The 72,089-nt window shown below is 34.9% G+C and overlaps 1 protein-coding gene across 1 annotated transcript; it reads left to right on the forward strand.

Moving 5' to 3' along the window:
* Positions 1-3,951: 3,951 nt before the first annotated feature.
* On the forward strand, positions 3,952-47,447 carry RAP2A (RAP2A, member of RAS oncogene family). Its single transcript, XM_031958572.1, has 2 exons — positions 3,952-4,269; positions 43,547-47,447. The coding sequence occupies exons 1-2, from the start codon at positions 3,956-3,958 to the stop codon at positions 43,782-43,784; spliced, it is 552 nt and encodes a 183-aa protein (XP_031814432.1). The 5' UTR covers positions 3,952-3,955; the 3' UTR covers positions 43,785-47,447.
* Positions 47,448-72,089: the final 24,642 nt, after the last annotated feature.

Here is a 72,089-nt window from a genome sequence, read left to right on the forward strand (position 1 = left end):
ATAAGTAAATTAGAGGAACATAGGATAGTTCACCTCTCAGACTTGTGGAGGAGGAAGGAATTTGTGACCAAAGATGAACTAGAGACCATTATGATCACAAAATAGAAAATGTTCACTATATCAAATTAAAAAGCCTTTGTACAAAGAAAACTAATGCAAACAAGATTAGAAGGGAAGCAACAAACTGGGTAAATATTTTCACAGTCAAAGGTTCTTATAAAGGCCTAATTTTCAAAATATATAGAGAATTGATTCTAATTTATAAGAAATCAAGCCATTCTCCAATTGATAAATGGTCAAAGGATATGAACAGACAATTTTCAGATGATGAAATTGAAACTATTTCCACTCATATGAAGGAGTGTTCCAAATCACTATTGATCAGAGAAATGCAAATTAAGACAACTCTGACATACCACTACACACCTGTCAGATTGGCTAAGATGACAGGAAAAAATAATGATGAATGTTGGAGGGTATGCGGGAAAACTGGGACATTGATGCATTGTTGGTGGAGTTGTGAATGAATCCAACCATTTTAGAGAGCAATCTGGAATTATGCCCAAAAAATTATTAAACTCTGCATACCCTTTGATCTAGCAGTGTTACTATTGGGCTTATATCCCAAAGAAATACTAAAGAAGGGAAAGGGACCTGTAAGTGCCAAAATGTTTGTGGCAGCCCTTTTTGTAGTGGCTAGAAACTGGAAAATGAATGGATGCCCATCAATTGGAGAATGGTTGGGTAAATTGTGGTACATGAATGTTATGGAATATTATTGTTCTATAAGAAATGACCAGCAGGATGAATACAGAGAGACTTGGAGAAACTTACATGAACTGATGTTAAGTGAAATGAGCAGAACCAGGAGATCATTATATACATTATATACAACAATACTGTATAAGGATGTATTCTGATGGAAGTGGATATCTTTGACAAAGAGACTCAGTTCCAATTGATCAATGATGGACAGAAGCAACTACACCTAGAGAAGGAACACTGGGAAATGAGTGTAAATTGTTTGCATTTTTGTTTTTCTTTCCAGGTTATTTTTACCTTCTGAATCCAATTCTTCCTGTGCAACAGGAGAACTGTTTGGTTCTGCACACATATATTGTTTTCTAGGATATACTGTGACATACTTAACATTTATAAGACTGTTTGTCATCTAGGGGAGGGAGTGGAGGGAGAGAAGGGAAAAGTTGGAAGAGAAGTGAGTGCAAGGGATAATGTAAAAAATTACCCATGCACATGTACTGTCGATAAAAAGTTATAATTAAAAAAACAAAAAAGATTTTCTGTGAGAGGTGGTATATTTTGCAATGTAAAGGAATACTGCCTCTGGAATCAGATGACATGGCTTAGAATCCTTGCTGTGCTATTTACTAACCATGACCTTGGGCCTCTCTGCCCTAATTTTTCACATCTGTAACAATGTGGCAATTATACTAGATCATCCTTATGGTTCATTCCAAATCTAAATTCTGTAAATGTACTCGGTTTGTAGGATGGTTGCAATCACCCTTCCCCAACTCTCCCAACTCTTTTAAAGGGAAATCTGTCCTTTCACACTATTTAATCACTTATCACCATAATGACTTTACGAGGGGCCTATACGAAATAAAACAGGAAAATACTACTTTATAGATATTTTACTATTGCACTCTGATTTCACTAGTTGGTATACCAAAGGCTTCATCAATCAATCAACAAATAAACATTTAATAAGCATCTACTATATTTATGTGCCAAGCACAGCACGAGGTGACACCTAAATATCTAATTACATGATCCTTCAGAACTGCTCTGGCCAACAAATTCTTCACACCTCAGCTTGTTTGAGGTTGATTCACACCCTCCCCACCTTGTTCTTATAGCATAATGATTCTCGGATAAGCAGTACATAATTATTCCAATATTCAAAGCCTTTCGATTTTATAGGTCTTTGACCCAGCCTTCAAGGTCACCTACATAAGAGAAGGTGGCAATAGAAAAAAAAAAACAAAAAAAAACAATAGTAGAGGATTTAATAGATAAATAAGTAAAATTATGTAACTTGTTTTTCCAAGAAATGATAAGTGGTACTTTAGAAAACAAGTTCAAGATGTGTTAATAAATGCATGCCAGATCTGCACTATGTTAAGACAGCCTAAAGATGTTTGAAATAGTTTGGCGTAAAGTAGACTGAATTTGGCGATCAGAAGGACTGGGTATGAATTCTGACTCAGCCACTTGGGCTCGCAACTGCACTGCCCGGGTCACCGGATTATGATGAGGATTAAAACAAGATATCATAATCCTTTGTAATTAACAGCAGGAATACAAAGAAGGAAGAGGGAGATGACGGCATAGTCTAAACAAGGGCTAAGAAAGCCTTTCGCTTTTCCTCCAGCAAGGTTTTCACCTTGGGGACAAGCGCCACTTTCTGCAATCTTTGTCTAACTACCCCCCGGGGCCCATCAGTCAGGCCGAATGTCGGGGGATATTTTTTTCGCCAAAGTCCCAAGAATCTTGTCCCTTTGACCAGAATAGGTCACAGTGACTTTTTCATCCCTGACCACCGCCCCTAAACCCACGCCCGACTCCAACATCAAGGGAACACAAATGTGGGGCTTCTGATTGAAACTGTTTTCCGATTGGTCCAAGAGATACCCTTCGTCACATCCCAACTCAATCCAGGACTGGCTTCCAGTCAGCTTCGACCTAGCACGGAGGGACTTGACTGTCTCTGGGAGATGGTGTGGTCACGTGGGGCTCGGGTGACCTCCGGTTGGTAGCAAGCGCTGACACGTGACTTCGAGGCTCGCGCTGGTTGGCTGGTACAGATCCAGGATTCGACGAGATGCCGTTCAAAACGGCTGTTGCTAAGAGGCATGCTCAGTTTAGCTGTGAGTTCCTAGAGGATCCCATTCTCCGGGCTTTAGCGACTCCCGACACTGGGGGCGGGGGAAAAAAGAGGGTGAAGCCCTAGATAAGCTTCGCTTAGGGCTGAGAGGACGGGCTGAGCTGGGAGACAAGGGTCAAAGCAAAAAGGAGAGCGGGCCAGCCTAGACTTGGACCCGCTCTCCCCTCTGAAACAGCTTGCGATGACTCTTCCGTGGCTGTGGGATGCATGTGATTTCCCTACGCAGCTGCAGTGTCCCGTGTTTAAAAACAAGCATACAGTCACCCTTGGAGAATTATGTTTTAGGATGAGCCCCTGCCCACTTCCAAACGAAGCCTTTCCTGATTGTGAGCCGGGAGTACTTTCCTCCAATCCCGCTTATTTTTCTTGGTCAAACACTCAAACTTCGACGAGCGGAGGCCACACATTTCCACTTATCCCGGCTTAGGCTTGGGTGTGCGAGGCTGGGATGGGGGATGGATTGATTTGTTTTCCCTTCTTGGATCGGCGGCTCTGGCGCGCCACAGGCTGCCCGGGGAAGCGGGCGCCTCGGGGTTGCCTAGGTGACGAAGGAAGAAGGGTGGAGCTAGCGCCCATCCTGGGTGCCGGCCCCGCCCCGCCCCGCCCCGCCCCGCCCCCGGCAGCACTGCAGCTCCGGAGCTAGCGCGCCGCCCGCCGCCGGGCCGCCGTGGAGGAAGCGGCAGAGGAAGGAGGGTGGGGAGCGCGGCGCGGCGGCGGCGGCGGCGGCGGCACTGGCACTGCGGGCCAGCGGCGACGGCTCCTGCGTCTGCTGCTCGTTTCCCTCCCGGCGGCGTTCGCGGGGCTGCCTGTCCACCGAGCGCGGTCCATGCCCAGGGCCGCTGCTAGCCCTGCTGCTGCCGCCGCCGCCGCCACCCAGGGGGCTGCCGCGGCCGCGAGGCGGTGGTGGGGGCGGCGGCGGCGGCAGCAGCAGCAGCAGCAGCAGCCGCCCGAGGCCACGGCGGCGGCGCGGTCCGGGGTCCCGGCTCGGCTGCCCTAAGTCTATGTCGGCGGCCGAAGCGGCGGCGGCGGCGGCGGCGGCGGGGGACGATGCGCGAGTACAAAGTGGTGGTGCTGGGCTCGGGCGGGGTGGGGAAATCCGCCCTTACCGTGCAGTTTGTGACCGGTACCTTCATTGAGAAATACGACCCCACCATCGAGGACTTTTACCGCAAGGAGATCGAGGTGGACTCGTCCCCGTCTGTGCTGGAGATCCTGGACACGGCGGGCACCGAGCAGTTCGCCTCCATGCGGGATCTGTACATCAAGAACGGCCAGGGCTTCATTTTGGTCTACAGCTTGGTCAACCAGCAGAGCTTCCAAGACATCAAGCCCATGCGGGACCAGATCATCCGCGTCAAGCGGTAAGGGTCCGAGGAACCCCCCCCCCCCCCCCCCCCCCCGCCTATCCCCCGGCCAAACCTGCCTAGTGCGGGGAACGGCGGGGGTGGGGGGTCCTGCAGACCAAGTTCGGATCGGAAATAGAGGGGAAGGGGCGGCCGCGGCGCAGAGGACCCAGGGGAGGGGTCGCGGCGCGCGCTTCCTTAGAACCCTCTCTCCGGGGGGGAGGGGAGGGGGGGGGGCGTGCGTGTGCGTGTCGGCCTCTTGGGGATGTGTGTGTGGGTGTGTGCGCGCGCGGGCGGGCGTGTTGCGGAGTATGTTATCCTTGCAAGTTTGCCTTGTGCTTTGTTTCGACAACTAAGATTTTTGTCAGCATAGACCTGTCTAGTCCTTTGAGTAATAGAGCTGGCAAAGAGTCCAAAAGGGGGAAGAAAAGTTGAAAGACTTTCCAAAGTGGGGTGTTTGGGAAAGGGGAGGAAGGGCCAGGAAGAGGTGAGTTCTGGCAGAATAGTATTTTTTTTTTTTAAATGTAAGTGATTTGGGTTAAAAAAAAAAAAACAAAAAAAAAACTTACTTTGCTGTGTTTCACGCAGTGCAGGATTGTTATGGTGAAAGGGCAAGAGAATTGATCCTATTTTCACTTTTTTGCCATTTTACTTTTGTCATACTCAGTAAGTTTTGGACAGAAAAAGGTTGAAATAGCTACCTGCAGGCCCTGTATATTTACAAATATATAGCCTAAATTAGCGTTTGGGCGTACAAAAAGAGAATCCAAAGAAACTGTTTTTTCGTTGTTTTTTTTAACTTATAAACAAGATTTTTCTTTTCCGAATGGCATTCATTTCTAGGACTCGGCAAGGGAAGTTTCTTTATCCTCATCATCCTTCTTAGTGCCTGGGACATGCTTGTTGAATTGAATTAAAATCTTTTTTATATCTTCCTCCATATTGCGGACCATTTCAGGCATTAGAAATATGTGTCCCAAAAACCTATGCTGTGAAATTATATATTCTAATATACCCAATGATCTCAACATCAAATTTAGTAATAAAAAAAAGTTTTTGTAGATTTTTCTAATTGTCACTCCAACATTTGACACCTTATCCTGGCATCTACTGTCAGGTTATCTCTTCTGATTCTTATCAGTCATTAAGGTTCTCCACTCTTAAGATCTATTGATAAATGTGTTGAGGTACAATCTGTAATGCAGCTTGGTCACTAAGTTGTGTTACTCAGCCATCTAGTTCAGCCTGCTGTTTTCCATATGTACTAAGGCTATATACTTTAAAGAAAGCAATAAATTTATTGTGAATACGATTGTATCCTCTTTATTCAATGAGTACTCAGAAATATTAATTGAAAATGAGATTATTTTTAATGCAGTTTAGTACTCTCACAAAGTACTAAAGTAAAGCAATTTTTTCAGGTACATACTCAGTAGTTAAATTAAAATGTTGAAATTTCTTGGAGAGAGACAAACTAAAAACTAATTATTTTTAAGCCATATTCATAATTCTGAAAGATTTGATTCTGATTTGATTTTCTTACCTTTCCTTATTCATTATCTTTCAGATATCCTTTATCTTTAGCTTTCTGGAGAGTGTCATTTTTTTTTTTTTTTGTGGAATACTTTAGTAGTAGTTTATATAGTCTATAAGGATTCATATTTTTAAAATGCAGAACAGTGGCTAAAAACAGTTTCTAGAACAAGTTTGGTGAAATTGCCTGTTTTTATCTCGTGACTTGATGCTCCCAAGTACTTCTTTCACACTATATCAGATAAATTAATTTTTCTTCTCCCTTCCATCCAGTACCTGTCTGTTGTTGGAAGAGCATTGGATTGAACCTAGCTACAGATATTTTACCCTGTAGACCTTACAGTTAGGGGAAATGATATATACACAAATAACTATGAAAAGTAATAAATAAAAATGCAGATGGGGTGCAAACATTGTCCTTGAAAGCAGAGCCTGGGAAAAATTTTTATTAGGGAATAGAATCAGTGAAGGGTTTAAGGGGAAAAAGGCAGCCAAGAATAAAGTAGTTACACCAAGGCTGGAAAAGAAGAAAATTCTAGACTTGGGAACACTGATCAAAGGCATGGAGATAAGAAAGTGCAGAAATGGGTACATTTGAGTGGAGAACAAGAAGAAATCTGAAGTTGGCAGGAACATAAAATATATGCAGGAGAGTAAGTAATAAGAAATTAATCTGGGAAGGTAGCATGATAATGACTATAGAGGGAGGGAAATGGCCAAGGAGTTTCAACTTTACTCTTTAGGTAATAGGGAGCTATTGAAGGACTTTGAGCAAAAAAAAAAAAAAAAAGCCTTTGATCAGTGGTCCTAAATGTCACAAAGTCAATACACTAGTTCTTTCACTTATTTAAAAAAAATCTCTTACCCCTTCACTCACAGTTTATTTACTCCTGTTAAGGTGTAATGCTGTTAAGTTTTCATTATCTGGTATATAGGCTCATTGCAATTAGAAAGTGAGAAAGCAAGGAGTGGAAGAACTTTAAAAGGGAGACCTACTGAAGCAGGAAGTAACATGACAGCAAAGGAGACAGGAAGGAAATAGAAAAACTTAATCAAGTATTAAGTGCTATTCTAGACTCTAAGAATTCAAAAACAAAAATGAAACAGTTCTGTTCTCAAGGAGCTTACATTCTAGAATGTGCATGTATGTATGTGTGCGTACTTGTACACATAATAAATAGAAGGTAATTTGGAGGTGTCTTTAGCAACTGTGAAGATCTGTAAAACCATGCAGAAAGTAATCCTTGATATCAGTCTTAAAGGGCATAGTGATTTTGCAAAGCAGAGGAAGGAAGCTGTATATTAAAGACATGGGAGTACAGCAGTGCAAAGGCATAGAGAGGGGGTTGTTATGTGAGCAACAGTAAGCAGGTTGGTTTGGCTGGATTATAGAGTGGGAGCAAAGGATGGAAATATATTGTTGTTCAGTCTTTTTTGAATCATGTCTGACTCTTCCTGATCTTTGTTTGAGATTTTCTTGGCAAAGATAATGGAATAGTCTGCTGTTTTCTTCTCCAACTCATTTTACTTATGAGGAAACTGAGACAAACAGAGTTAAGTGACTTGCTCAGGGTCATACCTCTGAAACTAAAACTGAATTTGAACTCAAGAAGATGAATCTTCCTGACCCCAGACCTGGCACTATATCCACTGTGCCACCTAGCTGTCTATAATAGATAATATGTTACTGCATACACTCCAACATGGTAGGTTAGGGCCAATTTGTGATGGTCTTTAAATATAAAACCAATAAATTTTTATGTGGTCCTAGAAGTAATGATGAACCACAAAACCACTTTTGTAGGACCATTAGGCAAGGGGTAATCAAGTTCTGAACTAGAGTGGTAGATAAGGAAGTAGCTGAGAAGTGGTCAGATGTGAGAGATGTTATAAAGGTAGAAATGACAAGACTTAGCAACTGCTTGGAAATGTGAAGGGAGGGAGGCTGAGGACTCAATCAAACTTGGATGTCTGAAAGTTAAAGTAATGAAAAAGAAAAGTTTTAAAGCGGAATAAGTTTGGGGGAAAAGATTAAGTGAAGAAACAAGCCTCAGTTACCTGAATCCATTAATATGTCATACAGCATAGTTTGATTATGGAATCATGCAATTTTTAGAGTTAAAAGAGATCTCAAGTGGCCATATTAATACCAAAAAAGTCTAACCCGTGCCCAAAAAAGAATCCCCACTAAAGACATACCCAGTATGTGATTCTCTCATAGCCTCTGCTTGAAGTCTTACAGTTGGGAGGAACCTAGCACCACTTGAAATAACCTTTTCTATTTATTTGGATCATCTCTGATAGGAAGTTTTTCCTTATCTCAAACTTAAATTTGCCTCAAGTACAATTATTTCTGTTGTCTATATTTAATAACTTGTAACCCACCTAGGAGAAAAATCTGCTTCCAAGTATCATGTGAGCTTACCCAGGATGATCCATAAGGAATTTTCAGAAATGAAGTTCCTCCTATTTCTACTCCCCCATCTTTTCCTCCCCAGCAGAACAAGTTTATAATATTGATTCCAAGAAATTAGGAAAAACTTACTATATATATTGTAGGCTAGGATTGTGTAATACATCTTTAGCACTTTCTGTCAAAAATGGTTAAAATAAGCAAGTTTAGGTACCTAAATATATTTTACAAACAAATATGCTCCTTTTCATGAGAAGCAGCATGAGATAGTAGTTATAGAGCTCTCTATTCAGAGTCAAAACACTAGGATTTGTGTTTCAGCTCTGAGCTATACCTTGTGATCTTGGCAGCAAATTTATATAATTTTCCTTAAGTCTCAATTTCCTCACCTGTAAAATAGGGGCAATAATACTTTCACTCATTGTTTACTACACAGAGATAATGTATGTTGTGAAAGAATTATTTAAATGTGGTTCTTGATTATATGTGGAACATTTCTTCCTGGTCTTGATTAATGCTGGATAAATGAGAAATTAATGTTTTTGCTATGAGGTTAAGCATTTCTCAGGACCATAGTCTGAGTATTTCATTTTGGGGAGCATTCTTCCTTTCAAATTGCATATGATACAGTATGGATTAGAACTGACCATGGAAATTTTGCCATTACAATTTGAAATTCATTTCCTCTTCTTAGACCTGTGCCTATGAGATCACTTCCCTAATTCTTCTAGTCTCCCAGGTTCTTAATGTCATTGTTATCCTTAATTCCTCATTTTGCCACTATTAATCAAATGATAAATCTTGTTATTTTTAAAGTCACAGCATCTCGCATCTAACCCCTTCTCTGTACTTACACAGCCACAACCTTAGTTCAACCCTCCATTACTACTTATTCAAACTATTGTTATGAACTTTCCTTAATTCAAATCTCTGTCCACTACCACCCTCACTCCACACAACTGCCAAAGTGATTGTCTGTGCAGATCCCTCCACAGTACAATCTCTTGGTTCTCCATCATCTCTATGATAAAATATAAACTTCTGTATTTGGCCGTTGACTCTTTGCAATTTAGCCCCAACTTAAGCTTCCAACTTGATTATATATTACTCCTCTTCTACACTCCACAATCCAACCAAACTGGTCTTTTCTATATTTCTCATAAATGGAATTTCTCATAAATTTCTCTCTGTGTTTGTCTCTGTGCCATAGTTATTTCCTTGTTTCTGGAACTCATTCTTTCCCCACTCGGTTTCCTTTCATTCCTCATTCTGTAAAATAATTAAAAGCATCACCTTCTACTTGAAGGTGATCCCTACTCACTCATCCAATGCCCTCTTTCTCTATGTTGTATATATTTTACATTTGTTCTTTATATTCATTATATGCATACTCATATATATGCCTATGTTGTCTTTCACAGTATAATTAAAGGTCCTTGAAAATGAGAAATTTTTTTCTTTTTGTATCTTCAGTGTCTTGAGAATGAGAATTTTTTCATGTTTGTATCTTCAATGTTTAACACTCTTTCTGGCACATACAGGGTGATAAATAAATGCTCATTGAGCAAGAGACTAGGAAATCAGAAACTCATTAGAATGTGTGTATTTTCTTAATTTGGATGATCCCCAAGATGCTTCATATTTTAGAAATCTTAGTTTCCCTAATAAATGAAAGTTTTTTTATTGATTGAAACTGTTTTATATTTTTTACCTCAACAAACTAATTTGGATCTATTGGATATAATTACACATTTCTTAATTTATTTATAAAAAAAATTGACTCAGTGTGATCTAGCATATGTAGTTGCAAGTTTGATATAAGAGGTTTCAGTCAAATTAAAACTGAAGTTCCATTACTCATTTGCAACGTCATCAGGATCCCTTCTTTTATTTCCTACTTAGACAACCAATAACCCTGACTTCTGATTGTCCAATAGGCATTCTATTATAGGAAGCTAAAGGAAAAAAAAAAAAAAACGAACTGTTTTCTTCTCCCTCTCCACCTTACTTTTTTTTTTTTTAATTATACAGCTTTGTATGTTAACATTTCTCAATTTTCCAGGATTGTATAGTCTTGTTGAAAACACATACTACACTAACAGAAGCCACTTAATCTTTTTGTTCCTCAATTTCTTTATCTGTAAAATGAGGTAATTAGATAATTTCTAAAGTAATGGCGTCATAGGACTGACTAGATCCAAAGGCACCTCAAAATAGTCCAAGCCAACTTCCTCATTTTATAGATGAGAAACCCAGACCCAGGAAGATTAAGTGATTTGCACCCAAAATAGTAAGTTGGAGGAAGAATTTGATGCAATTCTGAATCCAAGGTTAGTCCTCATTCCACTATAACAGGAAACCTTTGAGTTCACTTTCTGATAGAGTAATCATAGAAGATTTAATCTAAAAGGTATATTTGGCCTGGAAATTTAAGTGTAGGAAGGATTTGGGGTACAAAGGAAGGCTGTGTGACATTCTAGATGAAAGAAACAGCATAGGCAAAACCACAAAAACAGGAAATCCAAATTATTCTTTTTTTTGGGGGGGTTACTAGGTAATACAGTGGTAGAATGCCAGGCTTGAAGTCAGGAAGACTCGTCTTCCTGAATTTTATGCCAGCCACAGCCACTTCCTAGCTGTGTTACCCTGGGCAAGTCACTTTCTCCTATTTGCCTCTGTTTTCTTAACTGTAAGATGAGCTGAAAAAGGAAATGGCAAATCACTCTGGTATCTTTGCCAAGAAAACTCCCAATGAGGTCACACATAATCAGACATGATTGAAAAAATGACTAAACATCAACTCTAGCCTACTGTAACTGGCCTAAGCTTGTGGGACAGAATAAAAAAGTAAGATAAGACCAAAAAGCTATTTTGAGGTCATATTTTGAATTCATCTTATAGTAGTGGAGAGCAATTGAAAATGTTTAAGTAGGCAAGTGTCCCTTATCTTGAATTTATGTAAGTTTATCATGAATAGGCATTGTTTCATTTTTTTTGTATTTCTGTCACCTGGTCCCAGCACATGGGATGGGATATCAATACTTGTTGATAGTTTTGATCAAAGCTTGATGTTAGTAAGTGCATTTGGAATTGGTTGCTTTCCTAAAGAGTATCCTTAGTGAGATAGTTATTTTGAAAGGAGGTTTCTAATGGGTCACCCCAGGGATCCATCAGTGACTGAGTAGCATTTTTTTTTTAACCAATGATTTGGATGAAGGCATGTTTTTCAGACTTATTAAGTTTGCAAGTGACCCAAAAGTAGGAGGGCCAGTTAATACTTGGATTACAAAATCAACATCCAAATAAAAATCAACTAGTTAAAATGATAAAATGAAATTTATTGGAGAGGATTGTTAACACCCTACATTTTAAAATAAAAATTTCAACTAAGCTTATACAAGTGGGAGAGCTAAGGCTGGCAATGTTGATGTCACACAGATCTAGGGATTGTGTGATTGTAGATTCAACATCATTTGATGGTACAGGCAAAAAAAGGTAATGATCTTAAAAGAAACAGTGTCCCAATGGAGAGATCTGATAAGGCCTATTGTAGTGTACAGGTCACCAAAGTCTGGAGAATAGAAGACCTTGGAGAAATAGGATCATGGTCTTGGGTAGCTGCTTTGTTTTAGGCAAATTATTGACAAGCTTGAAAGGTACCACAGTGGTTTAAAAAAAAAAAAAAAAAAGACTGGACGTCCTGATAAAAAGGATCAGTTAAAGGAATCAGAGAATAGTCTGGAGAATAAAAGACCTTGGTGAAACAGGGTAATGGTCTTCAAATATTTGAAACGCTGTAATGTAGAAATTGGATTAGATTTGCTCTGCTTTATTCAAGAAAGCAAACTCCCGAGTATGGGTTGTAATTGCAGAAAGGGCGATTTAAACTTGATTTAAGGGGGGAAAACTTGCAAACAATTAGGCTTGTCCAATGCTGCTTTGAAAGATAATGCTATCATTGGAGGTCTTCAAACAAAGACCATATAAATAATAGTTGGGAATGTTGTAGAGAGAGGATTGAGTTAAAGAATTTTTGAAGCATTGCCCAGCCCTTGTGAGTTTGTTTTATTTAAAGAATATTAATCTCTTATAACTGGTAAGATCAGTTATGGGCAGAGGTCTGTGGGGATGGGGCTGGTATGAGATAAGTTAAGGACTATGATAATATCAGTGAACGTAGGAAAAAAAAGAAAGGAATCATGAATATTGTGGAAGAAAAATCAATAAAAGCCGATCAGTTATGGGCAGAGGTCTGTGGGGGATGGGGCTAGTATGAGATAAGTTAAGGACTATGATATCAGTGAAAGTAGAAAAAAAAAGAAAGGAATCATGAATATTGTGGAAGAAAAATCAATAAAAGCCGATCAGTTATGGGCAGAGGTCTGTGGGGATGGGGCTGGTATGAGATAAGTTAAGGACTATGATAATATCAGTGAAAGTAGAAAAAAACAAAAAAGAAAGGAATCATGAATATTGTAGAAGAAAAATCAATAAAAGCCTAATAGAGATTGAAGAGTAAAGTTTTAGATGACTGATCTTTTTGCCTCAGTGTCTGGGATTACCATTAATAAATACAATTAATAAATACCATTAATAAAAATAAGGAAGCTTAGAGAGAAACTGATGTTTATGGGGAAAGAGGAGTAAAATTTTACACATGTTGAATTTGATGAATATCCAAGTTCGATGTTTGTTCTTTTATTTCCCTCCTACCCTCCAATAGATATCTATTATTTAATTTAGTTATTTTGTGGTTATACACCAGATTTAAGAGAGAGTATCTATTTTCATAAAGCATAGTTAAAGGACTAAAATACAAAGGCATAACTATAATACTTGATGTTGTCTAGCAAAAATATTAGAGAATTGCAAAGTGCTCTGTGAGATTAGTAAAATGTATACTAGAATTGGAATGTACACTACTACTTTAGAGGTAATGTATTCTACTGCTTTTCTCCTTGTTCCCTCCACTTTATTTCACAGATGAAGAGAATGACTCTTAAAAGAAAAGTAGCTAAGGACATTGTTGTACAGGCAGTTGTAAATGTGGGCTAGAAATTGAGAGAGCAGGCCTAGCTAGACAAACAGATTTGGAAATTATCTATGAGCATTATTGAAAACCTAGTAGTGGGATTAACCCTGAAAGTAAGAAATGAAAGGATTACAAAAAATCGCTATCCTCTGCTTATTATGTTACCCCCCAAAAAATTAAAGGAGTAGATAAGAGTTTCTAAAAGTGGCTTGAGAGCAGGTCAACAGTATTGAGTGCGCACATTATTAAGGATCTAGAAAAGGTCACAACTGCCATTTTTTAAACTCCTTTGTAACTTTTCATAACACTACTAAACCCTTTACATTGTAGCCTTCTTGCTCCTAAAAATAGCTTAGATATTGTTTCACTTTATTTTGATTCTAAGGGTCTTCAAATCCCACTAGTCAATAAATGGGATTTAATGATCATAGCTAATAATAGTGACATTTATAGAGTGCCTATAGTCAGGCAGTATAGTGGTAAGTATTACAATTATTTTCTCATTTCCTCCTTACCGTTGTCCTATGAAGTTAGGTGCTCCTTTTTTATCATCTCCATTTTACAGATGAGGAAACTGAGCTTAAATGAGTTGCCCAAAGTAGTAGTTAATCAGTGTCTAACATAGGATTTGAACATCTTCCTGAATCAAAAGTTCAATTCTCATATTCCCTCAGTTACCTTTTAGATCAAAGATATATATAGAAAGGATATATATATTCTACATAGGTGCAATTGTAACTCAATTTGTAATTGTTATTCAAGACCTGAATATGCCAGTCTAAGATAAACAGTAAACTCCAGTAGCTTTTCATAGACACCAGTGAGACTGATGGAAAATAGATTTATAAATAAAGATTAAGAAATATTGTCTCTCTAAAAAAAATTTAGCTATATCATGAAATTATACTGGTGCGAAAAAATCATTGGAATGTTACTGCTTTACTTTTCTGTTTCTTTTGATAGGATGTGCTTATTAAATTATATTCTGCTCAGAGGATTTTTCTGATATAATGTGGGGAAAAAATCAAATTTCTTTAAGATGCTTTTATAATAATCAAACCGAAGTCTACTAATACTAATGATATAATGAAAAAACATTTCAGTAAGTGACTAGCATTGTGTGTGTGTGTGTGTGTGTGTGTGTGTGTGTGTGTGTGTGTGTATGAGTAAATGTGTTAACTCTTCCTTCAGTATGTAAAAAATCGGTTGGTATAGATGTACACACTACAGAAAATCAATTACAATTCCTCTTCTACTTTGTGGACAGTCTTACAAAAAAGCTCTCACAAAATTTATCTCATATAAACAGAGATAAAGTTCATTACCAATCTCGTAGTCAAAGCTTTTCCAGTTTGGTGTAAGACCTATCAGCTTTTTTGCCATTAGTACATTCTTTGAGAAGCCAGGGTCACCTTCAGAACATAATGAGACTAAGAATGGGACTAGAGTGTGGGCTTGAGAATTTACTATTTCAAGTATTGGTTACCTAGTATGTCGTAGCTTTATGTTTACTTAATCAAAAATTCTTTTGAAAAAAAATGTATCTACCACTCTATAACTATTTAGACTAAAACATTTGTTTGTGACATTACTATTGACAACTACTTGTCTTGTAGGGAGAAAATAATTTTTAAAAATCCTGAATTACTTGATTGTTTTTATGTTGATGATTTTTTGGGAATAGCCTTTATTGAAGGCTTTTATTGTCCTCAATTTTAATTATCATTAAATAAAGATTTTAAAATGAGCTTCTTAGAATTTAAAATATTCTAGTTAACTATACCAGATATTAACTCCATGTTATACTGAAGTCATAGCTGGAGAAGTATAGTAATTGTGAAATCAGCATCTTAAGTCTTTGAAAATTTGATGTAGTTAGTTACTTAATGATAATTAAGCCTGTTAAAAATATAACTCTAATCATGATGGCTGTGAAAACTCTGTCTGAATAAGCTGTTTTAAATAGATTACAACATGTAAATTAAGTATACTTTTAAATTAGGCATCCTTGTTCATTCAAAATGCTTAGCTGAGTTGAGTGGTAAAATTGAATATATACAATTATATATTGTGTTTTCTGTAGTAAGATTTAAAGTTTTAATTTACCAAAAATTAACTTTTTGGGGTTTTTGGTGGTAAATATGTTGATTTGAAATCTTTCACTTCCAAGAATCTAGTGCTGTCAATTATATTTGTGCTAAATAGCTCTCAAATTATAGTTTACTTCCTGTTTTACAGTTTATGACTCCGTGCATGTTATTAAAAGTAAAAGAATCACTCTCCTATTTAAAAGATTCAGGCAGAATTATTTATTTGCACAATGTGTTGATTCCTTCCTCTTTTCTTTCTCTCTAATCTCCAAGGCCTTTCAAAACTGATTCAGAACTGCAATAACTACTGCAGTAAATCGTTAGAACATACAGTTAGTAAAAGGCTATGCCTATTAGAGAAATGTTGTTGGGCAAAATGATGGCATATCTTGAGAGTATTTATTTTTAAATGTAATTTAATAAGACATCCTTTATTGTTTTGAATATTAGAAAAATGAATGCATATTTCTTTTTATAATATTATTCTTTGTGCAAATAAGCAGAATATCTCTTTACCCACGATGAACAAAAATAGAGGAAACGGATGTGTTGTAAGAGATATTCAACTTAGATAAATGAAGGAATAATCTTGATCTTAAAGGTCTTCAGGACTAAAATGTTTTGTCACTGGAGCTTGAAGTAACATTTCTTCAGGAGGTTTAAAAATGAGGTAGCTCACCATCTAACAAGAGTAATAGTCATTTTTGATATTTGGTTATGCATTCAACAAGGGTTTGTTTAACACTATTAAATATGTGTCAGACAGGCACTGTGCTAGGTGCTTAGGATACAAAGAAGGCAAAAATATTAAAGTGCTCAAAACATTCAAATGGAGAACATAACATGTAAATAATTATACAAATTAGAAAGTGATCTCAGAACAGGGAGACATGAGCAGCAAGAAAGTCCAGGAAAGGACCCTTGTAGAAGTAGAATTTGAATCTTTATATGAAGACTAGTTGAAAAAACAAATCCCCCTCTTTATCCCCCCCCCCCCCCCCAAAAAAAAAAAATCTTGAGAAAAGAAAAATCAAGTGGGATAGGATGGTTTTTTAAGGTCTATCATGTGAAAGATGATAGAATTGACAATATTGGTTGGAATTTGCAGGGGCAAATTTTAAGCTTTCTGTCAGGAGGCTAGGTGACTGTTAAAAGAGTATAGTTCTTTGAATGAAGATAATTGGAGTTCAGTTCTGCCCTCAGACTCATGTTAGATGTGTATGTTGGCAAAGTTACGAATTCTGTTCTTACCAGTTTTCTCATCTGTAAAACCACAAAGTTGGACCCAGTGTCTTCAGAAGTCATTTCCAGGTCTAAATTGTCAATCAGAGATTACCTATTAGAACAAGGAGTTGAATAAATTCTTGTTGTTTAAAGTAGATCTAACAAAAATTGATAATCCGTAATGTGATTTGGGGAATTTGCTTTGTTCAACTTTATATTTGTTTTAAAGATCCCTCTCCCCAAGTTGGCTAAAAGATGTGGAAGGAAGAAAAAATAGTTTTGTTTATTGAAAAAAAAATTACATAAAAAAACGTAAAGTATAAAAGACTTGGGAGGTCATGGGTTCTTATTGGAGAACTTTTAAAAGAGGTTGATCAGCTATTTGTCAGGGATGTTGCAGTGGGTATTACCTTTGGGGATAGAGTTTGAATTAGATGAGACTTTTCTATCTATTCTATATATCCTAAATATTCTATAATCTGCTGTTAAAGCAAAAGCATAGAGCAGTAAATTCAACATGTGTTTTAATATTATTGAGAATAATTCACTTTTGCTGATCTATAAGAGTATAGGAGGCAGAGTTAGGTAGCATAGTGAACTGAGCACTAGGCCAGGTATCAGGAAGATCTCAATTGAAATCCAGCCTCAAACACTTAACTAGCTTTGTAACCCTGGACAAATCATTTAACCCTTTTTACCTTAACTCACTGAAGAAGAAAATGGCAAACTACTCCATTATCTTTGCTGAGGAAACCCCATGGAAAGGGTGGTCCACAGGGTTATGAAGAATCAGACATGACTAAACAACACCAGTGTATACAGGAAGGAATAGTATGATATACTTTAAAAAGGGTATGGGGGAAGGCTGTAAATGGCTAGCATGGAAGTGGATAGACATGGCCCTCAGAAGACCTGAGTTCAAATCCAACCTCAGACTCTTAATGCTTAGTTGTATGATTCTGGGCAAGCCACTTAAACTCACTTGCCACACAAAAAGAAAAAGAAATTTTATTTTGGTAGTATTATGAAATATGAATTGGAGCAGGGAGAAAGGTAGGCTGGAATGTTTCATAAGAGTCTATTGAGAAAATAGTCTAGGAAAATAGTGATGTGGCCAGGTAAGAGTGGTTACAGAAATAGAAAGGAATGGATTCAGGAGGATGTTGTGGAGGGGAAATTGACTGGGTCTGTTAGGACTGAGAAGAGTCAGAGGGAGCCCTCGCTCTGAACATGCAAGATGGTGCCACAAACATGGACACCAAAGTCTCAGTATTCCTGTCTTCAACACATCATATTGAGACCAGCAGGCTCATGGTGCTGTGGCAGTTCATGTTGCACTTTGCCAAAATACATAAATTTTTTTAAAATTAAAGCTTTTTTATTTACAAAATCATTGCAGCCATTTTCTCTTTTTCTTTTATTATTTTTAAATTTTTTTACATTTTTTAAAATTTACAAAACATATGATAATTTTTCTACATTGACCCTTGCAAAACCTCAGGTTCCAAATTTTTTCCCTCCTTCCTCTCACCCCCACCCTTAGGTGGCATATGTTAAAAATATATATTAAATCCAATATATGTATACATAGTTATACAGTTATCTTGCTGCACGAGAAAAATTGGATCAAGAAGGAAAAAAACTGAGAAAGAAAACAAAAGGCAAGCAAACAACAACAGAAAGAGTGAAAATGCTATGTTGTTGTCCACACTCAGTTCCCATAGTCCTCTCTCTGGGTGTAGATGGCTCTCTTCATCATAAGATTTTTGGAACTGGTCTGAATCATTTCATTGTTGGAAAGAGCCACATCCATCAGAATTAATAATCATATAATCTTGTTATTGCCATATACCATAATCTTCTGGTTCTGTTCATTTCACTTAGCATCAGTTCATCTAAGTCTCTCCAGGCCTCTCTAAAATCATCCTGCAGGGTTTTTTTTTATAGAACAATAGTATTCCATAACATTTTTATACCATAATTTATTATTTATGCCCAATTGATGGGCATCTACTCAGGTTCCAGTTTCTTGCTACCATGAAAAGGGCTCCACAAACATTTTTGCACAATACATAATTATTCTTATGCTTTCATCACTGACTTTCTCTTAAATTGAGGGAATATCTATGGTCACCTATTTATGTTGCATCTTCTGATTATCCCTAATTGTTGCCCTTGTAATCACTTGTTCTGTCCTTTCTTTCACTTTTTTCTGGTTCTTTTCTTTCTTGGGCATTTTTTCTCCTACCCCTTTTTGGCTTCTCCATAGAAAAAGGTTAATCCAAGTATAAATAAAACAGGTCTGTTCGGAGAACTTTTTTCTTTTTTTGTAGAAAATAGACCATTCATAGAGCATCAGTTATTGTCAAGCCAGACAAGAGTTGGCAGATGCCTAAGTCTAGTCAAATTCACCACAGAAGAGAACATTTCAGCAGCTAGTAGTAGTAGAACTCCATAGTGAGTGAGCTTTTGGTTCTAAGAGATAGATAGTAGTACATAGGGACTGCCTTCTGATTAGAGACCAGAGCAAAAAATGCTTTCTAGAAACTTCATACATAAAGAGGGCTCAGAAATGTAGGGTACTCTTCATCTCTCATCGGCTGCATTTTGGATCTCATTCTGCTATTATTGTGCCCTGATCTTTATCATTTTTATCTTCCTTTTGTATGATGTCCTCCTCTATTGGGTTGTAAACTTACCGAAGGCAAGAACTCTTTTCTTATCTATATGTCTGGCATTTAGCACTATGCCTCAGCCATAGAGTGCTTAATAAATGTTTATTGTATTATTGTATTGTTGCACAGTAATCTGATTGAGATTGATGTAGCCAGGAATGAACTTGAGGAGAATAATGACAACCTAGTCAAAAAAACTAGAGTTCAAGGACAAGATTCTACTCTCTGAAAGAATCAGGGATAGCCTGGGTAGGACCCATTTCCCAGAGGTTATGGAATATTCATTATATACTCCAATGTGAGGGATACAAGATAGGGAATTAGTTACTTACTGAAAAAATCCTACTAGGTAGGATTGCTCATAAGAAATAAGGTAAAGGCTTCATTCTTAGAATCAGGGTTTAGGTAGGAGTGGGATCAAAATAATACTATGATATTTGTTTTACCCAACCAGGCAAATCTCTCTTAGAGATCAGATGTGTCCTAGAATCTAGGGAATATAGATTATGGTGGAAATTTTTAAAAGCATGGTATATCATTATACATCTACTATTTGAGTCCTGTTTGGGGGAGGCAGAGTTTAGGGTTGGAATTTCATCTTACCTTTTCATTGTGGACAATCAGGAATGTGAAGATATCAGATTTCTTAACTAAAGAAAGATAAAATTTACCAGATTTAAAAGTGCTTTAATTATAAATAAGTTCTTGGTGAATGATTTTTATCTCTGACTTTAAAACATTATTAAACAGTGATTAGCAGAAAAATATTTTACTTAGTAATGTGTGTACTAATTTATTTTATAAAGTGTATCATGTGCATTATGCTAATTTTTCAATAGTTTTTGCCAAGAATTTCTATGATAAAGTATACTAAAAAGATAGTGTTATTATATTTCCAGTTGAAAGTTGGATGGTTTAATTCATGTGCATATTTCTGATCATCTTGCTCAAAAAAAGTCTTTTAATGTGTTTGTTGAGTTTTCTGATGTTCAGCCTTTGGCTTTTATTTGGACCAGTATCCACATGGCCTCTACTTTTGCACATACAGATAGTCTACAGCCTTTGAAAGATGAAAGCTTTGTTTTTCCATGTACATACCCAAATTTAGAATAATGGCATATAATAATTATAAATAAAGGTGCTGATACAAATACCCTATTAGTTGTATTTACTTACTACCTACAGCCATAGAATTAGGATCATCTAGGATCAGTGTACTTATTTTCCACTTGAAGAAACTGAGTCTCTAAAAGGTTGTGGCGTTTCCAAGGGAAATCCTCTGACATCAAATCTGGTGCTCTTTCCACTATGCCTGTGAGTGATGTGAAAGAGAACAAAGAGAAGAGATTTTTGGAAAAATGATTTCTAACTCTGCTTTTGTTTCTGCTTCTTTAGAGTTATGATATAATTTTCAAAAAATGATTAAATTCAATTCATATTAATTTTTAAATATATAATTTTAATTTGAATATTTGCAGAAGGAGTAGGGCATGAATGTAAACAAGAGGTATGAAGCCCTAAAAATGTTAGGAGTCACATTGATTTATGCCAAGTTGAGAAGAGAGCTTCTGGGAGAACTGAATTGCCAAATGTTTTTTCCTTCCCCCTCTCCCCTAATTAAATTACTAACACAAATGTGGAGGAGAGGATCATTTCTTAATTCACTTTAATACTGGCACATTATTCTTCCCATAATTGGCATTTAATATACATTTATTTGATTAAATTCAGGAAAACTTCTGAGTGTTGATAGAAAAAACCACAGTGATGGGCTGGAAATTTTGTCTTAAAGGGATATCTCTTTCTAGGCCTTTGTCTAGTATCTTTCCTTCTGTAACTTGAAACAAACTGGACATACACTTTCCCTGAAACCTTAGTCCCAAGATTGAACCAGTAAGTAATATTTACATACAACCCATGGCTCTAGCTCCATAGTTGTCCCATTATCTTTATGAAATGGCTTCTCTCATCATTCCTATCCTTTCTAAACTGGTACTACATATCTATGTATCTTTTAAAACCCAGCTGATATGATACATCCCAGAAACCTCTGCTCCTGAAGTTTGCAAAACTTTTCACTTAACTTCTCTTAGGCATTTAAATAGTCAAAGACAATTTGGAAAGCACCCCACTTTTTCTTAGGACTTTTTTAGTTCCTCCACTATTTTCCACTGTTTCCAAATACATGGAGAAAATATTTGACACATTAGCCTATAATCTTACCAATTGTTCTGTGCAAGAGTCAATCATTGTACCTTAAACAGCCCTCTTTTTTTAAGGTTTGCTGGTTAAAAGTAAATTAATATCCTGATTGTGTGAAAAAAATATTTAAGCCAAATAGGTAATTTTCCAAGCCAACCAAAGTTTGACCCTTTGTTGCTTTAAAATAAAGAAGTTCAGCAGATTGGGTACCAAATGTAGTTCAGTGCTTTAGTCTTCTGGATTGGGAGTTTTTATTTATGTGTTGTTGTTTTTTTAATTGTCTGTGCTTCTCTTTCATTTGTGAAACTTAATTCTGGTGTGATGTTGGATTCTTTTCCATGGAAATGCCTTCCATGTAGGAGTTTTAACTTTTCATACATACACACACACACACACACACACACACACACACTCTTTCATGTGCACACATAAGCACGTGCGCATACATCTCATTAGCTGTGTAGTCCTGGTCTAGTCACTTAACCTTGATCTCTGTTTTCAAAATAGGGATAATAATCACCTACCTCACAGGTTTGCTGTGAAGATTCAGTAACAGTAAGTAAAGTGCTTTGGAAACTATAAAGCTCTATTCAAATGCTAGCTATTGTTTTTGATTATTATGATTGTTATTTCTTTTAACAAAGATTTGAATAGAAGGAATCCATTTATTTTGTTTCTATATTCATTCTCTTAAACATGTCAAGGTGACCTAGGTGATAAGGTTGATAAAATACCGAGTCTGGAATCTTAAAGACCTGGGTTTCAGATCCCACCTTAAGTCACCAGCTGTGTGACTTTGGCCAAGTCATGTAACCTCTTGGCTTTGGTCTTCTCAACTATAAAATGGGGATAAGAATAGCACATCCCTCCCTCCCAAGGTTCTTGTGAGGACCAAATGAAATATTTCTAAAGTACTTAGTACTTGGCACTTAAATAGGCACTATACAAATGTTAGTGGTAGTGATGATAATGATTTTTGCTATAATTGCTCAAAAAATTCTTTATACGAAACCAGTATATAAAAATCCTGCCAGTCAATCACTTCTGAGAAAAGAAAAGATAGAAAATCTGTTCTGAGGTTTTTTTCTCAACAATAAATGAAGTGTTGGAAGACTTTTGCCGCAAAGTATAATGGAAAGAAAACTGGCTCTGAAGTTTACAGAAAGGGGCTTCAAATCCCACTTTGGACATTTTTTTGTCTGACCTTGATCTTGTCCCTTAACTTATTTGGGACTCCCCTTAACTCTAAAATTAGGGGTTTGGACTACATAGTGATCTCTGAGATTTCTGTGTGTAGGTCCATGATTTTAGTGACATCTCTCAGAATGATCTGATAGAGAAGATTATGCAGTATCCACATGAATGAGATCACAGACCTTTTAAGGAGGCATTAAGTGTATATCACATATTTAATGTTTTGTGTATTTCATGTGGTGTTTTCCTTTATGCCATGTGTCTTGACACATACAGGATCATTGCATCAAGACTATAGTCTTCCAATGATCCATTGATTAAACTAAATCTGGGTATAAATAACTGGGGTAACCTTACTGCAAAGAAAAACAACTGACAAAAAGCCAGCTTCTATTTTGATAAGTCATAGTAGGGTACAATACCAAAAATGAATATTTGGTGGGAAATATTACAATGAAACATCAGGCTCAAAGTTGGGCATTTGAATTTTAGTTTTAGCTTTACTGCAAATTTAAGAAATCTTAAAGTAACCATATTTTCACCATGCTATAAATTTTTGCATACATTCCTTCTCTTTAACATTTGAAATGCTAGTGAAAGCTCTAGTATTGTTCTCTCCTTGTGCCACATGGGATATTTCAAGATTTTTTTTCAAATTTCTGTACCCACTGTCAGTTTTGACTGAACTTTCAAAGATAACCATTGAAATAAGTTTTTGATCTTTAAAATGAAGCAGGTTGGACTAGGTATGATATGATCAAATACATTCTGCTCTTAAATTTATATGAAATCAGATTGTCATTATTCAGTTATTTCAGTTGTGTCCAATGCAAAGTGTCCACACTTTGGTTTGTGGCTGTTTGCTTTTTGATTCATATACTGTAACATTTAAAATTTTTGAACAGAAAAGTGACAATGACATGATCTCTGTAATAAGTTTAATGACTAATATGTGAAATATGGTTTGAAAGTTCAATGGGATGCAGTTAGAGCCTAATTTGCTCAAAAGTTAATTATATTTTAATTTTATTTTTTATTCTGAATTTAAGAAACACCAAAAATGAGTATTTTTGTAAATAATGTAGCATAAAGAAGAAAGTTGCAAGAGATATTTTGGAAGCAATATCAACAGGATTTGATTAATTAGAAGGCAAAGAAAAGAGAAAACATTAAGGCTTTAAATATGGGTGATTGGCTAAAACTGGTGGTACCACTGACAGAAATTGTGAAATCAGAAAGTACATTTTTTACTAAGGTTAACAAATTCTACTCTATGTTAAATTGGAATTTACATGGAACACTCAGTAGTTGGAATCATGGAACTGGAGCTGGAGAGAGAAAAATGAGGTTAGAAATATAGAGAAAACTGATAGTCATATACCAAGAGATGATAATTGAAGCTATGGAAATAGAATGAGATTTCCATTAAGAGAGGGGAGAAAAGAGAGGCAAGCACCAAGGCTTGAGAAGCACGAGCATTTAAGGGAATTGCTAAGAGAGAAAGGAATTAGTACCAGAACAAGATTATTTAGAGAGTGTGGAGAAGCAGAGAAGCAGCACCCATAGGACTCTTAGATTTGTGCCCTCCCTGATCTTGTGACTTTGGGCAAATCACTTAATCACACTGATCTTCACAATGCTGTATGAACATGAGGTTATTAAGAGCAATGATGCGAATAGTAATGACAACCAGGAAATGATGTCTCAGAAATCCAGAGAAAAGATGGTTACCATTGTCAGTGCTGCAGAGAGGCCAAGGAAAGTAAGGACTAAGAAAAGACTGAAGATTTTGACAATAAGAAGGTGACTTTTGAGAGATCATTTTAAGTGAAGTGATGGAAGTCTGGAGAAACAGAAGAAGCCAGGATTAAGGAGAAAGTAATTGATGATGAAATGGAGGTGTTAGATATAGAAGGGATCTTGGAATGTTGTAAGTTGGAGAAGTCCAGGGAAAACTGTTTCGGATTTATTTTGGTTTGGAAGTGAGTAAGAGTAGGGTGACTTGAGGTAAGATATCAGATATTAGTCTTCCTAAGGAGTAGAGAGACCTCTTCCTCTGAGATAGAAGAAGGAGGAAAAATAGATGATGATACTGAGATATTTTGAGGAATAGATGGAGGAAGTTAAAGAAATACCCGATATTTTTCACGAAGCAAGAAGCCAGTCGTCAATATAGTATTCTGTAAGTGTAAGGGTTATCAGTTAAGAGCAGGAAAAATTTTTAGTTACTAAGGGGAATGAGAAGGAGAAATAACACTAGAATAAAATGAGTACCAATTATTTCATACTATAATCTGAATAAATTTAGATTTATTAACCAATCTTGATTAACTGAAATGAGTTAAAGTGGTCATATTATCAAATAGCTTTAGCCCAAAAGTTCTTAACTTTTCTGTCATTGACAATCTGGTGAGGTCTACAGACTTCTAAACATATAAAATAAAATATAAGATTACAAAGAAACATTATATAGAAATTTTATTATCAAAATATATATATATTTTTTTATTTAATAGCCTTTTATTTACAGGATATATACATGGGTAACTTTACAGCATTAACAATTGCCAAACCTCTTGTTCCAATTTTTCACCTCTTACCCCCCCACCCCCCTCCCCTAGATGGCAGGATGACCAGTAGATGTTAAATATATTAAAATATAACTTAGATACACAATAAGTATACATGACCAAAACATTATTTTGCTGTACAAAAAGAATCAGACTCTGAATTATTGTACAATTAGCTTGTGAAGGAAATCAAAAATGCAGGTGTGCATAAATATAGGGATTGGGAATTCAATGTAATGGTTTTTAGTCATCTCCCAGAGTTCTTTTTCTGGGCATAGCTAGTTCAGTTCATTACTGCTCCATTAGAAATGATTTGGTTGATCTCGTTGCTGAGGATGGCCTGATCCATCAGAACTGGTCATCATATAGTATTGTTGTTGAAGTATATAATGATCTCCTGGTCCTGCTCATTTCACTCAGCATCAGTTCGTGTAAGTCTCTCCAGGCCTTTCTGAAATCATCCTGTTGGTCATTTCTTACAGAACAGTAATATTCCATAATATTCATATACCACAATTTATTAAGCCATTCTCCAACTGATGGACATCCATTCAGTTTCCAGTTTTTAGCCACTACAAAAAGGGCTGCCACAAACATTCGTGCACATACAGGTCCCTTTCCCTTCTTTATAATCTCTTTGGGATATAATCCCAGTAGTAACACTGCTGGATCAAAGGGTATGCACAGTTTGATAACTTTTTGAGCATAGTTCCAAACTACTCTCCAAAATGGTTGGATTCGTTCACAACTCCACCAACAATGCATCAATGTCCCAGCAAAATATATATTTTTAAAAGAGTTCATATGCTTCCTATTAAGACCCCTTACTTTATGGAATTGACTGGCCTTTTAGGATAATCCTGAGAATTTAGTTGCAGGGGTTCTCAAACTTTTAAATAGGGGGCTAGTTCACTGTCCCTCAGACTATTGGAGGGCCGGACTATAGTAAAAACAAAAACTTTGTTTTGTGGGCCTTTAAATAAACTTCATAGCCCCGGGCGAGGGGGATAACCGTCCTTAGCTGCTGTATCTGGCCCGCAGGCCGTAGTTTGAGGACCTCTAATTTAGTTTTCACTTAGTAGATAACTTTTCATGATAGTTGAGTAACAGCCATAAAAAATGTATCTTACTGCAAATGTGTGTTGGCTGCTCTCCCTGAAGCTATTTGTTGATTTCTTCAGATACATGGTAGCTAGTTCAGAAGTACTTCCCAATCAAATTGCCATATTATTTTCCCTTCTTTTATGTATGGCGATAATGATTTTTATCAAAGCCTGTGGTATTTTTTCAGTGTTCTTTGCATTAGTGTCCACCATGACCTTACTCTGAATACTTCTTATTGATGTTGAGTTGACCTTGGTTTTTCAAAAGCTGTGTTTGTGGAGCACCAGTTCAGAGGAGTCCTGTAACTTTGAGCATAGATTCCACAATGGTTTTATTGCAGTTTCCTATCATCTGAGGAACAGCCTAGATAATTCTGAAGAGACTTAATAAAATACTGGCCGGTTGAAATGGCAATTTTTTCACCCATATCAACTCACAAACACTGCCCATTGATGATGTTGTGGAAGCATGGTCTTCAACAATGGAGAGAATACCTACCCTGATGAAATCATTGAGCCTTAAAATTAATGCTAAAACATCAGTTATCTATACATTTTAAAAAGTTCATAGACATAAGTAAATAAACCAGCAAATACTCAATAAATATAATCTAAGAAATTTAAAATGTATGCTGTCAGACCTAGAAGCTTTGTTGTTGAGTATTTTTATTTTAAAAAGAAAAGTTTTATGGATGTATTTTGTTTTTACGTTATATTTACAGAGTTCTCCTAGTTCACAAATGGTCTTTTGTAACAAAGTGAAACTAATGATAGTGATATCATCTGAAAATGCATGAAACATTTAACATTTGTAACACACCCACACACACCCCTCTCCATTTAAAAAAAAAAAATCCACAGCATTTTCTTTCTTTCATTCCTACCTCCCTGCAAAGTGAAAAGAGTGAGGAACAAAAACAAAATAAGATTTTTTTTTTTTGCCAAGAAATATGCATAGTCAGATTTTTAAAAATCCCTCAGTGATTATATGTAGAATTTTGACTTCAGAAATTGAAATAAAATCTGAATCATTGTGTTAAGATCTCTCCATTTCATAAACGCTTATCCATCTAGACTAAAAGTACCTTTTAGTTAAAGATTATGTCTTTATTATGCCCTTCATTTCTTTTTGTATTCCTAAACACTTAATACATAGCAAAGCTTGTACATAATCACATGGTAACTATTTATTTTTACTTTTGCTTTGAAAATGGAAGGTATATTGTGTATCTAATTTATATTTTAATATATTTAACATCTACTGGTCATCCTACCATCTAGGGGAGGGGGTGGGGGGGGGGTAAGAGGTGAAAAATTGGAACAAGAGGTTTGGCAATTGTTAATGCTGTAAAGTTACCCATGTATATATCCTGTAAATAAAAGGCTATTAAATTAAAAAAAAAAAAAAAGAAAATGGAAGGTATGACTGTGGTTTGTAATGGTTTGAATTACTTTTCTGTATTTTACAGATGAAAAAAGTGAGCCCATTTTACTTCTGATTGGTTAATACAGTGATGAACATAGTGATGGATGGTAGAAAGAAATATATTGCATTCTCAGCTGTTACTGGTGATTTGGTTTGCAGAACTAAACATGTTACAAGGCAGGGCTTCTATTTGAGAATGGGTAGGAAAAGGAATAGCTTTGTGGGTGGAGATATATCCCAAAAAAGAGTTATCAATAAAACATTTTAAATGCATGCAGAAAAATAAAAGGCCATGTAGCAGGAGATTAAACAGAAAAATTTTGTTGCCATCTTGTTTAATCTATGTATCTTTAAAAAAAAATCCGTAGCAGTTCACACTTACACAGTCTTTTTTCTTATTTTTTGTATATTGAAATATGTGTTTGATAGTTTACTTTACAATTTACAATGGTGATTTGTAAAAACACATAAAATTCCATAAAAGGTACAGAATCAGAGGAGTAAATCAGCAGGAATAAGAGATTGAAATGGCAACAAAGGATCAATGACCCCTTAATTCTATTACCAACAATTTTAAGCAGGCAACTGCCTCAGGCTCCAGGTTTCAGGGGGAAAATGGAAGGGCTTCCTCACATGGAATTAATTATGCTCTTGAAATCAGTCCAGTCTTTATCACTATACATGAACTTAACAATCAACACACATGAACCCAGTTCACAAAAGGTCAGAGAAAAGTATTGGTACATGATAAGCTCCATTTTTGTATTTGTCTTTCCAGGCCAGGAGACTACAGGGGAAGGAGCCTTGGACCCTAAGAGTCCAGAAACCATGAGTTCAGATTTGATCTCCCACACGTATTAGTTGTATGACCTCGGATGTGTCCCTTAATCTGTCTTCTTCAATTTTCTCATCTATAAAATGGGTTAGTAATAGCACCTACCTCCCAGGGTTATTGTAAGGTTCAAATATGATCCTTGTAAAAGCACAGGTCTTAGTATTTGGCAGGCACTTAAATGCTTATTTTTTTCCATTTTAGTGACTGACACATGGTAGGTGCTTAATTAATTCTTGTTGATTTATTAATGGAATCGTAATCACTTCAGTTGATATATTAATTTGAACACAACATTGGCAAAACTGCCTGAACTAAACATGTTACAAGGCAGGGTTTCTATTTGAGAATGGATAAGAAAAGGAATAGCTTTGTGGGTGGAGATATATCCCAAAAAAGAGTTATCAATAAAACATTTTAAAATGCATGCAGAAAAATAAAAGGCCATGTAGCAGGAGATTCCTCCTTTTGAACTTCCTTCTGTTCCCTTCTATGTGTTTTTCATGTCTCAATGATTCTTCTTTATCCTCATAGTCATTATTCACCAACTTCTCATCTCTGAAACTAGAAACACCTTTCCCTTAACAAAAAATTATAGTCAAACAAAACAAATCAATATGTTGGCCAAGTCTAAAAATGTAGGCCTCTTTTTACTTCTCTGCTCTGTTAATTCTCAATCCACATATAACATACCTCAACAACAATTTTCTAAAGTCGTGATAATTACTACCCTGAGCATTCTGAAGTCTTTCGGAGACTTTTCATATTATCGTAGTTATTATTTTTTAATTGTTTCACTTCGTTACATCTGTTCTTATGCATCTTTTCATGTTTCTCTGCATCTATGTTTACAATTTTTTACAGTGAAATAATATTCCATTATATTCATGTACCATAATTTGTTCAGCCACCCCATAGTGGATGTGTAATCACTTTGTTTTAAGTTATTTTCTATAACAAAAGTGCTGTCCTAAGTATTTTTGTATATTTGGGGTCCTTTCTTTCTTTGTCCTCTTTGTGGTATATTTGGGGTATATTTATCCAACAATAATATTGTTGGATAAAAGGGTAGGTCCTAGTTACTGACTTGAGGATTTGAAATCCAAATTTCTTTCCAAAACGGTTGTACCAAGTCACAGCTCTCCTAGCTCACTTTATGTGATATACAACAACCCCTCCAACAATTTCCATTTTCTTCTCATAACTTGATGGAACTTCAAGGTTTTTTAACTTTAGGGTTTTTTTTTTCATATAGGATCGTATTTTAAAATTTTACTGAGTTTACTCTTTTAAAATAAATTTATATTGATATGTTGATATCAAATTTATTTTATCCTATCAATATGATATCATATTGATGTTCATTTAACTATCACCTATATTACCCAGTGTATCTGTCATATCATGTCATAAAATATATCAAACCTTTCTGAAAGGTTGTACTTGAATCTGAGATATCAGAGCACTTATGGCTAATTACCTACTCGATGTGCGATAATGGTTCTATATACATATATTTAGATGAGATGGTGATATAATGGCTTTTCTCACCATTGGTGCTTGCTGAATGTATGATGGTGAGGTAATCGTAGACAAGGATTGGAAGGTGGAAGGCTGAAGGATAAAGGTCTGAGTTTCTCTGCCACAGGAGGAGGAGAGAAACTTCAGGCTCCGGACTGCAGAGTGCAGGATTCATTTTTGACAAGCTGCGTGGCAGCTTGCCTGCCTCTTTCACTTCTCCTCCTAAAGACCAAGGACTTTGATCCTGAGGCCCTTCCGAGAGCTGCCTTAGACATTATAAAACCCAAATATCATAAAAGCCAAAATTATGTTCATTGTTTCATTCTCATAGTATTTTCATTTCTGTAGAGAAGGAAAAGAAGAGATATCTTCTCAGAGTTCTTTTTCGACCCAAGCTATTGTTATTATTTCATAGCATTCATTTCCATTCTTTTCTTGATATTCTTTCCATTTACATTTTTCTCATTTGTTTTTTATTTTTACCTCTTTGTACTTTATTTTACTTCCCATATTTCTTTGTATTCATTTTATACGGAATTTCTTATTGCATAGAAATATTCCATTACATTGAAGTACCATAACTTGTTTAGCCCCTACCCAATTAATAAGCATAAGAGCATCTGGTTTTGGTTTATATAGGACCTTTTTTTTTTTTTCACTGACTTCTTTGGGAGACATGCCCAGGTTTAGAAAATCTGTCTAAAAGGGGTATAAGCAATTTAATAACTTTCTTGGCATAATTGAAAGCTACTTTCCAGAGTGGTTGGACCAATCCATAGTTCCATTAATAGTCCGTTAATGTGTCTGGCTTTCTACAACCAGTACCAACTATTAACATCTTTTGTCATCTTTGCCAAATTTATGGTGTGAGGTAAAACTTCAGATTTGTTTTTATTTGTATTTCTTTCAGTATTAGTGACCAAGAGAATTTTTTTCATGTACTTGATGATAGTTGCATTCCTTCTTTTGAAAACCGTTTGAATATGCCCTTTGAGAAATTATTACTGAGGAATGACTCTTGTTCTTGTATTTATATCAAGTCTTTGTATTATCCTCCAAAATTTTAGTACAGTTTTAAGTTTTAATAGTTTAATCTCATATCAGACACTTACTAATTATGTGACTGAGGCAAACTCAGTGAAGACTTTTGGGACTCTGTGTATCTTGGATATTAGATTTTTATACGATTTTTATGTGGGTAAAATTGTCTTTAATTATTATGATCAATCCTTGTTTTAAGAATTCACCTCATGAATAATTGTGAAAGATCTTTCCTTTCTGATTTGTTTCTATGGGTTTTTTTAAATATTTAGATAATGTATGCATTTGAAGTATGAATCTCATCCTTGTAAGGATAATACCACCATATAGTATGTTACATATAGCAGTTACAAAGCATCTACTCTGTGCCAGGCACTGTGTTAAGCACACAGGAACAAAAAAGAGAAGACAATTCCTATTCTCCAAGAACTCACAGTCTAATGGGGCTATAGTAAGTTATGTACCAATAACAAATATACAGAATTAATTGAGGGAAGGCTCTAAGATTAAGGAGAAGTGGGAAAGGCTTCTTGAAGAAGTGGGATTTCAGCTGATACTTGAAAGAAACCAGGGATTCTGGAAGGTAGAGATGTACAGAGAGAACATTCCAGCACGAATCAGTGAAAATGCTCAGAGCTGAGAGATGGAGATTTGAACTGAGGTCTTCTTGACCAGGTCCTGGTCCAGCATATTATACACTGTGATCTAATTGCCTATACTTTTCCTCCCCGCTGAGGCAATTGGGGTTAAGTGACTTGCACAGGGTCACTCAGCTAGGAAGTCTGAGGTCATATTTGAACTTGGGTCCTCTTGACTTCAGGGCTGGTGCTCTATCCACTGCGCCATCTATCTAGCTGCCCCTTAACCGCCTATACTTTTCAAATTTTTTACCTACATCTGTTTCATTTAATCTCATCTCAGACACTTAAGAGCAGCTAGGTGGCAATGGATAGAGTGTTGGACCTGACTGGAAGACATCTTTCTAGTTCAAATCCCATCTCACTTGGGAAGATCACTTAGCCCTGTTTATTTACTTTCCTCCCCTGTAAAATGAGCTAGAGAAGGAACAGACAAGCACTCTGGTATATTTGTTAAGAAAATCCGAGTTGGTCAGGACTGAAACAACTGAACAGTAACTGACACCTTGCACTTATATGAACCTAGGCAAGTCAATTAACATCTGGTTAACATTTTCTGATTCTTTGCTCACTTGTAAAGTGGGGGTGAGAGAGAGTAACAACACCTATCTCCCAGATTTGTTAGGAGGATAAGTTAGATAATATTTGTAAATCTCTTTGCAAATATTAAAGTAAATATTAGTCACTATTTACTAATTCTCACAAAAACTATTTACATATGTAAAAACTGAGAAGCTAAGTCTTTGGTAACAGCAGGAAATAATAATACCACCACACCACCATCAATACCATGACTAGATCTCTTCTAACTACTGTGAGACATTGGTGTACTGTTAGGGAAATAAATGTCTTTTGCTCCTAATCCAAGTCTCTTTCTGTTATATAATATTGAAAATTAATAACAAAATAGACTATAGCATTCTAAAAACAACTAACAGTTTCAAAATCTTAAATTTTTATTATTATAAAATAAAAAAGATTTTACTTTTTTTAAATTAGAGGAATTTTTTTTTTTTTGTTTCTGTCCATTTAAAGTATGACAGGGGAAAAGGACTCACATGTGCAAAAAATGTTTGTGGCAACACTTTTTATAGTGTCAGGAAACTGAGTAGATGCCCATCAGTTGGAGAATGGCTGAATAAGTTATGGTATATTAATGTTATGGTATGTTATTCTGTAAGAAATGATCAGCAGGATGATTTCAGAGAAGCCTGGAGAGATGTACATGAACAGATGCTAAGTGAAGTGAGCAGAACCAGGAGATCATTTTATGTGGCAGCAGCAAGATTATCCAGTGATCAATTCTGATAGATGTGCTCTTTTCAACAATGAGATGATTCAAGCCAGTTGCATCTTGTGATGATGAGAGCCATCTACACCCAGAGAAAGGACTGTGGGAACTAAGGGTGGATCACAATATAACATTTTCACTCTTTTTGTTGTGATTTGCTTGAATTTTATTTCTCTCTCTTTTTTTTTTTAACTTTTTGATCTGATCTTTCTTATGCAGCAAGATAATTGTATAAATATGTATGCTTATATTGGATTTAACTTATATTTTTACCATGTTTAACATATATTGGATTACATGCTATCCAGGGGAGGAGACGGGAAGAGGGATAAAATTTGAACACAAGGTTTTTCAAGGGTCACTGTTGAAAAATTATCCTTGCTTATGTTTTGACAATTAAAAAAAAAAAAAACCCTACAAAAAATAAAGTAGAGCAGGGACAACTAGGTGGTACCCTGACTAGAGCACTAGCCTTGGAGTAAAGAGGACCTGACTTCAAATCTAGATTTGTGAGACTTACTAGCTGTGTGATCCTGGGCAACTCACTTTAAAAAAAAGAAGAAGAAAAAGAAAAAAGCATTCTTAATCAGAAAAGACTGCAGTTGAACAGAGCCGGTAGTCTGGCCAAGTTCCCTAAAACTTAATGGATTAAACCATAGGGTTGTTGCATATAAACCAGAGATTTTAGAATGAGTTGTTAAAAACCATCATGCTTGGCCCTAAATTTGCTGTTGCTTGGTTGTCTTTTCTAGAAATAGGATGCTTTTAAGATTTATATGTATGCCAAATAATCCATCCTAATAATGTATCATATAAATCATGTTATCTTTATGATTTGAAATTCTGTTATGCTAATATTGAAAATCAACAATTAATATTTTGTCTTATAGTAATTCATACCTTTTTGTATGAAATGTGGTTTTATGATGTGTGATGTACCATCCTTAAGCTCAAAAAACAAATTTCAAAAAATTATAGAGCATACCAAGAAGAAAAACAACACTTGGGGAAATTGAAGGAAGATAATATAAAACCCCTAAAAAAATATGTGTGACACCCCTAAGGGATAAATCATATTATAAATCAGAGGATAAACAAAAGAATAAATAAAATGTATGATAAGATTTTTAAAATTAAATAATAGCTTTTATTTTCAAAATATATACAAAGATAGTTTTTAACATTTATTCTTGTAGAACTTGTATTCTAAATTTTTTCCCACCCTTCCCCCATATCCTCCCCTAGATAGCAAATAATCCAATGTAGGTTAAACATATACAGTTCTTTTATACATATTTCCACAATTATTATATTGCATATAAGAAAAATCAGCCCAAAAAGGGGAAAAATGAGAAAAAAAAACAAAAAGCAAGTGAATAACAAAAAAGGTGAAAATAGTCCATATGCAATCCATATATAATCCCCACAGTCCTCTCTCTTGATGTAGATGACTCTTTCCATTACAAGTCCTAGAGTTGTCCTAAATCACCTCACTGTTGAAAAGAGCCATGTCCATTGATAAAAGAATTTGAAGAAGGTGGGAGTCACTGTTGGGAAGGATTCTCTAGATTGTATGTTATTCCCCCATTGGTTCGTTGATCATGCGTTGTAGATGATGGCAAATATTATTATGGAGGTGGTAGCCTGTGTAAGGAAATACTTTGTGGCTGCTTCGGTGGCTCGTGGGTTATTTGGGGCAGTTATTATAGGGATAATAGCTAATGTGTTGATTTCTAGTCCTACTCAGGCTGTGAATCAGTGGTTGCTAAAGAGGGTTAGGCAGATTCCGATAAAGAGGCTTAGTATTAAAATAATGAGTACGTAGGGGGACATTAGTATGGGAAGGGTGTGAACCAACATTTTCAGGGTATGGGCCCTATCGATAGCTTATTTAGCTGCCCTTACTAGGATGTGATGTGATGGGAGCACAAAGGGTTTTGAGCTCTTTGGTATGGGTTCGAGTCCTGTTGTCCTAGAAATAAGGGGGCTTGAAACAATTCACCTGCTAGAAACAGCTTTTTGTTGGAAGGGGTAGTAACCATTTTGGGAAGGTAGGTTGACAAAATGATTTAATAGAATTGAGGAATAAACTGGCTTTTATTATGAGACCTGGTGTATCAAGTCTTAACTGACACTAAACCTTGGATAAATCACCTCTGGGACTATTTCCCAAGATGTAAAATAAGAGATTGGTCTGAAAAAGAATCCATAAGATTCTTTCTGATCTTAAATTCTGAAATTATAATTTACAAGTTTTTCTTATATGCTAAAAGATCATATTTATCATTTAAATGAATTGAAATTAGTTGTCTTGGGTCCCAGAATTCAACTAAAAAAAAATCAACTTCATTTTATTTAGGTTTGTATTCATTTCACCTGTACAACAGGACATTTTAAGTACATTGTGAAGTGTATTACTCTCATTAGAGAAATAAAATGCAATTATATCCTTGATAGTGGAACATAAATCAGTAGCTGTAGTTGTCTGGTTTGACACTATTGACAGTGTTATTTCACCATGCCATATTTCGCATATGCTCATTTTTTCAGTAGGTCTTGCTAGTGAAATAGCTCATATGTGATACTTTGTGATGGAGTGCCATTCATGCTGAGACTTGCCCTCCCTGAGGCTAAATTGCTTACATAATGAATTGACTACCTGTATTTAAGGTGCTTATCACTAATGGAAAATGAAGTTCCAAAAAGAAGGATTGCTACCACTCCCTTCCATTAGGGATAAACTTGAGGAACTGTTGAAATTCTTCCATTATAGTGAAATTTGTTGAATCAAATGTTTTAAGATTTAACAGTTGGGCCATTGGCTAGTCCTTGAAAATCTTTTTAAAACACAGATTTTATAGTGTTTGTTAATGGTGTTAATACTAGAAAGATGGCTTTGTATTCAAGAGGAATTGCTGAACAGAAGGATGCCAGTCTCTGTTGGCAGAGGAAATTTCTTACATCAAATAAATTATAGGTCCAGTACTTCCTCCACTCCTAGCTCCCTTCAAAAAGAAGTGTTTTAATAAAATTTGACCTTAATAACAACATGCAGATGAAAACTGTTTCCTTCTCCAGTAGGATTAAGATAATTTTTTGACTGAACCTAGAATTTTACTGATAAACATAAGTTAATATAAATAATATTTTTAAATACCTAATGTTCTAATTATAGACTCTTAGCACTGAAAGGGACCTCACCTGTTAGTTGCCTATTCTAAGTGGTAGCCAAATTGTGAAACCTGTCTAGAATTTCTCTGAGAAGAGTTCGTTTCTCCCATGCTTAAGACCTTTAGTAATGGCAAACCCAGTACACTTCTGTCAAATTATTCTCAATGTCCCCTAACTTTCTACTTTTGTTTGCTGAAACTCCTTTCTATAGATCATACTCATGTTTCTAGACTCACCTCATTCTGCATGTGAGGAAGCACTGTGGCATAGGAGACACCAGGAAAGGAGTTAAGAGACCTTGGTTCTCATGGCATCTCTGATCCAGCTCTTTAGGCACATTATTGATTGCTCTCTTTTCTGACCTTTGACAATGGTCAGTAGCAAGAAACTGGAAACTCAGTGGATGCCCATCAGTTGGAGAATGGCTAAATTAGTTATGGTATATGAATGTTATCAAATAACCAACAGCAGTGAAGCCAAGTGTTTCTAATTCTCTCAATCTTATTTCACATTTGTAAGAAAGTAGCCCAGAATATAATGTATTTTTCAGGTGATTCTACTATGAATACTCAACATCTGAGATGTGTTGTTGAATTTATTTTAAACAATAACATTTTAAGTATCCATTTCACAATTCATTTTAATTTTTTACATTCATTTATAAAACTCAACATCCATTTTAATAAGCTTATTTGTGCTGTCATTTTCTATCAAGTAAGCCTCTTTATATTATTTTCATAAACCCACCAAAAATAGGTGTGCATTTACATAACCACTACAAAAATACAGGGAAATTTGGCTGTCTTAAAGATGTTAGATGAGGTATGAAAAATAAACCACCAATAAAAATAGCACCTTGGTGTAGAAAAAATAGTATTGACCTTAGAATCAGAAGTCCTGGCTTTGTCATTTACTTTCTACTGTGTGCCAGTTATTTATCCTCTCTAATTCTGTTTCCTTATCTGTCCAAGGGAACATTCTCTGGCCTGCTTCTGCTTCCCCTCATGGGCTTTGTCATGGGGATCAAATGAGATTATGTATGCAATGTTTTCAAAACTGTTATTCACTAGACATTAGTAATTATCTTTTAAAGTCACATGATTAGAAAATTTATTTTCAAAGATTTCATTATGCAATATTAAAAATTTGACACAAGTTGATTTAGGACTTTGAAACCAGGTACTTCTAAAATACACATTATTTTAGAACCTTAAAATTTATATTAAAAAACTTGGTTTAATTTGAAATTGATCATCTCTCAAATATTGTGTTAAATATCGAGAAGAAAATGAAAATTAGCGCTACTGAACATTAACTTTTACAAAGAGATTTACTGTGAAGGTAAACCAGAAGGTCCAATACATTTCTCTTGACTGAAATGGTGTGGGAGAGGTCACACTTCCTTCCAAATAAATCCCTTAGAAGAGTGGGTTCACACTTAAGTCATTTGCTTCAAAGTATTTATTTTACCAAGTTAACTTCCAGGTGTGACTTTCTTAAGCTGATGTTTCTACAATTGCTGGGATAGATTGAATAGGTTTTTGTTTGGGGTGGGGCTGCTTCTTCATTTGTGTGCTCAGCCATCCACAAATTCTGGCTTGGAATCCAGTCACTGGATTTCAGGCACTTGCTACAGATTTTTTAAAGTTTGTAAGCTTGTAAGCTATCTCCAGGACTCCACCTGAAAGTAGGAAGAAACACAGCAGAGATAAAAAGCAGTTCTTTGCTCTTCTCTTGATTACCACAAACCAGGAAAGAGAGAGAGACCCATTTTTGCCAATTAGTGCTTTTGGAAAGCATCCATTTCCAGCTCAGAGCCAAATGATGGTCCATCTATTCACCATGTGGTTAGCTGACAGAATGTTGAGCCTTATAATCAATAAGCAAGGCCCTTCCATTCCATTTTAGATAAGAAGGCAATCTAACCTCTTTTCCATGGGCTGGCATCAGACAGAACATTGTACATAAGCTCTGGAAGTGGAATTCTATTGTGTAATTGTAAACACATTTCAGATACCTAAATGATGCATGTTCTTGAAATTTTGCCCAATATAGTTCTTCACCTTTCTCCTTCCCTTTCCCTGCCTCAAGTTTTGTTCCTTAAACTGAAAAGGATCATTTATTTTTTAAAAGCTTTTTTATTATTAAAACATACACGGATAATTTTTCAACATTGATCCTTGCATAGCCTTGTGTTTCAGATTTTCCCTCCTTCCCCCCACCCCACCTTTTAACATGTTAAAATATATGTTAAATCCTATATGTGTAAATACATTTATGCAATTCTCTTGCTGCACAAGAAAAATCAGATCAAAAAGGAAAGTGAATGCGTAAAAAAACAAAATGCAAGTAAACAACAACAAAAAGAGTGAAAATGTTATGTTGTGATCCACATTCAGTTCCCACAGTCTTCTCTCTGGGTGTAGATAGCTCTTTTCTTCACAAGATCATTGTAACTGGCATCAGTCATCTCATTGCAAAGAGTCATGTTCATTAGAACTGAGTGTCCTATAATATTGATGGTACTGTGTACAATGATCTCCTGGTTCTGCTCACTTCACTTAGCATCAGTTCATCTAAGCTTCTCCAGGCCTCTCTAAAATCATCTGTTGGTCATTTCTTATAGAACAATAATATCCATAACAGTCATATACCATAACTTATTCAGCCATTCTCCAACTGATGGGCATCTATTCAATTTCCAGTTTCTTGCCACCATGGAAAGGGCTGCCACAAACATTTTTGCACATGTGGGTCCCTTTCCTTTGCAAAGGATCATTTATACCTTTTTCTTTTCCCCCCTTTTCCTCAATGTATATTGTGTGCAAGAGCATAATGTATTATAGTAAGAAGTCCAGCATTAGAGTGGAGTTAAGATAACTTCAATCGAGCATCGGCTCAGATACATACTAGCTACTACCTGTTATTCATCTGTTTAGTATAAACAAAGAGTAAAAAAAAATTGTCTGCAAGAAGATGACATTGCCCAATGTAGGGTTTTTCCTTGTTGATCTTATATGAACTAGCAATGAGAGGAAATAGCAACAGGGGTAGATTGAACTCATCTGTTCCATGGCAATAGTTTAAGGATAGAAGTGAGAAATCTGAGCTGTTATATCAGACAACTACTGCCATTAGCATAGCCATATGTTTTTCAGAATGTTAATAAATTCATTTTAAAAGTTGATTTACTTCTGGCTTGTTAGCATTCTTAAATGGATTTGTGCTATATAACCGAAAGTCTCTCTCTTAACTCAGTCTGATATTAAGCAGTTCTTTTTATTAATTTGCTAGAATGTAAGTTCACTTAACAAATGTCGGCTGGTTGGTTGATTGGCTGACATTTCATTTCCAAGCCTGCCTTTTATCTGTTTTGTGAAGATAAAATATGGGTAAAATATTTTGAACCCTTTAAAGTGAAATGTTTTATAAACAGAAGAAATATACCAAGATGCTAAATGGAATCAACATATATTCCTCAGTCTTTAAATAATGAGAACTTTCCCACTTGCATTTTCTTATTCATTTACTTTTCTTTTTTTGATCTGATTTTTCTTGTGCAGCAAGAGAATTGTATAAATGTGTTTGTACATATTGGATTTAATATATATTTTAACATGTTTAACATATATTGGATTGCTTGCCATCTAGGGGAGGGGATGGGGGAAGGAGGAGAAAATCTGAAATACAAGTCTATACAAGGGTCAATGTCAAGTTATCCGTGCATATATTTTGAAAATAAAAAGCTTCATAAAATAAGTAAATGAATAAATAAATAAATAGAACTTTTCTTTCATATAACTTAAATCTTACTGTGTGTAGCATTTTAAACAAAAACAAAAATTTTAAACATTTTTAAACAAATTTAAGGTGGAATTACAGAAAAGGTTAGCACAAAAATATTAATATATATTTGAAAATGGTAGTGACAGCAAAAGAAAATATACTGGAATGTTAAATAATAAAAACTATTTTTCAGCATTATTGTTGAATAAATTAAGCACTTAGATTTTTCAAGAAAATAGTGTCATGTGTATGTGTGTGTATATGTATGTATATATATACAACATATATACATACATATGTGTGTGTGTGTGTGTGTGTGTGTGTGTATACATAGACAGAGAGATAGAAGATTGTTTCTAATTTAGCAGTGGGATCATTCTGGGTTTTTGGAGATAAAGCTATATGCAGTTTTTGCTAATATCCATTATAAGCATGATTATGACATCTATTCTATTTAACTGAAAATGTAGAGCAACTTCAAAAAGTCATTTGGTCCAGGCTCCCAACCTTTAACTTTAGAGAGTCAGATATACATTAAGGCATATGAGTCAGGAAATCAAGGATAGACCAATTTGACCACAATGGAAGGATCACTATCATCAGCCAATGGCTACTAGTTCTTTTTTCAAAGTTATGCTGCACTTAGTAAAACTGGCTTTCTCTTCTATTATATGATTAGGATACCTACTGTTTGCCAATTTGTAAAAATTTTAGTAGTCTTTTCAGAAAAAATTTTTTAAATCACTTATTTTTATATCTTATTCCTTTTCAAGAATATAATTTCTTGCTCCTACCTCATTTTCCCTATCCCTTCATTTAAAAAAAAGAGAGAGAAAAGGCAGGTTAGTAAAACTAGCTAACAATGACCATGTCAGAAAGTATATGTAATATTCCATAACCATAGTCTTCTACCTGTTTTAAAGGGATAGGAGAGTTTTTGTTCTCAACCTTTCTCTGCTGCAAAATTTGGTCAATCTAACATAGTCTTTGAGCTTTCTTTTATTCTTTTCATTTATGTTGTTGTATATGTTTCTCTTGTTCTGCTTACTTTGTTCTAAAAGTCCTTAGACATCTTGCCATCTTCTCTGAATTCTTCACATGTTCTTTCTTATAATAGTCATATTTCATTATATTCACAAACCTTAATTTGTTTAGCTATGCCCAGTCAATAAGTACCTACTTAATTTCTAGTTGTTTGCCTTTCCCCCCATTTAATTTTATTCATTCATTCATTCGTTTCAATGAAAAAGCTATCTTGTTTTTATTTCACTCTTCATCTCCAAATATAGACCCCTCTTCAGCCACCACCCAGCAGACCATTCCCTGTAACAAAGAGGAAAAAAATTGAGGAAAAAAGAAAGCAGTTCAGCAAAAGTAACCAATCCATCTATATATGAAATGTTCCATTCCTTTAATCCCCACCTTTAAAAAAGAAAGTAGAGACTGGTACATTTTCTGATATCTTCTCCATACCTAAGTTTGATAATTATAATTACACACAGCCTTAAGTCTTGGTTTGGGTTTCTTTTTTGTTTGTTTTTTTACATTTACATTCTTCTTGTCATATATATTATTTTGCCTTTCTTTTCCTACATGAGTAGCAATTATACTAATTGTCTTTTCTTATGACACAATATTCATACAGTAATTGTTTCTATGACCTGTTACTATTCAGAATGTCGTTACTAAATCTCCATATGCCCATGCATCATAGATTCAATCAGTTGCTGATGTCTCATTCTTCTTTTTTATTTGTATATCTTAGTTTGATTAGATTATAATATTCTCAAAAGTAGGTTTCTTTCTTTCTTAGAGTGTCTTGCTTAGTTTAGATATTAAAGTGTTTTATCATGGCCCCATCTTTATTTTCTTCTCATTGTCTGCTTCTTAAAAACATACCTAGGTCTCTCTCATCTTTAAAAACCCCTGCATTTGATCCTGCCGTCCCCTTAGGCTAATTTTCTGTAGTCTTGTATAAAGAGCCATCTATTCTTGCTACCACTGCTACTTCATTTCTCATTCTTTCCTAAATTCCTTGCAGTCTGGGTTGTTTCATGATGCTACAGACTGTTAATGTTGCTTCTATCTCCCTCTTCTTCTGTCTTGTTTGGTGTATCACCAGCTGTCCCTGGCCTTCCTGTCAGGGATGCCCTTAAGCCTCTTAACATTTTCTCTTGTGGTTTTATTAACTCCCAAAGACTCAACAATCTATATAGCTGACTCCTAAATATGTATGTCCAGCTTGAGTTCTTGTCACCAACTATATGCATGATACCTACATCATATTGTACCCAATCAGCAGCTCAAAGTGAACCTAGCCAAAATGAAATTATTAACACCGTCTTCTAAATTTGTCCTTCCTCTAAATTGTCCCGTTTATCTTTCATTCATAACCTTGATTTCATTTCTGATCACACAATTTTTAGTGAGTCTTTTTCTACTTCCTTAATAGGAGCATAGATTGAGATCTCCCACCCTTCACCCCTTTTCTCCACTGTTACCCCTCAACTGTACACATAATGATAATAGATACTTAGTGTTTGTTGAATTGCAGTAAAACAATTTTTTATCTATCCGCTGTACTGAATAGAATGGATAAGATTCATCAAATTTATTATATTGTAGTAATGTTGCTAGTCTATATTATGGTCAGAGAATTTATCACCCAGTAGCTAACCTGCTCTTAATGAATCTCCTGCCATTTAAACTAGGCTTGTCCTTGAATAGCGTTCTGTCACAGTGGCCAAACTCAGCTTAATAAGGATGATAGCACTGTTATTCAGTTTGATAAAACATGTCAGGATTTGAATTCTACTAGCATATTCTTGGGAAACCAAAAATCGCTTTCCTCATGGTGAAAAAAAAATTGTATTAAGGTTTTTGTGGAGCAATATTAATAGTAATAATCAGTACACTTTTGTGAAGAAAAAAAGTATAACTAGCTATATTATACTGTACCTAGTATAATAGCTAACATTATTAAACTATAAATGACTAAAATGTAGTTAACAAGAATAACAGTGTAAAGTAAGTTATTATTATTGCTGTACATGTTTATTTAGAGGTGAGAGTTAAGAATAAACTAATAATTGCCAGCTGAAATTTGTGTATCATTAAAGAGGTAGTTGTGCAAAATTGATTTAGATGTTTCTGAAGTTAGATCCTTTTTTTATATCACATTTCATGATGTGCATAGATGTTTAATTCTCATCTTTTGAGTTGCCTACTTAGAGATTAGAGGAGAATTTAGTTTATATAATTGGATTTATTTCTATAATTTAAGAAGTTCTGTACTTTAGATATATGACAGTTGATTTTAGGTGTTCAGTATTAATTTAAATAGCTATAGGTTTTGTTCATTCTACTATTGAGCTACTATAAAGCAGTTTGCAAATATTCCTTAGGTCAGGGTGTTGGAAATAACTGATTCCACACATGTTTTTAAAGGTATTTAAGTGTGGTTAAGGGAAGTCATTTGAAGAAAAAAAAAATAAAACCTACTTTTTCTGTGTAACTTTGTTAATTCATGGTGGTTGTGTTTGTTTTTTCATAGGTATGAGAAAGTACCAGTGATCTTGGTTGGGAACAAAGTGGACCTGGAAAGTGAGAGAGAAGTATCTTCAAATGAGGGAAGAGCCTTGGCTGAAGAATGGGGCTGTCCCTTTATGGAGACATCTGCTAAAAGTAAAACAATGGTGGATGAGCTTTTTGCAGAAATTGTTAGACAAATGAACTATGCCGCTCAGCCAGACAAAGATGATCCATGCTGTTCTGCGTGTAACATACAATAGCATTTAAAAATGGACATATCCTGGACTCAGTTTACTCAACTTTTGTAGGTGGTAAATCCTGTCTGCTTTACTGCCCAATTTGCAAGAATGTGTGGAATCTACAGTAAAGTTACAGTACTTATTCAGAGCTAAGCAGTGATTGTCAATCAGTGTCTCTGAATACATTTGGGTTCAGTAACTACATTTTTTACTACCATCCTCAGTCTCCCTTATGCACCTGCAACTCAATGGCATAGCCATTCAATCTACAGGGTGATCTCATTTGAAAGATATGTTGGCATTGTCCCAGACAGAAGCAACTATTGCATAAATTGGAAATATTCTTGAGGGAGCAATGAGAAGACCTGCAATGATCATTCACAATTAAAATATTTGTTCTGGTTTTTTTTTTTTTTTTTTTTTTTTTTTTGTTATTGTTGTTAGTTTTTTGTTTTTTGTTTTTCTTAAGAGAGAATCATTCATGAATACAGAATTTTAGGACTTGTAATTATAGTGCTTCTGGCCAAGTTAACTCAGTCAAATAAAGCAGCATCAACCATACTGCTTGACAGCGTTACAGGGGACATTTTCTACAAGGCTGGCATAGTATTTCCTGTTTGCAAAATCGATGCTGTTAGTTGTATATTTTTTCCTAGTCTGTGACATGGAATTCATTGCACCAGTCCTTGAAAATGGAGAGATCCGAACAGGTTGGGTGGAAAATGCAGTCTGGTTTTATAAGGTGTTAAATCATCTGCTTTTGCTACTGAAAATGGAAGATCTCTTCAGATTTTGTTGAGACAAAAAAATAAGCAAACAAACCTCTGTTTACAAAGCAGGAAATGTCTTTATCACTTTACTGAACATGGAGGAAGCAACTATGATGAAAAGAAAGTGCTTAGCCTTACTAACAAGGAGCATTTTAGTAGATTAACTAGTACCATCTTGTAAGGAAAATGAAGCCATGTTGCATCCAGATGTTCCCATTTGCTGAAATCTCATGGGACAGTACAAACATTCTGCATTTTTAAGTTTGTTAAAACAACAAATTCCTTTTTGCCTTTAAGGGCTATGGTTTTTGGTGTGATCCTAAGCTAACTTTCTTTCAAAATCAAGTTTGCTATTTCAGAGCTTTAATGTTGACATTTAAAAAAATTGAATAACCATGTGAAACAATTCTGGCTTAAAGATAGGATATATGTTATAGGATAATGAGTAAGGGATGAAAAAGCTTTTATCTCTAATTTTCCTGATGTACTCTACAAAGGTTCTCCTGCAACAGTTTTGCCCTGATTACTGAAGTGGCAAATAGAGTGGGAGTGAATATTTTGTTTTGAAAAGGTGCTCAAGCTCTGACATTTTTAGTTTTCATAGCCGTGAAGTATTTATCATTTGCATGACTAATGGCACAGAAATACCTATTCAGAGTTTTACAATCAAGTGTAAATGATTTTTTTCAATTTTAAGCTTCAGAGTTTTAAATACTAAAGAGTTTACCTTGAGTTGGCCCTCTGTAGATAAATTTGGCTTTCAAAAATGCAACATCATTGAGCCTGTGGTCTACTTGCCACCTTGCATTTCATTGGTGTCACAATCTCATGCAGTAGCTAGTCTTTTGTTAGGTAATTGAGAAGATGTGTGCTATATGTGTGCATATGTATGTTATTTGCCTTCTAAAACTTGACACAAACTTGAGAGACACTAGCCTCTTCTAAAAATCTGTACTTAGATGTGTCTGAAAGATTATATTAGCTTTATTTCTGAAATGATGTTAGAACAATTTTGAATTGAACAAATTCCCATGTTTTATGTAATTAATTTATATCAGAGTATTTAGTGACTGACAAAAATTCAGCAGATAGACAAGACAGGTCAGATTATTCTCAAGCAAATTTCCTCTTTTCTGAGAAAATGGAAGGAATGTACATGTAAAAGTCAATATTTAGTCTTCAACTTTTCTGTATTTTTAGTCTCAAGTTACTTTCTTTTATGTAGACTTCATTACCCTCAATTTTGAAGCACCTTGTTCATATAAAATTTCAGTCCTTTATACTGAACCCAATTTTAAGACCTAAGTATCCAGGAGAATTGAAGATATCAAGAATACCACTTATCTCCTGTGTAGAAGTATGTGCCAGTGGATTAAATTTCACATCCTATAACTTTTTAAAATTTCCCTATTTTACATATTTCCAGATTCAGATAATTGAATAGCATTGATAGTTCAAAATGCATTTAGGTGTACTCTGTAAAGATCCTACAGTCATGCCATAGATTGCTATGCAGACGATAGAAATGGGCAAAAATAGCAGGAGGGATCTTGCAAAATCTAAAGAGCAAAGAATTATCTAAAATTTCAATCATGTAGTTAAGAATTTGTTACATAAAAAGTCAGATGGGCCTTTTGATGTCCACATCTTTAGTAATCAGTGAATTGGCCACCTGGTCGTGTGTTTCATCACAGTCCTACGTGTTTAGTGACAAAACAACATCTATTGTCACACACAAAAATGTGAATGCTGTTGTGCTCTCTGTCTTGTGGTTCTCAAATTCTGATGCTTTCTTGGTATTTCATCTGATGAGAACATAGTTTGGCTTGATTGAATGAGATGTTGGCAAAAAGTTTGAGAACAGGAAGACTAACCTTAAGGGGCCACGTGAAAGAATTAGTGGCCATCTTTTCCAGCAAAGGTTAGTAACCTTGGCTCACTCTCTTTTGTACCCTGATCAGACTAGCAATTATTGTCAATGGAAATTTTTCTAACATGCCTTAAAAATATTATTGTTTGATCCAAAGACCCACTTTTACTTTAGCTGTTCTTGTAAGGTTTTATACTTTCTTACAAAAACGGCATTTTTTTTAAGTTTTACTGATTTTTCCTTTAATGTTGCAAGTTTAATTCTTGTAAGCTGTAATAGTGATGGTAACTGTTGCCTTTCATTTTGTTCAGCCTGTGCAGAACCAAGCCAGCATCTATCTGATCAAAAGTATTACACAAAAGTCTTTCTTAAACATTTGAAAGGTGCTTTGATCACATTTTTCTTTGGTTTATACAATTAGAATTAGTTTTTCTGACTAGTAGAACCACAGTTGCCATCACTTATTTATGGGAAAACTACTGGTATCTGCTCTCCTGTGTAAAGAATGTTGCCTAAAGATGTCTGCCATTTGTTTTTTCAGAGGATTGTATGTATGTGAGACTATGTGTGCATGTGTGTACGTATGTGGATTTTTATTATTGTTATTATTTTGTTCTGATCAGTGTCCTATCTTGGCACTGATTAGGCTTTAATTGTGAAGCTCCCCAACCAATCAAATGTTAAAAGATGATGGGAGGTTTTTGTTTTTGTTTTTGTTTTTTCTGTTTTTCTGTGTCATTGTGCATATGTTAAATCTCGATCAGGGTTTCAAGAGTGACTGCAGTGGGTTTTGGAAACAGACTTAACATTATTGATTTGGGGTTTCCCAGAGATTAATTAAAGATAGTTCACAGTTAATTGTTGAGCTCTAATACAACTGACCATTTAAAATTGAACAACAGTTTATTGTTTTGTAACAGTGTCAGTTGTTAAACCTCGCTGTTTGGGATACAACAAGAATTGTACATAGAACTCAATGCAAATTCAACAGTTGTATTTGGAGTTAAATTATTTTAACAAATAAATTTATTTAATGAAACTTTCTTTGGATTTCTTTATACTATCTGCATCTAAAAATGAACTTGCAAGGGCTGTGCAGTTATTTCATGTATAATGAATTTTCTTTCCATGAAGAAATTAAGTTTCTGAACGATAACCTACCCAAGTAAAAGTGCTTGTGATTAGTACTGGTTATATGTTCACACAGCAAAAAAACCAGAATCCAACATAGTTTTAGATTCCAAAATACAATGAACCAGGCTTTCATATCTGCATCCTAAATTTGTGGTGTTTTTAAGGTTTTGAATTGGAAAATTTCATTTTTCCAAAGAAGCCTGATTATACTTCCTAGCAATGATAGCGTGAACAGTCATGATGCTCATGTTAACAGGATTGTTCTAGATAATTGACATGATTAGAGGTTGCATTATAGAGATGCCAGTATCACTAAAATGCACCATTGTGCTCCCTGGTGACGGGCTTCAGGCTGGCTTTTTGTCTCCAGGTCATGTGGATCTTAAGGTGCCAGAAGCTGGAGGCTGGTCCTCTGTAGGGACCGCTTGTTCTATAGAGAATTCTATGACTGTTGACAAATGCTGTTAATTGTACCCAGCCTTCAGCTGCTCTAGACACTGATAACTAGCTCATTCATTCTATAAACCAATTTAAACTGTGCCTTTTGGTTATGTTTCCATTGGACAATGTTGAAAGCCTTTGGCAAAATTCCACTAGTTTAGTAGTTTCTTTGTTTTAGTGTATAAGAGAATAATTACAAGGATGTAACAGAAGCACTATAGAAAAACTTTAGGATGTTTAAAGCAAAAAGGCCATGTGTACACACACACACACACACACACACATTTTTAAAATCAAATAAAATTGTTTAGCTTCATATTGTGCTGAACCAAAGGTTTTGAGACTAAAAAATGTTGCTTTGGAATTCACCCAACATACAAATAACTTATAAGATGTAGTACTCAATAAATTTTGGTGAATTATGGAAGCACATATAAGCAGGTTTAGTGGGAAATATCAGTAAGCTGAAAGAATAGGAAGATTTAGGTCTGGATCAGAATAAACACCAACTGACAACCCAAGGCTTCTGAAGCAAAGTACACTAAGGGAATTTAACTGGGTGGGAAGGAAGCAAATTAATGATAGTACTTACTTTGCTTGTTTAAATGAAAAAGTGTCATAAGGACTATAAATATAAAGCCTAACAAAAAATGCCTTGCTCCTATTAGGCTCAAAAACTATTGATTAGATAAATAATTTTAATGCAGTTTTAAACTCTTCTGTTTGTATTTCCAGATGTTATTAGTTTTGGGCACACAAAAGTATTTAATAAGGATTTTTTCATTCAATCTGAAACCCATCATAAAAATCCACAACATAACTTATGAAAGTTGATATTTCACATCCATATGTGAAACTCTGAGAATTTTCAATAGCATATTTTCTTTATCCTCTTATTGTAAAACAGTGTGTTTTTCTCATTTTTCCTAAAGCAATCTCATAGTAAAATCCTTTAAAGGATCTATATTAGATATTTTCTCCACTAGAATAAATGGCATCATCTTTCCACTTTAGTAGATGGTTCTTTAAGAGATGGTATGAGCAAAAACACTCAGGTCAAATCTCTACAAAGTTCTCTCTCCCTTTTTACTCTTTCTCCTTTCCTTCTTCCCCCCCCCCCCTTTCCCCCCCCCCCCCCCCCCCGCCAACATACATATACACCGCCTCTCTATCACTAAGAATGTATTTGAAGCATCTCCAAAAGCTTCCAGTGTTTACTCCACTACCACAGTATAGTATCATCCCAAGTCATAATCACAAATGTTATGGTCCAAGATCACCCACAATGAAAAATGAAGTTCAGTAAAGACTAATGAGATCATACAATGATAACATGTAATTATATAACCAAAGATTGACTATCAGTTGATTGCTATTGTTTATTTTACATTGAATTCATTTCTATTTTACTTGACTCAGGTTTATTCATATTACAAATATTTACTTAATAAAGGAAAATCTCCTGGGATTCTCCCCTTCAAATTTTTTTTTTCTTTCTGAATTTTGCCCTGTTTGTTCAATTCCCATGACATAAAGCTAAATCTTGTTGTACTTAAAAGACAGGCTAATTAATGTTCACCACAATAACTTAACATAAAAAGAAATTTTCAAAATTATTCCTACTTATTGATACTGCTGTTTTAGGAAATGAGGGGTAAATGGGTTCAAAAACTGACTTAATTTAATACTACTCCCATGCTGTAATCAGTAGTGTCTGCCTTGGTTTCTGGTATATTAGATTAAAATATCTAGGTTCTTTGCAAAAATACAGGTAGACATATATTTCTTTGATGCTGCCCTTCTATCAAGATAGTTTTAGGCTTCCCTTGTGATTGGAAAGGGACATTAGGAAAAAATTATTTGTCAAAATAGAAAATAAAAGAGAGTTACAAGAGATGGACACCATCTAATCTCACCTTACACCCAACATAGGAATCTCCATTATAATCTTTCAGAAAACTGGTCATTCTGTCATAGCTTCAATTTAGTCAAGTTGTCTATTAGATCTCAAGTGCTGTGCTGGATTATGAGGATTCAAAGATAAAATTTTTTGTCATCAGGAAGTTTATATTCTCCTGGCTTGAACGTTTGCATTCGTGAGGAACTCACCACCCAACAAAACACCAAATTTTATTTTTCAGCAGCTATAATTATGAATGCATTTTTATATTCAAAATGAAAATATGCTTCTGTAACTTCTACCTTTGGCTCTAGACAGCCCTCTTTCTCTGGAACTCTACAAAATGAGTAACGCCTGTTTGTACATGAGGATCCTTAAGGCATTTGAAGAGAATTAGCTACTACTCCACCTCCCTCTTTTGATGTTGCTCATATCCAGTTCCTTCAAATTCTAAAGTAATGGTTTCTATATCTTCACCTTCAAGGTTGCATATATATATATATATATATATATATATATATATATATATACACACACACACATACTTCTATTTGCTATATATACGCTGCATATATATATATATATATATATATATATATATATATATATTTCTATTTGCTATATATACACTGCCTTTTATTTGCTGTTCATAAATGCTTATTATTGATGGCCAGTGTCCATCTCCATTCTGTTCTCAGAGCAGAACACAATTCCAGATTTGTTCTAGATACATGGTATTAGGAAAGCTCCTTTGAACAGAATAATTTCTTTTAGTTGGCTTTGGATTTTTAAATAGTTTGAAAAATCTGGTTCATCTTGAACCATATCTTCAAATGAAATCCATGTTTTTTTATCTTGCTCACTTTGACCTATTGTTTCAGTTTGGATCCTTTTGAATCTTCATTCTTTTACCCAATAATGTATCTATTTCCCCTCTTATGTCATCTTCAAATTTTACAACAGTAATATATTATAACCTATGATAATAATGGTTAACATTTATAATAAAGTACTTCAAGATTTGCAAAGTAATTTAAATATACTATCCCATTTGATCCTCAGAGCAACCCTATAAGGTGATTGCTCTTATTGGCCCATTTTACAGATAAAGAAACTAAAATTGAGTAGGTTAAGGGCCTTGCCCAGGTCACATGGCTAATGAAACAGGATTTGAACATAGGGATTCCAAATGCAATTTTCTATTGACTGCCACCTAGTTATAGCATGTCAACATCAGTAATGACATTCAAACCAAATATAGTCACGTGGCATACCATCAGAGAGCCTCCCTCAAGCTGACATGGTCCATTAATCAGCAGTTTGTGGCTTTCAGCATTCTAAGAATCCATTTAACTTCTGTTATCCACCCCACATCATGTTATTCTCCCTTTGGGCATATCATGATAGAATCTGGCAAATGCCTTTGTAAAATCTAAATATACTGTGACGGCTCCCTAATCTTACCAGTCACATCTCGTCATTTTATAGCAAAAGAAACTTGCAGAACAATTCAACTTAAATTTACAGCAAAAGATTTGAACCCAAATCCTGTGGCTTCAAACTCAACACTCTTTACATGTATTAATAATTTATGTTTAGCCATGTTTGCATCTATAGGACTAAGTTGCATCATGTCAGAAGATCATGTCTTGGGTAAATTTTTAATCCTCCCCAGGGCCTATTACCCCATTTTGCACACACAGAGCACTTATTGTTTGTTTAATAGACAATTGATGCTCTTCAATAGACTTCATACTGCCCCGTGCTAGTAATTTCCCATCTCCATTTAACCTGGCACTGGCCAAAAGGCCACCATTGTTTCTTCCCACATTCATACCCAAGTACAACCCTTCATGCTTTCTTCTTGTTCAGATTAGTCATCTAGACATCTATATAGCTTTATAGAAGTTCCTGCTTGCAATCCCCAAAGACTTAATGACAAAAGTTAATCTGATAAAAACTGAATACACACTATAAGAGTCTAAAATTATAGTTACTGCCTAACTTTCTAACTCCAAACATAAAGACAGTCAATGTGTTAGATACAGCTCTTTTTTTCTCTGATTTTTTTTATTCTAGGGAAAATTATAACAATCCCCTGAGCCTGGTGCCAAAGCAAATATGAGCAAAAACCCAGTATTTTCTCTAATTCATACTGTTGATATATTCATGTTAGGAATTATCCATAAGATAAAATGTCAGAGTACATACTGACCCGTTCTTTAAGTTCACATGTGCAATAAATTGCTGTTACAAATAACCACTATGCCAGAAGACTGGTGGATTGCCAACCTGGCTTCCATCCATAAGAAAGACTTGGGAGCTACAGACTACCGAGACTCACTTTAAAACCAAACAAGCTTGTAGAATTTGTGACAGGTTGCTGAACACCTAAGTAAGTAGAACATATTAAGGAAGCGGCAACATGATTTCTGTGAGGGGAAATTGGGCTTCACTGAAATTCTCTGAGGAAGCATTGAGAGCACAGCATACTGTGCCAAGCAAGGAACTGGGGTATTACCTGAACAAAACAACCTGTTCACCATATTAAAGGGACTGTCATGTTGAAGAGGGTTAGATTTGGTCCATTTGACTATAGGAGATCAGTCAAACAGCAGTAGGTAGAAGGGAAATTTAAACTTAATATAAAAGCTTCCTAACAATTGGAGGCATCCAAGAGGGGATTTTAATGCCACAGGAAGTGATGATGTCCTCCTCCTTAATAGGACCATCTGTTTAGAACTAGAAGAGATCATAGGACTTACCTTGTCCAGCTCCCTCATTTTCCAGGTAAAAAAACAGGCTCAAATATGTCTGGCAAAAGGTTATATAAGTGGTAAGTGGCCGAGTGACTCCAAGTGCAAACTGGACAATCATTTGTTAGGGATGATATATAGAGGAGATTCTTGGATAACGTACAAATAGGATTAAAGATCTCAGATCCCTTTTGACATAGTTCTTTATAATTAAAGGTGGAACTGGATTACATTTATTTAGATTTTTCTAAGTTTCTTGACAAAACTTGTATGCTAAACCACCAACTGACTTTGGGGCAACTGGATGTATATAAAGAAGGAGAAACTTAGACATATGCAACAATTGAGAGAAATAGACTGTTTAAATTGAGTATTAATTAGATGCTTCTGGAATTAATATTTTGGCACAGAATTATTAACATTTATTATAAGTAACTAGAGTATTTGCAGGAAACTAAAAAAGTGTTCACAACTAATTCCCATCTCCCTATAAACTACCTCAAAATATGTATCCAGTGCACCCAACAAAAGGACAAACAAAAGTTGACAGGAAAAAAAACCCTCACTGGAAAATTTAGTAAAAAGTCTTATTAATGAATAAATACTATGGCTTAAAAGACTACAGAGAAAAAATCTCTAGTGAAAGAGAATAAGCTAATAACAACAATAATTATGCCTCTACGATAAAAAGCATTTATTTTCTAGTCTGGGGAATTTCCAGGAAAATACATGTTCACAGAAAAGTGCAGAGTATGTGCAAAATAACATGTAAGGAATACTCATCAGAAAAGGTTTCTAGATAGAGGTAGTTTTTGAGCTGAACCTTGAATGGAATAAGGGAATTCCGAGAGGAAGGCATGATACGCAACTAGAACAAAATATAGACATAGAAGATTACTTATCTCCTGTAACAGAAAAAGCCAGTTTGTATGAGGTCGGAAAAACAGATGCAAAACTTGCCAGGACTTCTGACGTACAAAATGATTAATTAGCTGAACTCTAACAATGTATTCAAATTTTTGATGAAATTAATGAGTAAAATATGACTCAATGTTTACTTTCTGTCAGAAGACAATAAGTAGACTATCTTTTGTGTTACATGTTATAAATCCAAGAATATGAAAGTAGAAAGTCTTGTAATGGTCTTAGACAGAATTTTAGACAATCAGAAGGAAGGAGAGCAATGAAAAATAATTTTTTTTTGAAAGTGAGGATTAAGAGAAGACTGATTCTACAATGGAAGACAGCTTGGTCTTTGTGACTAGGAGAAGAGTGGATAAGATTGGACTGTAGCAAAATTGGGTGAGATTTATTTATTTATTTTTATTAGGGGAATATCAATTTGTGTAAGTGTAGGATTGAGAAAATAAAATTAAAATAAAGGATATCCTTAAAAGATCATGGAGTAAGGGTACAAAGGACTGAAACTCTGAACTGATGCATTGTGGTGGGACAACTGAGCACTTAAAGCTAATTACCAATTGGACAATACTCTATTAGCATATGCTTGGAAAATGGCCCTTCCCACTCTTCTGTGCTGGTTCAATCTTTTGGTGTATAAAGAGAATTGTGAGAAGGATTAGGGGGTGGAATAAGACAAGCCAGAGTCACTTTGGCGGTAGACGAAGAGAAGGAAGGTTGTGGAGATCCTGCGTCCATCCTGTTCACTTCTACACCTAAAGACCAAGAATAAAGACCAAGGACTTTTGCTTATACTGACTCCAGCTGATTCTAAGGTATCCAGGGTGCTACTTCGAAGTGGTCTTCACACAAGGGGATAATCTAGGGATAGCTCTTCTCAAATATAAAACCATAAAATAGAAAACTCTGTAATGTCAGGAAGGTGAAATGTAAAAGTACCTGCCATTTGTTAATTCTTACAAAAAATTAATTGATCAAAAAAATTTGAAAAGGGATTTGTGAGAAATTAAGTTTGGACTGACATTTTATATCATGTACCACAATAGACTCAAATTGTGAAGAGAACGAGATCAAGTATCATAACTGACTATAGGAAGAATTCTTAACTAAACAGGGATTGAAGAAATAATAAAACTTAAGAACATTTTTACTATGGAAAATAATTTAAAAATTTACAGTAAAAAATTTTTAAAAGATATAAGATAAATACCAGACTGGGGAAATATTTTTATCAAACTTCCAAAAGGATATTTTATAGACCTAGGAAAAATAATTATGAAATTCATCTAGAAAAACAAAATATCTCAAAGGCAATAATAAATCAGCATTCCTATTTTTTTTTCCTATCATTACATCTTAAACTTAAAATGCAGATACATTTTTTTAACCTATTTTCTAGGGTTTTCACTAGTTTTTAAATTAGAGTCGACCTGTTTTTGAGTGTTTTTTTTTTCATTTACACTATTGATACACTATTTGTTTTTACTATTTGTTACACTTTTTGCAACTCTGTTATTTTCCTGTTTAGCTTCTTTTGATGTATGTAAGTTCATATAAATCTCATGTTTTTCTCAGTTGCACACATTTGTGGTTTCTTATTGTGAAACTTCATTACATTAATATATTATAGTTTTTCAGCCATAAGAATGTATTAGTAGATGTGGAAACAGTTTTTGACAACATACATCATCTATTCCTGTTAAAATGTCAGGAAAAAAAACAGTAAAAATATAGTTTATTATAAAAAGTAATATATATCTAAAACCAAGAACCAGCATTATATATAATGGGGATTCAAATAAGACCAGAGGTAAAGCTAGTTTGTCTATTATCTCTCCTCTAATTTGATAGAACATTAGAAAAGCTAACTATTGATACAACAAAGAAATTGAAGACTGAGACAAAGGGGGGAAAATTATCCCTACCTGCAGAGGATATGATAGTATATTTATAGAACCTTAGAGAATCAACTAAAAATTAATTGAAACAATTATTTTCTACCATACTAAAGGGTTAAGTTTACAAAACTAGAAAAAAAAATTAAGAAATTAAGCTGAGGCAACATAAGGTCAAGGAAAAATGAAGTGGGGGGGAGGATAGTGAAACAGCAAAGATAGATAAAACTAAAAGGGATAAGTAGGCAAATCATATTATGACTAAAAATACCATTGATGATGAAATGATATTAAAATTAAACAGATATATTCCAAATGGCATACATTCCTGAATCTTAAAAAAAAAAAAAAAAAAAAAAGCTAAAAACCAACCTAACCTAACTGATAAAACACAGTAATTAAGTCAATCATAAATGTTTTTCTTTTTCTTACTAAATCACCAAAACAAAAAGTTACAAACCGGAATAAAAAATTGCAAAGATTGTATTTGATCAATCCTTGAAAACAAGAATATCCTCAGATTCCCATCAGACATTAAAAAAAAAAAAAAAAGAAATTGATAATGTGCCACAAAAAATTCATACACAAGATAGACACAAAAGATTGTAAATAATAAGGCAAATATTAACAAAAAGGAGGCTTAATAGAGCCTCCAGCTCTCCCAGCATGTTAAAAAAAAAAAAAAAAACTAATGGGTAGGTCAACAGTAAAATTATAGAAATGATTTTTTAAAAATTATATTGGAGAGAATTTTCATAATGAGACAACATACCAAAATTTGTGGGATGCAAAAACATTATGTAGAATAAAATTTATATCTCTGTATCCTTATTAACAATATTTTAAAAAGAAGACTTAACAAACTGCATGTGCAGTTTAAAAAACTGGAAAATAAAAACTAAATCTTCAAACTAGGATATTTTGAAAAATTAAAGTGAGATATTCAAATTTTAAAATTAGAAATAAACTTCTGGGTCATGTGACCAAGAAAATATAGGACCAGACAAATTCTCTGATCCTTGTAACTACTTCTCTAAAAAAAAAAAATAGAAATTATGTGCCAGGGATAAAACAATTTCAGCTGGTCAAGAACAAGAAGAACCTTCAAATGATAAAAATTCCATGAACTACCACATTCACTCAGCACTCCATTTGCCACTGATCATCACACTCCAATTATCAAGGGCATACAACCCAGCCTGACCCAAGGACAGCAACACAGCAAACTTCCTTCCTCCTCAGTCCTTTTCAATGTTGGGCTAATTTAAATTCAAAATGACAAAAATTTGCTCAGTAGCCAAGCAATACAGCAATCTTTATCAGTGCATTGAGAATAGAACTCTGCAAGAACTGTGGGGTGAGGGGGAAATGGGGTATTCCACTAAGCCCGAGAGAGAGTCCAGATCTAGTTACACCGAGTTCTGTGCCTGCAAAAGTCACTTGTGATAGAAACATAGCTGGTGAACTAGTAATTGTCCTGCATGTGAGGAGACTAAGATGCTTTAAAATCTAACCCCTTGGGGATGGAAGTCAGAATGGAGGAAAAGGGACAGAAGAGAAAACTGAAAGATCTCATGAATAAGAAAACACAAAAGACCTTGAATGTGAAGAGATAAATCAAAAAAAAAAGACATTAACTACAGAAGAAAATAGGGTCTCCAGATCTAGGAAATTAATTCAGACATCCACAAATAAATACTAAAAAACAAAGAAAATTATTTAACATCTGATTGAACAAAAGATTGGATTTTTTAGGGAACTTGGAGCCATCACACATTGTTCCTAAGTGGTTAAAAAGAGAAATAAAAATCGTGAGAAGAATATATGATTGGTACAGCAGAAATAATTGGCAGAATAGAAAAATTTGAAGCCACCAATTGCAGGTCTCACCAAAGGAAAAAAAATAGAATTGATTAAGAAAGTAAATATATAGAAATGAAAGTTAATCTGGAAGAAAAGAAGCAAAAGGAGCAACATTAAAAGAAAATATGCTTTCCATACAAGAAAAACCTAATATCTCAGACAGAAAGCATAGAAACAAATTAAGGATTATAGGTGTCCCAGAAGAGCATGACAAGTCAAAAAAAATTTGAACACTATAATATAATTAATAATCTGAGAAAGTTGTCCTAAACTTCTGAACACAGAATTTAAAGAATCCATGATTGCCTCCGGGGGAAAAAAAGAAAGAAAAAAAAAAAAAAAAAACCAGCCAAGATTGCAAGCTTCAAGACACTTAGGGTTTAAATTTAAGCAGTTCCTTAGAGATGCAACAAATTTTGCACATGAGCAGGAGAAAGTCTTTCAAATACAAAGAAAATTGTAATAACACAAAACTATTCTACAACCATCAAAAAACACAGGAAGGAACAGAATAATATTTTTTGAAGAATAATGGACTTCAAGGTGCACTTGAAGGAAATCTATTCTACAAATAGGAGCTTAGCCCATAAGTGAAAAAAGATAGACCTTCAATAATAAAAAAGGTGTTTGATATATTATCATAGAGAAGTCCAAAGTTGAAAAGATTATTTGCTTTTCAAATACCCTAAGTAACAGAAATACTAAAGAAATGGATTAATGATAGCAACAGTTAGCAGAGTGACAGCAGAGAGATCAATAAGAGATTTCTTTCTAAATATAAACAAAGAGAGCAGGATAAAAGATGAAATGAGATGGGAGTGATGGTGGAGAAATGGGCTTGTTTTTTGGTGAACTAAATTACAAAATGGAAGGGTATTTGGAAGCAGGGGGTTGTGGGAGAGTATAGGGAGCTACCTGGATCTACAAGGCAAAGCACTGGCAGAAGCTAAGGTCAAAATGTTTCCCTAGAAAGTTTATTTTCCACGAGGAATGCAAGGAATAGAGAGAGACTAGATATGTTTATGCCAAAAAGAGAATAAAAATTGTTGACAGGAAAAGATAGACAAGGAAGGCAATTAGAGAGAAAACTTCTCTCAGCAAAGAGGTGCAGAAAATGAAAATTTTAAAAGTTATGAATAATTTTAGTTAAAGGAGAAGAGAGGAAGGGGAATCTATGTGATTGTAAGAGATAAAATAAGAAAAGAATTAAATAACCAGATAAAACTAAAAAAGAAAAAGTGCTAATAAAATTCCAAAGGGAAAATGGTAATAAAAAGGAAGGGGAAATGAAAAGGAAAAGGGAAAGAGTCAGTTAGGAACTTTGTTCCTGTTCATTTGTTTCAATGACTTGGGACCCTTCGTGATCCTATTTGTTTTTGTTTTTTTCTGACAAAGATCCTGAAGTGTTTGCCATTTCCTTCCTCAGCTCATTTTGCAGGTGAAGAATTGTAGCAAACAGTGTAAAATGACTTGCCCAGGATCACAAAGCTACTGTCTGAAACCAGATTTTAAACAGAGCAGTTTTCCTGATTTTTGTCCCAGCACCACCTAGCAGTCCAGTTAGGATTAGGATCATCTTTTTTTAAAAAGATTTAATTAAAGTAATTAAAGAGGCAAAATATTCTGTTTACAGTAGAAGAAGAGGTGGGAAGGGAAATCACAACTCAAAAACAAAAATATTAGAGATAAATGAAGGTAAACATAAACCTAACTCTTGTAACTTTTAAGTGTGAGTGAATTAATTAATCCAATAAAACAACAACCACAAAGTGACAGATTGCATAAGAAAACAAAATTCTACAAGCTGTTGCTCACAAAATTACATTTAAAAAACAAAGATATAAAACTGAGAAGGGGAGAAATATACTATGTATCAAGTGAATAAAAAGAATAAAACAAAAGTTGCAATCATTCTATCAAAGCAAAAACAAACATTAAAAAAAATGGATTAAACAAGGAAACTGTATTATGATCAAAGCAATTGTAGACAACAAACTAGTATCACAAATAATTCATATGTTCCAAATGCCTTAGCATCCACATTCATAAAAGTAACATTAACTAAACAATAAGAATATATAAACAGCAGCACAATAGTGGTAAAAAAATTTTTTTAATGCTTTCCTTTCCATTTTAGATGTCTAATAAAAAAGATAAACAAAGGAAAAATATAGAATTGAACAAATTGATAAGAAACTTGAAATAAAAGACATGACAACTTCTAAATAGTATATTAAATGATAAATGTACTTAAAGTTCAATTTTTATATTGTTTCTTTTCTAAAAAAAAAAAAAACAATGTTGATGTGCATACTAATTATACATGATTCATCCACCAGTATATTAAGAAAAGAATCTCTTCAAATATGACTTTTCTCTTCTACTAACACACTAGTTACACTGGTACATAGACAATTGACCAGTGTTGCCAATCAGTTCATTTGAAAATTTAACATAGAAGAATAGTAATATATGTGAAAGATGAATTTAAATTGAAAAAGTGTTAACATTACAGTGAGGAGCAATATAAGCTTGTATTTACAGAACATTTATGATTATATGAGAGTTGAAAGATGGTTTATAATGTGCATGCTCAGAGATCATGGTTTTCATAGAGTTTGATATTTGTACTGTAAGAAATCATATGTTTATAACATCTTGATAATGTGATTATACCAATGATGAAATATGATTACATAGTAACAGAGGGGACTAAGGGAGCTACTCTGGTACAGTATACAAAATGCAAATGAGGGTTTGCACCTGCATCTGGCTATCCACTGGGAATCATTGTACTCAAATGTCATACCCTAATCATGATTTGGAAACAATTTGATGACAAATTGAGAAACTTCAAGAACAGATTGAGTCAGAAGTGAATCTGAGTTTGATGTAATAGTTATATATGATTCAAATTATGGTGCAAGTGATTATGTTTTCATATATAGTTGAAGAAACATCTGCACTGCTTCAGCTATGTATATGTTTTCTGACAAAGAGAAAGTAGATATTTGTAATATATTCGGGCAATTACTTATGGTTTAAGGTACAATTAAAGAATTTTTAGCACAAACCCTTGGAACATCATTGTGAACCCTCCAGAGGTTTGTGAACCATTAAATGAGAATCCCTGTCCTAGATATTTTTAGATGAACTGCTGTTTAACCATGTTCTTCTTCCAACTTGGCTTTTTAATCTATTTTTTAAATACTCAAATGTAAAAATATATATTTATCCATTTAGAACTGAAAAGTTATATGAAAAACATATTATTACTAGATTCATTCCACTATCCTAAATAGTCTAGATCTTTTTTGAATACTGACTATCATTCATTATGGAGATATCCTACTCAGCTTTGTGCATCTGCAAATTTACTAAGCATACCATCTATGCCTTGCTTCAAGTCACTGATAAAAACATTAAACAGCATAGGGCCAAGTGTGAGCTCTCTGGGGCACTCTATTTAATATCGCCTGCCATGATGACATCAAAGTATGAATGACTACTCTTCTAAGTATGGCCATTAAGTCAGTTCTGAATCTATGTAATTGTTTTATTGCTCATGGCATATTTCTTCATTTTCTCTACAAAAAAGTAGTATAGAATGCTTTAGCAAAATTTTTGCTAAAATCTATGTATATTCAGCATTTCCCCATTCACACAGTATAGGAACTCTGTCAAAAAGCAGCAGGAACAGTCAGCTGAAAAGATGACTTTGGTTGCTAGTTCATGACTGGTTAAATAAAGAATGGAGTTTTAGCTATCATTTTTAGGCCCTAGAACTAAAGAGAGGTAATGTGAATGTTGTTCTTTGCCGTCTCACCTCTTATCCCTTAATTTGTTTTAGAATGAAAAGAAGAAAGAGTAACGACAGATTTAGCTACTTTTGTATAGGAAGAAGGGGCAGCTAGGAGTTGGAAAAACCTAAGTTCAAATCTGGCCTCAGAACTTACCATTTTTGTGACTCTAATTAGCTCATTTAACCCTGTTCAACTCAGTTTCCCCATTTATAAAATGAGCTGAAGAAGAAAAAGGCAAAATTGTTCCAGTATCTTTGCTAAGCAAATTCCAAATAGGGTCACAACTGAAAACGACTGAACAACAAGTATAGGAAGAATTGCAGAGATCTAACTAGATGATATAGAATCCTGATGAATAAAGAGTTGGCTAGGTTAATTTGTTTTGTTCAAGGAGTCAACCTGAGTTGTGTTGCTATAACCTTTAATTTTATTGGATGACATAACATCTTGCTCAGGTTGAGATTTGTAGTTTGCTAGCTTAAAGCCAGAGCTAGCTAAATTTAATGTAATGGTTTTTCAATACCTTTTTAAAAGATAAGTTGATAACTTAAAAGAGTTTATAAATGTTTTCTCTGCTCAAAAATAAAAGAGAGGAGTTACCAGTTGGAGAGTGGGGAGGAGCAGTGGACAATTAGTTAGAAGAGAATAGGCTTTGTGCAAGTATTGTTGAGTGAAATAGTGATATCAATATCTTCAGTCCAATATCTTCCCTTGTGGGCTTCCCTTCTAGGATTTTGTAAGTGGGTCCCCATTCATTCCCATAGACACCAAACATATTGATAGAAGACTGTGACCTGGTTTATATTATATTATATTATATTGTGATATATTTTTTATTCCTCCATTTCCTTTAATATGTGAATATTTACTATTTATTTTGTCTTGCTGCCAAGGAAATAGTCATATTGAGATTTAAAAGTATCATTATTGTCAGTAGCTGGTTTATGTAAATGAAAGCACATTGGAAAATGGGCAAAACCCAAAGTGGTGAGTAGAAGAAGTATTGTTGTTCATTTCTTTTCAGTAATATCAAACTCTTCCATGACTCCATTTAAGGTTTTCTTGGCAAAAATACTGGAGTGGTTTGCCATTTTTTTTTTTTTCTCTAGCTCATTTTTTTTTACAGATATGAAACAGGCAAATAGGGATTAAATGACTTTCTTAGGGTCATATAGTTAGTAAGTGTCGGAGGCCAAATTTGAATTTAGGAAGGTAAATCTTTCTGACTCCAAACCTGGTACTTTTTCCATTATACCATTATACTAGTTGCTCAAGAAAAAGTATATCCTCCCACCCTCCTACTCCCAAATAGGGTTACCTTTAGGATCCTAAGAGAATTCCAGTATAACAAAGTGGTAAGTATTCTTCTCTGGTAATCTGGACTTGTTAAAGTGAGAGAAAGTCAGAGTGAGCAAACCTACTTGTGAGTACAAATACATTTTCACATGTCCATATAAAAAGGGTAGATACCCCACAGAAGTGCTAAATTGAGTTACCTTCTACAAGAAGTTTTTTATGATACCTCCAGCTATTAGTTTCTTTATCACACCTTTTAATTATCTCATATTTATTTTTAAAATATTTTATCTATTTATTTATGAATATAGACATGCATATACATATATGTGCACATGTATACATGCATGTGCATATATACATATCCCTGTGTGTGAATTCTCACTGACTGAATATAAGTTTCTTGAGGGCAGGAATTGCTTCCGTTTTGTCTTCTTATGCCCAGTATCTACCACAGTGCCCAGGTACAGGCAAACGTAAATAATTTTTGATTGATCCATCAATGGCAAAGTCAAGACAGATAGATGATAGATAGATAGATAGATAGATGGATGGATGGATGGATGGATAGATTCTGGCACAGTGGAAAGAACACCAGGCCTGGAGTCAGAAAGATATGAATTCAAATCAGACCGAGGACAATACAGCCTCGCCCAGAAGAGCATCTACATTATGCATCTTTTGAATGCAAAATGTTCCTTTCAGATGCCCACCTTTTGGATGCAAAACCTATCTCAAGTATGTCCCTTTCAGATGTAAAACCTATGCACCTTTTGGATGCAAACCTATCTCAAGTATGTTGCAAGTATGTGAGCAAAGAGAAGGATGCATCCTGACCTCAAGGAACTTACATTTTAATAGAGGGAAACAACACATAAAAGGGAGATGAAAAGAGAGGAGAGTGAGAGGCAGGAAGAAAGAGAATAGTATTTTCAAAAGCAAGGAGAAATAACTTGGGAAGTAATGCATTGATCCAACTTTGAAGAAAACATACCTGATATAAATAACTTACTTATCAGAGGAAAAACCTATAGGGTGATGATATTATCAATATAAGAAAGTCAGTGTGTCAGAGGATGTGGGGGAAGAACTATATAAAACTATAATTAGAGGTCAATTGTGGATCTGCATCAAAGGGGACATTTGCAAAATAGGCAAAAGAGTTTTAATACAGATAAAATCAAAAGGAGGTGAAAAATGTTATGGAAATATTGAAAGAGATCACGATATACGCAAGTCAAGGAAAACTTCATAAAGGAAGGAAGACTCCACCTTTTTTGGAGGAATTTCTATAGATAGAAATTCATGGGGACCCTACTAGAGGCATATAGGGCAACAAAAACAATTATAAAGAAAAGAAAGAACAGAACAAAAAGAACAAATATTAATACAGCTGCACTGGGATAAAATTTATGATTGGAAATTGTATAAGACTGGAAATGCTAAGAAAAAGATTTGTCCTTTATTCTACATAAAATTATTGAATTATTTTAGTTAGTAAAATGTTTTGATTTAAGTGTAATCTGGGAAAGTCAATGGGACCTCAATTTTTTCATGTATAAATGACAGTATTGTCCTGAATGATCCATTACATTTCTAGATCTATGATTTTATGATATAATGGGAGAATTAACTCAGGCAACTGTATGATTGGACCAGAGTCACTAGATAAGAGGTTCTTAGTAGGCCTGAATTAGCATGGTTGCATGAAAGAGGAAAATAGCAAATGAATTCAAGAAGTATTTAAAGGTAAAGAAAACAGTACTTAGGTAACTAATATGTGGAAAAGAAGGGAGAGGAAATAGTTAGATAACTCTGAGGTGCTAATATTGAATGATCAGAATATTGTAGCATCAGCAACAGAAATAGACATTAGATGAACATGTTTTGATAGAAAGAGGAGAATATATTAGTTTTGAAATGCTACCAGTAGACAGAAGAATGGAACTGGACTTCTAAGAAACTGAAGTCATCTGCATAGAGGTAATAATTAAAATTATAGGAATGAGTGAGTTCACTTAGCATGTAGATAGAGAATAAAAAGGCCCAAAGAGAGGTTTGGATATCTGTGTAGAGATGATAGGATGATCTCTTATAAGTAAGCAAGGATAAGAATAAAATATCACAGAAGTCAATGGAAGGGAGAATGTCCAGAAGGTGGTCATCCATAATTAAATGTTGTCAAGCTGTCAAGAATCTAATCAGTTGCCAAGTCCTATAGATTCTATCTCAAAAATATATTTTGCCATTAAAACAACTCTGGGTACTACTTCATACTTACTACATTGACTAACATGAGAAAACACGAAAATGATAAAAGTTAGAGGGGATGTGGGAAAATTGGGACACTGGTGGGATCTGGAATCTGTTGGTGGAATTGCAAACTGGTCCAGCCATTCTGAAAAGCAATTTGTATCACTATCTTAAAAATTACTAAACTGCATATACTTTTTAAACATAGATATCACTACTAGGGCTATATTCTAAGGACATAAAAAAGTGGGAAAAGGACCTATTTGTACAAAAAATATTCATAGCAGCTCTTTTTATATGGATGGCTAAGAACTGGACATCTTAGAGGGTGCCCATCAATTGGGCAATGACTAAACAAGCTGTAGTATATGCTTGTAATACTTTAAGATATAGCAAGCAGGATGGTTTTAGAAAAACCTGGAAAGAGATATGAACTGATGATGCAAAGTCAAGTGAGCAGAACAAGGAACTGTTTACACAGTAATAGCAATAGTGTACAATGAAGAAATATGATTGATTTAGCTATTCTCAGCTATATAATGGTCCAAGGCAATTCCACATGACTGAATATGTACTAAAGTATACTATTTTTCACTTGCTTTTTTATTTACATTTTTGTGTGTATGTTTCCTTGTACAAAATAACTAATATGTAATTTTTTACATGATTTCATATGTATAACACCCCTCAAAATCTCTTGCCTCTATCCCTTTTTTTGCCACCTAATCACAGGAATCATTGTTATCTGTAATACTAAACTTTACAAACTTTAGTAGGTGCTGAGGGTACAGAGAACAAAATTAGACAGTCCTTACCTTCAAAAACCATACATTTACTATAACTCTTAACAGAATTGACATTCATTGACAGACATTCCATCTTCATCATCCTCATGGTGGCTCTCCTGCTTCCTTCCCCATTGAGACCAAGGCCCATCTGAAAGGCCTCCAGAAAGCTAGCCAAGCCCCAGTCAAGGAGACAGAGTGTGAAGGAGACAATAAAAAAATTTGGACTATTAAAAAAAAAGAGAGAGAGAGATAGCCAATACCAATTCTATCTTGAACTTTAAGCAAAGGGTAATACATATGGTAGCAAGAATATGTGGCCCAAGATTGGACTTCAGAATTCTGGCTGATCATTTTGTTTTCTGCTTCTTTTCCTGTGTCCGGGTCACCAAAAAAAATTATCCTGAGAAATTACACTATTGGTAACTTCCTAAGAGTAGGAGATAAGGATCTGGTTGCTCAAATAGAAGCTATTTCTACAACAATTTCTCAGATAAAAAAGGGCCCTATTACTAGGAGAATTCTTCAGTTAAAAGGCTAAAAGACCAAGTCTGGCTGGTCAGAAAATCTGGATCTGAGTGTTCTTCAGTCAATATGGATCTAACATAAAAATGAAATATCTGCTGAACAGTTTGACAAAATTGTCTTTACCTCCTGGAAGAGCATAATACAAGTGATGAGTTACTGCTTCATCATTTAAGTAGTTGTCAATGCATTAGTCTTTTGTGTTTTAAGCAGTGTGTATGTGTGTATGTGTGTATGTGTGTGTGTGTGTAGGAAATAGCTATTCCATACCTTATATCTAAATCATACATCCATTACCTTTGCTAATGCCTTTTCATTCATTTTAAGGGAAGCAGATTATATGGAATTTAAGAAATTTTTTCTTTCAGTATAGAGTAGGAATGGGGAATGAAACAGAAAATTTAAAAAAATACTTTTAAGGGTTAAGGCTTCTTCAGGACTAAACCTAGTTGTTGGGAAGATCAAATGAGATAATATTTGTAAAATTATCACATGTTATTTATATATATATATATCATCATCATCATCATCATTCTCTTCTCAAGTTGCAAATTTCTGCCTCCATATACTCTCATTTCTAGCCATATTCACTTACTAATTGAGCTCACATGATTTTCCATCTCTAAGCCTTTGCAAAGGCTACTTCCCATTCACGAATTATTCTCACCTCTGCTTGTTGGAACCATTAATTTCTTCCAAAGATCAGCTCAAATACAATCTCCTAAAAGGACCTTTTTCTGAGTCCATCAATTATTTGTGCGTCTCTCCTACACCCCTGATTATTTTATATTTATTTTGTTCATACTTTTTATTTACTACAAAATACTACTCTATTTTTGTACATATTGTTTCCTTGGATAGAAATTAAGTTTCATGAGAACCAGGCCATTTTCACTTTTGTTTTTACTTTCTTAGTGACTAAAACAATACCTCATATCTGATAAATCATTAATGAATCCCTGTTTTGTTTGTTTTGGGGTTTGGGTTTTTTTTGTTTGTTTGTTTGTTTTTTTGTTTTTTGTTGTTTTTTTTTTTTTTTTTTTTTTGGTCAGATTGAGGCAATCAGGGTTAGTGTCAAGTGTCTAAAGCTAAATTTGAATTCAGGTCCTCTTGATTCTGGAGCTGATGCTCTATCCACTCTACTACCTAGCTGTCTCTTAATAAATCTTTGTTGAATAAATTGACTTACTACCATCCTTACCCAATTTCTCAATCCCTATTCTTCCTTTCTTCCAATCTATTTTATATACCACTTCTACATTAAATTTCCTAATTCATCATCTATACCTCTTATCACATTGTTATCGCTCTAAAAGCTTCAGTGGCTTCCCATTGCCTTCTGACTAAAGTTTACATTCTTCAGCCTGACACTCAAATTTCTTCATAATCTGTCTCTGAACTACCTTACATTATTTTACATTACTCCTCATTACTTACCAAATGAGCCAAATCAAATTGTTTATCATAACCTCAAACATATTCCACAGTTTTCTACCTCTGAACTATAAACATTTTTGTACTTGGAATTGCTTTCCCCTTCCCACCTAGGTTGTTGAAATTCAATGGGTCCATCAAGGCCCAAGTTAATCCTGGACCATTATTTGATGTGTTAGCTAATTAAAAATTCACTTAGGAAAAAAAATAATTAAAAGTCAAATATAATAGAAGTGAGTAAAGTGAGTAGTAAAGCTTTCTAATCCCCCATTTTTAATTATGTTTGGATGAACTTGCTAAATCCATGGAAACCCCATATCCTCAGCAAATTCTCCAGAAAGGCATCTTTTAAGTTTTGCTATTCTGTAAGGGAAAAAAGATTTTTCCTTAGTCTTATGAAAGTGCTTCAGAGATACTGTGCCCTAACTTTGCCTTGGCTTTATAGTTAAACGATCCTCTGAAGATGATGCGGTTTTCTCTGAACAATGAAAATGAAAGACCTTTAGGCTCTTTATTGTTTACATGGTTAGCCTACATGGAACAATTTTCTCCATCCTCTGAGGTTTGTTTGATACATTAAATATAAAAGCTGCAGGCTCTAGAAAGACTAGAGCTTCATTGTTTGGCAACAATGGGGAACAATGAACAGTTGTGAGTTGGATCTTGGCTGTCAAAGATTCTTCCCTAGTAACAAGTTCCTTTTCAGCCTCCTTTCCTGTAATCCTAAGGGGAGCTCAGTTTGCTAAGGAAGGAAGGCTATTTGAATCACAAAGCAGCTTTCAGGACCTGGAAGTCTTCAGGCTGTCTTGTCAGAGCATCTCACAGTGAGTTTGGCTCCAAAAATCAACTGCTCCTAATAACAATGAAAGTTCAGAGCTGGGGGCTGGGAGTTCTACCTGTTAGGGCAAGGTTGGGGGTGTATTATTATTATTAGTGTATATTTTCTTCCACAGACAATAAGTGAACCCTCACAGAATTCTGACTCTCCAAACACTAAAGCCTCTCTTAGAGCCCAAGCTGAGTTTTCCTATTTTTTGCCATCTGGAAATATGTACCATTATAGTCCTCATGTTAATCGGGCAGAATGCTACAATGAAAAAGAACGGAGGAAAGGAGGCAAAACCAGATAAAGTTCTTAGTAATATAAAGGATTTTCTAGCACTTGACTGGCCATTTTTATTAGTCATTATCCCCTTCAGGAACTATACCAACATCGATTCTAATTTGTAATTTCCGTGGGGAGAGGAATGTATTTCAATCAAAGCAAACTAAAGTTATATGTTTAGTTATGCTGACCACTCATATCTAAAACCCTTTTGTAAGCAAAGAATTATTATGAAACAATGTATTTATGACTAATAAGGAAATGTTCGCATGACTGTACATGTATAACCTATATAAAATTGCTTGTGGTTTCATAGGGAGGGAGAAGTAGAAGGAGGGAAGCAAAGAATTTGGAACTCAAAATTTAAAAAACAACCAGGCATTAAAAATTTAAATGAAATTGGAAAAAAATTAAAAATAAACAAAAAACCAAAACTCTGTGTGTGTGTGTGTGTGTGTGTGTATGTTTAAGAGAGAGGGGAAGGGAGAAAGAAAAGGAAGAGGCTGAAGTAGAAAAAGAAAAGGGAGATATAGGCAGTGGTGTAAATAGTCCAACAGTCATTTCTATTTTCATAGAAATTCATCATATTTTTTCCAGTGGTCCTAGATTCCTGATAGTTGCCTTAAACTATGAGCATTTGGTTTATATTCTATGAGTATTTGTTATTTGGATAATGGGAACAGAGATTAGATTAGATGCCCCTAGATTAGATGAAGGCAACAAGCTAGATTAAAAATCAGTAACAACACTTTGTGTATAAAATACACCAAAGGGATCTGACATATAGGTCTGTCCTTGTCACCCTTCTATTCCTTGAATTCCAGTGTCTACCTTTCACTTCTAAGATCTATTCTGGCATTTAAAGCTCTTCACAACATGATCCCAATTATCTTTCCAGACTTATTACATAGCTCTATCTCTCACATACTTTACACTTCCATTAAACTGGCTTTCTCTAAGTTACATGACAATTCATTCCCTTGTCTATATTGATTTTACACCTTATTCCTGGAATGAATTCTATCCTCTTGGAATGTATTTTTCTTGGAATCCTTAAGTTCCTTCAAAACTGAAGTCAGGTACTTCCTATTATATAAGAACTTTTCTGTCCTCCTCCAAATTCTAATGCTTTCCTACCCAACATTACCTTATATCTGCATTGTATAGGTTTTATATATATATATATATATATATATATATATATATATATATATATATATATACTGTTTACCTGAAAGCTTGGTGAGGTCAGAGATGGGTCCCTTTTATCTTTGTATATGCCTGATGCATGTCTGCCACACAGTAAGTATTTAATAAATATTTGGCAATTAGTTATATAGTGTTGGACCTATATTTTTGTGTGATATGACCACCCTTTGTAAGTTGTTTGCTTTTTTTATTCCTAAAAACATTTGGGGGAAAAAAAAACTTTGTATATACTTTAAGCTAAGAGAGCATGGCAACATCAATTCTTCCTTGAGGAAGAAGGGGAAGCCTAAATTGGCTTTACACATGCAACAGAGAAACATAGTGGAGTAACTCAGTGACATTATGAGAATACAAAGAATCAGTAACCTATAGTATTGACAGCATGAGCTGCCTTTACTTAAATATATTTTGGCTATATGTGTTCCTTAGGTGTGCATATTTCCAGTGTGTCCACATTTCCCACTAATGCACTGTATTTGTGGGAGGGTTTGCCCCATGTTTAATGGAAGAATGTTTTGTTGCTATTTTTCTATCTTATTTTATAAAATGATCTTAGTTTGAATTAATAATGTCCTCTTGTTATGCCCCTATGGACTACTCTAACCCGGTAGCTCCTCTTTGAGCTCCTCTTAATGCCCGTTCATCAACGGCACGGCTAGGCCACACTTACCTGCCTTTGGGCACCAACCCAGATCCCATAGAGACAGACCACCAGGAGGCAGGGGTGAAGCGAAAGAGAACTTTATTCTTAGATAGCATATATTTATACCCCCTTGAAGTTCTAGGGGAAGAGGAGGTCCTCTAGGAACCTGGCATAATGGGAGTGGCCTGAGAAGGAGGAGGGAGGCGTGCTAGGCTTTGAGAGCACTAAAGAGGGAGACGTGGCACCTGGGGTCAGACACTGCCTCCTGGGGCTATGCCCCACCTCCACATAGGACTCGCCTGTGCCTCAGAACCTCTCATCCCTCAGGTCCTCCCACATGCCTTGAACTGCATTCCTTGCTTCTAGAGGCTTTTTAACCCTTACATCCTCTGACTACTAAAATCAAATACATTGATGGAGCTATTAACTTATACTACAAGAACTCAACTAAAGAAGAAAAGAACCAATATATACAAAGATATAGTCAGTCATTTTGCAAAAGAAACTTGAAAACTAAGGGAATAACCATTAACTGTAGAATGGTTGAACTATGGCATAAAACATGAAAGAATTTTTATTGTAAAAAAGGTGAAAGGGACAATTTCAAAGAAATATGGAAAGATCTGTATGAATTGTTGTAGAGTAAAATGAAAAGAACTATTATAATTTCTGTTACAAAGTAACAATTACATTGTAAAGACGTTAAACATCTTTGAAAGATTAAAGTCACTGATCAATGCAATGATCAACCATGATTACAGAAGATCATTGATGAAGCAATATTACCCATCACCTGATAGAGGTATATGAGAGAATTTGTTTGGCTTGATTGTGGATATTCGTTTTAAGGGGTTTTTCCCTCTTTGTCCTCAATGGCAGAGGAAGCACAGGAGAAGTGAAACTAATTTTTTGATTGCTAGAAAAATTTTAATTTAATTTAAAATTAATAGAAGAGCTGAGATTTGGGTGTGGAGGGGAAGGGGATGGTAGTATACCGTAAGGACTTGTGAACTAGTCTTAGGGAATATTTTAGGATAGGGAAAAGGGAATATCTAATAGAGTATCTTGAATTGGGGTTCATTATTCATTGGTGGAACTATCCTCAAATTGTGTTGGGAAGATATCCCCAGATGATATGTAAAAGATCTAGGTTAAAATAGTGAACAGAGAACCATGCTTGGTATCAAGGAGATATAGATTCAAATCCTACTTCTGACATAGAGTATGTGATTTTGAGCAAGTCATTAATATCTCAATTCCTTAAGAGACATTTTTTTCAAATTTTTTGTATTATAGCTTTTTATTTACAAGTTACATGCATGGGTAATTTTACAGCATTGACAATTGTCAAATCTTTTGTTCCAATTTTTCCCCTCTTTCCCCCCATCCCCTCCCCCCATGTATTGGCAGGTTGACCAATACATGTTAAGTATGTTAAAGTATAAATTAAATACAATATAAGCATATATGTCCTAACAGTTATTTTGCTGTACAAAAAGAATCGGAGTTTGAAATGGTGCACTATTAGCCTGTGAAGGAAATCAAAAATGAAGGCAGACCAAAATATAGGGATTGGGAAGTCTATGTAATGGTTCATAGTCATCTCCCAGAGTTCTTTCGCTGGGTGTAGCTGGTTCAATTCATTATTGCTCTTAGGAGACATTTTAAGGCTAAAAGCTGCAGAGCAGTTAGAGATCTTCATTCCTAGAGGGATTTTCTTCAA

This window comes from Sarcophilus harrisii, chromosome 3, assembly GCF_902635505.1.
Source record: "Sarcophilus harrisii chromosome 3, mSarHar1.11, whole genome shotgun sequence".
Classification (NCBI taxonomy): domain Eukaryota; kingdom Metazoa; phylum Chordata; class Mammalia; order Dasyuromorphia; family Dasyuridae; genus Sarcophilus; species Sarcophilus harrisii.

Excerpts from the sequence above, each read along its gene's own strand:
- RAP2A (XM_031958572.1), top strand. The coding sequence starts at position 3,956 with ATGCGCGAGTACAAAGTGGTGGTGCTGGGCTCGGGCGGGGTGGGGAAA. Across the intron at positions 4,270-43,546 it reads CAGATCATCCGCGTCAAGCG|GTATGAGAAAGTACCAGTGA; the intron begins GTAAGGGTCCGA and ends GTTTTTTCATAG.